Source organism: Pinus tabuliformis, chromosome 2_1 (assembly GCF_031772625.1).
Source record: "Pinus tabuliformis cultivar Carrire ecotype Pingquan chromosome 2_1, CPIR1, whole genome shotgun sequence".
Classification (NCBI taxonomy): Eukaryota; Viridiplantae; Streptophyta; class Pinopsida; order Pinales; family Pinaceae; genus Pinus; species Pinus tabuliformis.
In genome coordinates this window covers 944,314,127-944,386,215 of record NC_142299.1, presented here as the reverse complement: position 1 = coordinate 944,386,215, position 72,089 = coordinate 944,314,127, and positions in this window count along the sequence as shown.

The window sequence follows — 72,089 nt, the reverse complement described above, 5'->3', positions numbered from 1 at the left end:
GAGCGTGATTCTGTTCCTATCAAATCCAACCCTCAAAATTATCGATAATTCATTCCAACTGGAACGAGCAATGGAATCTGACCTCCCAGGAAAAGTAGGAGGCCAATGAAATTGGAGGATATTCCAGGATCAAATATCCAATTGATCACCACGTCGGTATTGTGAATATGCAGTTACGAATAATCGGGCCAAAGTTATAGGAATTAGACCTAACACAATTCCGGATGGCAAAGCCTCAATCATTTCTATCCAACGGAATAAGTAGGGATAATAGCTATACTGGATAGTACCCTTAATTTGCTATGAATCTCAATGATCAGAAATTTATATAGAGGGAATAAAAAAAATTATTGAAATTGAAATAGTGAACTGAGAGGGTTTCCCCTTCCCTCATTTTGAATAAGTTGTATCTTGCTCGAACTAATGAATAAGACTAGGGTGAAAATGATAGAAGCCAATAAGAAACTGAAATAACTAATTATAGTTATAGTAGGCGTGGAAGGACTGAATGAAATATGGTTTATACATATCTTCATGAGACAATTACCTAAATTTTTCTTTTCGTAACCTTGAGATCAGAGTACAAAAGATCAATTGTCCCAATTCATACCAATTCTCCTATATCTACTATAGGATATGTATGAATGAACATGGATGAGAGGAGATCTATAGTAGAAATCTCTTCATTATCCTAGAAATCATTCATCGAGCAACTAATGAATAGCACCGGCAAACCCCTTCACAAATTGTCGAATGTAATCTTCTTACAGGGTGAATGAATTCTCAATCAGTACGATTGGATCACCTGGCATTAACTTTTTACCAGTGGCTATCGGTCCAGAGACTGGACCGGAAGAAAACTCTCCATAGACATAGCCAAAGTTTTGTGAATTTCACGTTTAGGTGTAAGAAAGAATATGAATATCCAGTTTGTCCTTTCATTTCTCGATCTTATTGATCCAATCATTCGACCCTCTAGACGGATTAGGTTTTTTCAATATTAATTATTAGAGCGAGTAGAGCCCGATATTACAGAAATTCCACCTATTGAAAAGAGTAACTTGTAATTTCACATACCTAAAATTGACTAGGTTCTATTGCACTATCCACTTGGTTTTATCTAATAAGTAACACCTACTCGTTAATACAAGGTACTATATAATAAGTCTGTGGCATAACTCCATCTGTGCCGGATACTATTGGAAAAGCAACATACATCTGCGTAGCACCAATGATCCCCGTGCAATTTGAATTACTGGGTTCATCTACATGGGCATAATGTCATGTCGGAATGAAAAAGGAAGAATATAAAAGAATAATATTCTGGATGAGTTTTATTGATAGTGATTGATATCCTTTGCAAGCGGCACTCATCCTCTTTTTCAGTTCTAAAGTCACCCGTATGCAGAAGCTAATTCCAATCGAAAATTTCCACTATGCTATTGTTACAACATCGATTGAGGGAGTTGGGGTTCCTTACGCCCGGACGGACCTCGGAACATGCAATATTCTCTTCTTTCTGTTGGGATTTAGTCGACCAAACAGAGATAGAATAACTGCTGGTAGGAACAGAATCATTCTATCCCGTTCCTTCTCGATATTCATCAAAATTGTATTGTTGTGTCAGAAGAAAGCTAGCTATACTGGTCCAGTAGACTTTAAAGATACCCTTGGTATAACATTGACAATCGAACAAGGATTGGAGAAGATATCAGTAGTTTTCCATTTCCTGATCTCTATCTTTCATGGGATCAATTCCCCCTTGACTGACTTTACAATAATATATGGAGCTGAGCATGGCTGGGAATACGGGAGAACGCTCCTTTGCTGACATTATTACTAGTATTAGATACTGGGTTATCCATAGCATTACCATACCTTCTCTATTCATTGCAGGTTGGTTATTTGTAAGCACGGGTTTGGCTTATGATGTGTTCGGGAGCCCCCGGCCAAATGAGTATTTCACAGAAAGTCGACAAGAGGTTCCATTAGTAACTGGCCGTTTCGATCCGTTAGAGCAACTCGATGAATTTACTAGATCTTTTTAGGAGGCACTAATGACTATAGATAGAACTTATCCAATTTTTACAGTTAGATGGTTGGTCGTTCACGGGCTAGCTATCCCTACAGTTTTTTTCTTGGGATCAATATTGGCAATGCAGTTCATCCAACGATAAACTCTATACTAAAGGAAGAGGAAGTATGTAGATATGACACGACCGAACCCGAACGACCAAAATGTTGAATTGAATCGTACCAGTCTCTACTGGGGGTTGCTACTAATTTTTGTACTTGCTGTTCCATTCTCCAATTATTTTTTCAATTAGGAACAATGATAATATTCTCACTCCATTCGAAGAGATCCAATACGCATAATTATCTATGCTATGACTATTTATGTCTCGAGTATGACCACTTAAGAAAATGTGAAAGGGAGTAAGAGAAATGGCCGATACCACTGGAAGGATCCCTCTTTGGTTGATAGGTACTGTAACTGGTATTATCGTGATTGGTCTACTGGGTGTCTTTTTCTATGGTTCATATTCTGGATTAGGGTCATCCCTATAGTAGGGGAAATGCACTTACTGTCTGTGGGAAATAGTATACATGCGAAAGTGAAAAATCGATAAGGCCTTACCCTTCTTTGAAGGGTAAGGCCTTATCGAAATCTCTTTTTGAGATTCTTTCTATATTAATCTGAATTAGAAGAGAAGATTCGTACAAATAAAATGACTCTGTCATTTACTTCATTCAATGCCTTTCAGTCAAGTGATGAGCCAATCTATTCTTCCGCTATATGATCGGAAAAAATTTGGATCGATCAAATTTAAATATCTGTCGAAGGAACAACAGAAAAATGGATAATATTAAGTACTAAATATTTGCTCATTTATCTGATGGAAGATTATGCGAAGTTTTTGTAAAAACCCGAACTATGAGAATCTAAATGTGCATATAGAATATTTTCTTCTATTTTTTTGTCTTACAAAATAAAAGAGGAGGAAAAACACCTTTTATTCATTTTCTCTCATTAGGAACAAACCCTATCAAAAGTTTTATAGGTTTTTTTTTATGAGTGATATTGCCCCTTACTTGTCCGCTCTTCCTTCTTTAGGAATTTTCAGTATAACGTACAAAATAATCTTCAAATTACGAAGGAATTGACGAATAGGACAAGATCGGAAACCCAATTATTTCTTCGAATAATGAAATAGGAGAATGGGATCAGAGAAAATAGGAATCTTCTCCAAGATTGCTTAGTTATTCTCCTCATCTCTCCTCCCTACGATCTATCTCTATTTTCCGGATCGTTTGGACAAGGAAAGGAGGGAATGGCATGTATATAGTACACGATATAGCATATCGGGGATCGTTCAACAAGTTGATCTGTTCCAGTGCTTATGGAGTCACTCCCTATTTCAATTTTATTCCAATTTAGATCTAAATGAACATTTTATCAAGAATGTATAAGGGAGAAGAAGGATAAAAGGCTCCGAAGGGGTATTAATTTTTGAATCAATAAGTAAACTTCATGTTCAAAAATCTATGGACCTAAAGATTCATCTCGGCCAATTGAACTTTCTAAAATTGTTTCTTCTTAAGGACCAAAAATATCTGTGCCAGAATGACAGATGCTAAGAATAATAAAAGACCTTTAACACGTAATGGATCTTGAAGTACTATCTCTGCATCTCCTTGACCAAATCCACCCAAATTAGGGTTATTCGTTAATGGCTGATCGACCTTGATCAATTCGCCTTCTGAAATAAGAAGCTCCGGTCCTGGAGGTACAATGTCAACCACTTGCCCACCGTCTGATGTATTATCGATAGTTATCTCATATCCACCCTTTTCTTTACGTAAAATTTTGCTCACTCTTCCTGTTGCTGAAGCACTATAGACCGTATTGTTGCTCTTACTCCCGTCGGGATAAATTTGTCCTCTTCCTCTATTACCACCCACATATATGGGATATTTCAGGAAGTGAGCTTCTTTATCAGTAGAAGGATCTGGTGAAAGGATGGGGAACACAAGTTCACTATATTTTTGACCGGGAACAGGACCTATTACAATAATGTTTTTTTTATTGGGACGATAGTTTTGAAAATAAAGATTACCCATCTTTTGTCTAATCTCAGGGGAAATACGATCCAGAGGGGCTAATTCAAAGCCCTCAGGTAAAATTAGAACAGCTCCTACATTTAAAGCCCCTTTCTTGCCATTAGCAAGAACTTGTTTCATCTGCATATCATAGGGGATCTTAACTACTGCTTCAAATACGGTATTGGGAAGCACGGATTGTGGAACCTCAATATCCACAGGTTTTTTTGCCAAGTGACAATTGGCACATACAATACGTCCAGTGGCTTCTCAGGGATTTTCATAACCCTGCTGTGCAAAAATGGGATATGCATTCGAAATGGATGTCCGAGTTATGATATGTATCATGACCAGGACGGAAATTAACCGAGTCATCTTTTTCGCCCATTCATAAGTATTTTTATTTTGCATGGTTCAATTATTGGTTCCAAATCATTTTTGGGGTGAGAGTAGGTAGCTATCATAGTTACCTGTCAAAAATTCTGCTACTATATTGATTCAACCAAACCTAAAAATAAGAAATCGGAAGTCTCGCACCAGGAGAAGAATGAAGGGGAGGAATAGCTAATTCCTGAACACGGAAAACACTTTATTATTCTGTTTCAATTGTTTCGGTCGGAGAAAACAACCTACCTATTCTTTATTCATTCATCGAATGATAAATTGCTACAAGTGAAGGAGATATACGATTGAAACGACGGAAGATCCAATATTTAAGAATCGTATCTAAGATGACTGGAAAAGTTGAAACAAGACCAGATATGATTCGTTCATTACGGGCAAATCCATAACTTTCGGAGATCGAATCAATCATCAGTTCCCAACCATGGGGTGAATGAAACCCAATACATAGATCGGTTGCTAAAAGAATTAGAAAAGCTTTCATTGTATCGCTCAGACTATAGAAGAATTCTTGGATCCAAGAATTGATAATAACGAGTTTATTCTTACCCAGAATGATATAAGTACTTATAAAAGCAAAACCTATTAGATTTGTTAATAAATGTGATATTATCTGGATACAATCTTCATTGTACATTTCGACCAATTGGATCGTTTCTTTGTGAATCTCTATACGAAGAGATTGTGAATGTGTTCCCAAAGAATCTTCCACCATTCTTTCTAACAAGAATAGTTCTTCTATTTTCTCAAATCTTCCCAGAGCATTTTGTTTCTGGAGATAATCAAAAATTTTCTGAGATTTAACCGTATTCCACCAATTTGTAACCCAAGGCTCCAAACCTTTCCGTAATGAAATAGGAATTACCCAAGGCAGTACTACTAAACATGCGAGATATCGTAGGGAAGCTGATGCTTTATATTCGGACACTTCCAATTCGTGAATCGCTAACGAACCTGATTCACTTGTCAGTTCTGTCCAAAATCTAGACAAAGTACGAGTGATATAATGAGGTATGGGATCCATAGATTGATCTATTGCGTAATTGTTTGATCCCAATCAAATATACTCGGGAAAAAAGTAAAAGGTTTGTTCAAAATGGGTGAGACGGAGCATAAGGAGATCATTCCAAATCATTTATATATGGACCAATTATCTATTCATTTTTTCATCTTCTTCTTTTTTAGAAGAATAACTTGAAGTAACATAAGTCTTATTCATTGCCAAGATCTTTTGAATCCTGATCACTAGATCCTTTATGAATATTTCCCCAGTTATCTCCAAAGATGACAAACGCTCTTGAAAAATGAGAGAACGACAAAAAGTCATAATTGGATCGTGATGAGAGGAAAAAAGCGTTTTAGTTTTAGGGAAACCGGACCACTCTATCTAGTAATTGTTGTTTCTGAGACATCATATTCATCTACTGGTACCAGTTCTATTTTAACTTATTGCTTTTTCTATATTACCTCTTTCTATACTATTTCATAAAAATAGTATATTGTTCGCAAAGATCCTATATCGTTCCATTTTCATACAATGAAATATTTATTGAAATTTCATTGTATGAAAATGGAATATTTATTGAAATTTCCTGATTGGATATTTATTCATGTTCCTTTATCCTCGACATATATTCAAATGTTTTTACATTTGAATGTATGTCAAGGATAAAGACACCCCCGATTTCAAAACCCTTCAATGGATACACGCAAGAAACGGGCTGATTCAGCGGCTTTCTGTTCGATCTCCCTTAGGTTCACATTATCACCAGTACGAGTTAAAGGAATGTCTTGTCGGCCCTTTATTTCCATATAAAGAACACGACGAGGGGAAATACCTTCTTTAATTTCCATTTTGATCATCTGAATATCCTTCATAAGAAATCGTGGGAAAATACGACGATTTATTCCGGGAAATCCCCAACGAAAAAGACATACAATTCCTTTTTTTTATCGAACTTATTATAGCCACTACCCACATTGAACAAAATTGTGCACCACAGATAAGAGCTAATGAACAAACCTGTAATACCATAAAAACACATTACAATTCCTTGTGGAACAAAGAGTATTTGCTGAGATGACAATAGGGGTATCAGGTTCTCACCAAAATAACTCGAGATCCCGACTAGGAAAAATCCTAGTGAACCCAGAAAGAGGATACAAGCCCAAAAGAAATTACTTCTTTTTCGAGACCTTGTTATAGGTTCTATCCAGAGCCATTTGGATCGACGATTCATAAAAAATTGTATTCAATTCCATCCTATTGAAGTTGAGGGAATAGCCAACTTTTTTATCCTTTGGTTCCCAAACTCTTATGAACTATCTATATAGATAGATAAATTTTCAGTTAAGTCAGCCAAGTTTGTCTTCTTGTCCATTCTTACCATCCATTTCAAATGGGTCCTTCCCTAATTTCTCAATTTTAGAAACAACATTGGATCAGTGGAGTATAAATATCTCCTGGAATAGATATCTATACCGTATGAAAAAAGAAAACCGACCACAATAACATATTGACCCATACCTATTTATTGACATATGTGTAGATCCTATCTGTATATGTATATGAATATGAATATGAATAAATATCCATATTCATATATAATTTAGATATTTATACCTATTTTGTGTCTATAAGAGTTCTATCTTATATCATCTAAAATAGATATAGATATCCTATCTGTTCTGCAATTGAAAGATCTAAACCCATTTATTAAATCTGATTTGATCAGATTCATAAAATCTCGTCATTCTGAATATACAGATGAGAAAGAACCATTGTAATTGCCGGAAGTAATAAGCTGACTAAAGGCACCAAAATAGAGGGTAGGATAGGGAGTAGGTTAGAGAGTAGGTTAGAGAGTAGGTTAGGGAGTAGGTTAGGAATTATCATAGAACGAGTACCTTACTTAATCAATGAAATGTTTATCCATATTACAAAGAATAATTATAAGGTCAAATAAGTGATGGGACTAAATAAGCGGTCCCATTCGTCCTTCTTCATAGAATACATGTATGCAAGTGTTTGTTGTTCCTTTCCCCGTCTCTCCCGAAAATACTAAAAAAGCATTTCCAGTTGGGGCAATTTTTTTTTTAATAAGATCTCGATGAGTTCAACAATGAGTTCTATATTACAACAGAGAGATCCATTAGAACACTTACTATATAAGTAAAATAGTGGAAGAACATGAATCCTGACCAAAATTTCTCTGATTTCTGAAAGCGGAGAATTGGCTATATGGATTGTTAGTATAGGCTCGAGGATCATAAATTGTTAATAAGAAGGGGGTGAAAAGCAATTCTCTCCTTCACCGCGATAAGAAACTGTATCACTGTCACTTCCGTTACAAGGAACTCGATTTGATCCTTTTTCCTGATAAGGAAACTCAACGTTCATTTTTTTCTTTTTATTTATTTACAAGGAAGACCGTAAAACGTAAAACCAAAATAGTTCACTCAGAACACCTTTTAAGAGATTACGTGGAACGATCAGATCAAATAAACCATGACCAAATAAATGCTCAGTCACATGAAAATCTTCAATCACTTTCTGACCTAATGTCTGTTCGATTACTCTTTTACTTGCAAATGCAATGTACGCTTTAGGTTCGGCAATAATAATATCTCCCAACATGCCAAAACTAGCAGTCACTCCACCAGTTGTCGGTGACGTCAGAATCGATATATATAACAACTTTTTCTCCTTCTGATGAATATATAATGCAGAAGCTATTTTAGCCATTTGCATTAAACTAAAACTTCCTTCTTGCATACGTGCTCCTCCGGAAGCACACACCATAATTAATGGAAGAGATTCCGCGGTAGCGCGCTCGATCAGACGGGTTATTTTCTCACCTACTACAGAGCCCATACTACCTCCCTTGAACTGAAAATCCATAACTCCAAGTGCGATAGTAAGACCATTTAATTGACCTATGCCTGTTTGAATAGCATCAGTTAAACCTGTCTCTATTTGATAGAAAGTGATATGATCCTTATAAGATTCATCCTTAGAATTAAGATTATCAGAATGAGAAGGTTCATTCTCAGAATAAAATTGAAGAACATCTAGAGTGTACATGTCTTCATCCATAGGACGCCAAGTGTCACGATCAATTGGAAGTTCTATTCTATCTGAACTATTCATTTGCAGATAATATCCACATTCTTTACAAACACTTTGATTCTCTCTCAAGAATCTGAGATATAGCAAGTTCTCGCAATTATCGCATTGAGCCCATAACTTCTTAATTTTAGCGTAATCAATACTTTTATTCTTGTTTTTCTCCGTCTCATTGGCATCCTTACTATCCCTTTCGACCGAATTTTTTAGTAATGCAGTTATTTTACGCTTGTCTTCGAACCACTCCTTTATAGACATAGAGTTTTCCTTCCATATAAAAGTGAAAATTGTTACTTTTCCTATCTTATTTTGTATGAAGAGAAGTCGTATAAGTATAAATACAATGATGAAAATTATTAATCAATAGTGGAATGAATCATTGAGAAATCATTTCCATTCATTATTGATTAGAAATCTGAAGTATCGATCCGAGATTATGATAGAATACTTTATTCTATTATAAAGAAAGATTCTCTCCTATACCGCGATGGAAAGGAATTTTCATTTAAAATACAACATCTTTTGGGCTAGAATGGATTTGAACCCTTGACTTCACGGTCCGGAACCATGAGCTCTGATCCATTGAGCTACCAACCCTATAGAATGATCTATAAGATCATTGTAAAGGATGAATAGGATTCGTTATCGAATGCTTGACCCAAATTTTTTTTCATAAATAACTCTGTTTGAGATATTTAACCTTGGAAATATCTATATATCAATATCTACATAGATATTGATATATAGATATTAATATATGGAAATTCCATATATTGATATCTGAAATCCCATATCTCCGCTCACGATTTGGACTAATATTTGGGGTAGTAGTAAAAGATTGGGCCGAGTCCGATTGGTAGAACGAAAGTCACTGGATTACAAGCGATCAATCACATCAAATTCAAATTTGATCTCCTTCCATACTTCACAAGCAACAGCTAGTTCAGGACTCCATTTACAAGCTTCACGGATCACTTCATTACCTTCACGAGCAAGATCACGTCCTTCATTATGAGCTTGTACACAAGCTTCTAGAGCAACCCGATTAGCTACTGCACCAGGTGCGTTTCCCCAAGGATGTCCCAAAGTTCCCCCACCAAACTGTAGTACGGAATCATCCCCAAAGATCTCGGTTAGAGCAGGCATATGCCAAACGTGAATACCTCCTGAAGCTACGGGCAGGACACCTGGCATAGATACCCAATCTTGAGTGAAGTAAATACCACGACTTCGATCTTTTTCGATAAAATCATCACGCAGTAGATCAACAAACCCTAAAGTTACGTCTCGTTCCCCTTCAAGTTTACCTACTACAGTACCGGCGTGAATATGATCTCCACCGGACATATGCAATGCTTTAGCCAGTACCTAGAAATGCATACCATGATTTCTTTGTCTATCAATAACTGCATGCATCGCGCGGTGAATGTGAAGAAGTAGGCCGTTGTCTCGGCAATAATGAGCCAAAGAAGTATTTGCGGTAAAACCTCCCGTCAGGTAGTCATGCATAATGATAGGAACTCCCAATTCTCTTGCAAATACTACCCTTTTCATCATTTCTTCACATGTACCTGCAGTAGCATTCAAATAATGTCCCTTAATTTCACCCGTCTCAGCCTGAGCCTTATTAATTGCTTCCGCACAAAAGACAAAACGATCTCTCCAGCGCATGAATGGTTGGGAATTTACGTTCTCATCATCCTTAGTAAAATCGAGTCCACCACGGAGACATTCGTAAACTGCTCTACCATAGTTTTTGGCTGATAGACCCAATTTTGGTTTGATAGTACATCCCAATAAAGGACGACCATATTTGTTCAATTTATCTCTTTCAACTTGGATACCATGAGGTGGACCCTGAAAAGTTTTGGAATAAGAAGGGGGAATCCGCAAATCTTCCAAACGTAGAGCCCGTAGGGCCTTGAATCCAAATACATTACCTACAATGGAAGTGAACAAGTTAGTAACAGAACCTTCTTCGAAAAGGTCTAAGGGGTAAGCTACATAGGCAATAAATTGAGTCTCCTCTCCAGGAACGGGCTCGATGTCATAGCATCGCCCCTTGTAACGATCGAGACTAGTAAGTCCATCGGTCCGAACAGTGGTCCATGTACCGGTGGAAGATTCAACAGCTACTGCTACTCCCGCTTCTTCAGGTGGCACCCCGGGTTGAGGAGTTACTCGGAATGCTGCCAAGATATCTGTATCTTTGGTCTGATATTCAGGAGTATAATAAGTTAATCTGTAATCTTTAACACCAGCTTTGAATCCGACACTAGCTTTAGTCTCTGTTTTTGGTGACATAAGTCCCTCCTTTATTAATAATTATTTCTCGCAAGGACGAGGTCTGCTCGACATGGACCGAACGTAAACAATCAAATTTTACAGAAATATCCTACAAAAAGTCGTCCGTTATTGGGGTGCTAGATACACTCTCATTGTATAATGTTCTTTATGTATGACGCAACCCAATCTTTGCTCTTGAACTTCTTCCTCCATGGATTGACCCGAGAACCTTTCAGTGGTTAAACTAGTTCATGAATGAAATCAAGGAACCGAATGGACCTTTGACCATAATGGTGCGAATTGTCCGAAAATACATATACAGATGTGCGTATGAAGAGAAGAGATAATGATTAATGAGAGAAAGGTCATGAATATCAAGTTTCATATTTCACAGATGATCTGGACATAATTTTGAAGTATTTTTGGTTTTAGTTATGGATAAATTGGTTCTAGTTATAGATAAATCGAAGACTTCCTCATGATCCTTATTCATATCCATCTACCTACTTCATATTCCAAATATGGATGAATTTAAACTTTTCAATAAAGTTGGATTTTACCAAGGTGGTAACTTCCATTTATTATTTACTGGTCTGATCGACCCAATATGGAACATTTTTTTTTATTTGATCAATAATTTCGATCTTTGTGAAAGATTATGGTCATACAAAAGAAAGGTTTTAAATTTTTTTAAACGAATGATTAGAGTACCAATTGGATCTAACAACTGATTTAATAGTCTATAATTCATACTTTGGAGCCCATGAAATGCAAAATAAAAAAACGAAATTAAAATATCGATCTTAGAATTTAAGTTCGAAATGATATCGAACTTCGAGTTTAAGATCTTTACAGTACTTTCAGAAAGGGATAAAAAAACAGACCAACCAATTGAATCTCGATTAGTATTAGTACATAATTCAATTGGATCGAACACTATTTGAAAATAGTTTTTTTTAGAAAAAACCTATTTCAAATATTTCATAAAGTATTCGGTCTGATTGGACCATTTGTACACATTCAAATTCCGATTGATATGTTTATCAATTCGAATAATAGAATGGTTGAACCATTCTCTCTTAATTTTTTTCCAACTTGATGAATGCCGGTCAATTGTATCTTTCGTTACATTATTTAAATTTTCATTTTCTATAAAATTTGTTCTAATTTGATCCTTTAAATTGTGACTAAGCCTATTTATAAAATAGAATCTATTTAATAAATTTTTCGAATACCTATTGTCAATGTTATACTTAATTGATTCATACCAACCCAAAGCTTCAGTTCTATAATTGTTAAAGGGAGTTCCTATCTCCAAGCAATTTTTGGAATCGATTTGGCTCAATTGTTTGTCGATTATTTGATCTAAATAATCATCCGCTTTATCAATAATATTGAGTAGGACCCATAAAGATTGATTCTTCCATTTTTCTCTGTGATTGAAGATCCGATCCGATCTCAACGATCCATTCTTGCTGAGTTCATATAATGGATTCATTTTATAATAAATAAAAAATGAAATTTTATCATGAACCTGACTAGGCTTAGTTATTGATAGAGTGAATTGATCTGTCATTTCCAGACAATTTTTGTGCAATATGTATTTTCCTTTGCTTTGATCACAGAATGCAGAAAATAGATTCCAAGGCAGAGTAAAACTCCGCATAACACAATTCAAGGAAGGATTTTCAATTTCAAAATATGTTTTGATCTTCCATAGATCAACTATCCTATTCATTAATGAATAGGATTTTGAATCCCTTAAATCTTGGGAAAAAACATTTTTTTTTATTTTAAATAACCTTTTGGATAAGTTGAAACCTTCAATGGGCTTTTTAGTAGCACTAGGACCACCCATACACGGTTCATCTATTGGCAATATGTAAAAAAAGAATAGCGAATTGATTTTGTAAAATTTTCAATGAATCTTTTCCTCTCCAAAGGAAAGGAATTCTCTTCTGTATATCTTTGATCTTCAGTAAATAATTCTTTCGCCCAAGAGATTGGATAATATTTTGATAAACACTTTGAGGACAAATCCAATTCTATTTTTGTTTGTTCTCTTTCAATAAAAGAAATATCCCAAAGAATTGATCTTTTTCTTCGTTGCTCAATCTCTGTTTTATTCCTTGTGAATGGATCTTCACAAAGATATTTTTCAGGTTTCCAATACTCATTTTCGGTTGAATTAAGAGTTGAATCGATCTTCAAATTGATATCTTTCTCATCATTTTCCGAATGAGTTTCGCTCGGTCCTTGATTCTTCGAGATAATCTCATCCTTCTTGTTCGTGTTCTTGCCATATCCTGAATTTAAACTAATGGGATCAAAATCCCGATTGTAATATCTTTTCAATTGGAAAGATAGTAAAAGATGCGGAAATCTCAACCAATTTTGAGTGAAAGGCTTTAAATATTCTTCCGGTGTTTCATTTCCAAGTTCCATAAAGTTATGGATAGGAAAGAGTTTAATCAAATAGAAATTTTTTCTATCAATCATACTACTTTGATGATTGAAGCAATATATGAGGATAGATAATGTAAGTACTACTATACCTTTGACCAAAAAATATGGATTGCTTTTCCGTAGATCGCGTAAAAGCAACGTACTGAGAATTCTAGGATCAAAAAGCTTTATAAGGTGCTCCCGACGTGAAAGGATTTGAATTAACAATCTAATCAAATTGGATTTGGTCCATGGATTGCATAGAAATTGATAACTTTGTATCTCTTCCAATTTGATTATCCAGGGTCTTCTTCTTTTTTTCATTTATTTGAAACCCCCCCCTTACCTCTCCCTTTTGTTTTATCCCAATAAATAGAATATTTATAGCATATATTGATTTCATATAATTGTAAATCTCGTGTCAACCAACCGATACCATTATGTCCCATGGATATAATTTATTTCACTTAAATAGGAAGGAAAATGACAACGAATCGGATCCAGTCCGATTTTTTTTATCTTCTTTTATGGGCGAACGACGGGAATTGAACCCGCGCGTGGTGGATTCACAATCCACTGCCTTGGTCCACTTGGCTACGTCTGCCCCGGAAAAACCAATTTATCTATCTACAGTCATTTCTTCCAAGAATAAAAAATGAGCTAACGTTTGTTCTTATGTGGGTCGTCGGTGACCTCTGATAGGGGATCAAAGCAAGATCGATGACTAACTCTCAACTCTCGAACAAGTTGTATGGCTTATTATCAAATTAATTCAATGAAATGTTATTTGAATGTCTATTGAGAATATTTGACATGAATCAAGTATGAGAGAAAAAATGTAAATGGGTCCCAATCCCGAACTACTCAATTTTAGATCTGAGTCTATACTCATATTATAGAATGAAAATGTTGATGATCTTTATCCAGCATCCATGGCTGAATGGTTAAAGCACCCAACTCATAATTGGCGAACTCGCGGGTTCAATTCCTGCTGGATGCAAGGGAACTGCACATATCCATTATTGATGGAATGGGAAGAAGTATGAAGAATAACACCAAACAATTGAAGCATACCAAGCCTTTCAATAAAATGAATGAAAGGCTTGGTATGCTTCAATTAAGCAATACACAATAACAATCCATCAGAGTATTATCCACCTATTGAAATAGATTAAACAGCGGCTAGATCCAGAGGAAAGTTGTGAGCATTACGTTCGTGCATAACTTCCATACCTAGGTTAGCACGATTAATGATATCAGCCCAAGTGTTAATTACACGGCCTTGACTGTCAACTACAGATTGGTTGAAATTGAATCCATTTAGGTTGAAAGCCATAGTGCTTATGCCTAGAGCGGTAAACCAGATACCTGCTACGGGCCAAGCAACTAAGAAGAAATGTAAAGAACGAGAGTTGTTGAAACTAGCATATTGGAAGATCAATCGGCCGAAATAACTGTGAGCAGCCACAATATTGTAGGTTTCTTCCTCCTGACCAAATTTGTAACCTGCATTTGCGGACTGATTCTCAGTAGTTTCCCTGATCAAACTGGAAGTTACCAAAGAACCATGCATAGCACTGAATAGAGAGCCGCCGAATACGCCAGCTACACCCAACATGTGGAATGGATGCATAAGGATATTGTGCTCAGCCTGGAATACAATCATGAAATTGAAAGTACCAGAGATTCCTAGAGGCATACCGTCAGAGAAGCTTCCTTGACCAATAGGGTAGATCAAGAAAACGGTAGTAGCAGCTGCAACAGGAGCTGAGTATGCAACAGCAATCCAAGGACGCATACCTAGACGGAAGCTAAGCTCCCACTCACGACCCATATAGCAAGCTACACCAAGTAGGAAGTGTAGAACGATTAGCTCGTAAGGACCCCCGTTGTATAGCCATTCATCGACGGAAGCTGCTTCCCAGATGGGATAGAAGTGCAAACCGATAGCTGCAGAGGTAGGAATAATGGCACCAGAGATAATATTGTTTCCATAAAGAAGAGAACCAGAAACAGGTTCACGAATACCATCAATATCTACTGGAGGAGCTGTGATGAAAGCAATAATGAATACAGAGGTTGCAGTCAATAGGGTAGGGATCATCAAGACGCCGAACCATCCAATGTAAAGATGGTTTTCAGTGCTAGTGATCCAGTCGCAGAAGCGACTCCATAAATTTGCGCTTTCGCGTCTTTCTATAATTGCGGTCATGGTCAGAACTTCGTTTATAAAATCATCAAAGGCTCCCAAGCATAAGGCTTGTTATTTTACAGTATAATATGATCCATGTATCAATGTCAACCAATATCTGGGATGGAATTTAAATATCTATCCCAACGGGATAGATACTGAATCTATATTATATGGATAGAATATAGAGGTTTTTTAGATAGACTCTATCTTTTTTAGATATATTCCACACTCTATAGATCTATCTGTGGTTAGATACTCCATCAAATTATTTATTCCTGGTTCCAGAAATGGAAGATCAATTGGAATGAGAACAGATAGGATCGAATAATTAGATATTACGCTACATTTTATTTCGCTATTTTGGGGAGGAAAGCGAACGAGAATGAGCAAAAGATATTGGAACATTGATTTGGAAGAGATGATGGAAGCAAGAGTTCATTTAGGGCATAAAACTAGGAAATGGAACCCTAAGATGGCACCTTACATTTTTACAGAGCGTAAAGATACTCATATTATAAATCTGGCTAAAACTGCTCGTTCTTTATCAGAAGCTTGTGATTTGCTGTTTGATATAGCAAGTAGAGGAAAAAAATTCCTGATAGTCGGTATGAAATATCAAGCAACTGATTTAGTAGCATCAGCTGCTACAGAAGCTCGATGTCATTATGTAAATAGAAAATGGCTTGGTGGTATGTTAACTAATTGGTCTACTACAGAGATGAGACTTCAGAAGTTCAAGGATTTAAAAAAAGAACAAGATACGGGACGATTCAATCAACTTCCAAAAAAAGAAGCAGCTATGCTCAAGAGACAATTAGACCAATTGCAGAAATATCTAGGTGGGATTAGATATATGACAAGCTTACCCGATATTGCTATAATTACCAATCAACGAGAAGAATCCATTGCTCTTGGGGAATGTAGAACTTTGGGTATTCCGACAATTTGCTTGGTTGATACAGATTGTGATCCAGATCTCGTGGATATCCCAATTACAGCCAATGATGATGGTATAGCTTCAATCCAATTGATCCTGAATAGATTAACGTCAGCAATTTGCGAAGGAAGGGCATTAAGGTCATTATAGCTATATGAAGGGCTAATAGAAAGTAATAAAAAAAAAAGGGGGGGGGGGGGGGGGAGGACCTGAGGATTTACTGAGTTGGCTGCTATTCCATCCAAGATCTCGTAAGAGGGAATTTCATTTATTGATTTGGTTGGCTGCTCCAAATTGAAAAAATATTCTTAATGGAATACCCTTTTTATTATCTCATGACATCAAAAATTCTGATGAGAGTGAAATAATTGAGGAATCTCTCATTTGACAAAAATAATTTATTTTCTTCTTTAAGTTCATCTTTACAAGGGGGTAATATGGATATGGATATCGTACGATCTCCTATTAGCACACTGAATCATATCTATGAGATATCCGGTGTGGAGGTGGGTCAACATTTTTATTGGCAAATAGGGGGGTTTCAAGTTCATGGACAGGTACTTATAACTTCTTGGGTTGTAATTGCTGTCTTATTAGGTTCAGCTACCATAGCTGTTCGAGATCCACAAACCATTCCTACCGGTGGTCAAAATTTTGTTGAATATATTCTCGAATTTTTTCGGGACTTGACCAGAACTCAGATTGGGGAGGAAGAATATGGTCCCTGGGTTCCCTTTATTGGAACTATGTTTCTATTTATCTTTGTTTCTAACTGGTCAGGTGCTCTTCTTCCTTGGGGAATTCTAAAATTACCTCAGGGGGAGTTAGCCGCACCTACAAATGATATTAATACTACGGTTGCTCTAGCTTTACTTACGTCAGTAGCATATTTCTATGCAGGTCTTACAAAGAAGGGGTTAGGTTATTTTGGTAAATATATTCAACCAACCCCAATACTTTTACCAATTAACATCTTAGAAGATTTTACAAAACCTTTATCACTTAGTTTTCGACTTTTTTTAAATATATTAGCTGACGAATTGGTAGTTGTTGTTCTTGTTTCTCTGGTACCTTTAATAGTTCCTATACCTGTAATGTTCCTCGGATTATTTACGAGCGGTATTCAAGCTCTGATCTTTGCAACTCTAGCTGCAGCTTATATAGGTGAATCCATGGAGGGTCATCATTAAATCACTGTCCAATTAGACAGAATATTTTCTAAGTATCGTACCGACGCATGGCTTGATATGTATGGTAGAAGCAAATCAGATTTCTTAGTAAAAAGAGCTTGGTAACAAGATTTAAGATTAGTTAACTACTTCTGTCCATTAGATCTCCAGATAGAGTGGATCCGATTGGTCCATTTGTATAGAAATATGATAATAGGATCGAACAGGTTCACTAATCGGAGTTGTTTGAGTAAAGAATGTACCGGCGTAGAACGATTAAATTTTTGTTCCCATTAAGGGGAGGATTTTTTCGAACGTGTTTACTTTGTATATAGTTCGTTTCATATATTAATCCATTTATATTGATTATAAGCCTTATAGATTATATGGATTAATATCACATCTATAGATGTGATATATAATGACTTATAGGCTCTTACGCAGTCTATTCTCTCTCCGTGATAAGAATTCATATGCCCAATAAAATGGAATCTTTATTTTGAATATTATGAAGAATAAATCTTTTTATGATGAAATATTTGCATAAGGGATACCCTATTCGTTGATATTATCACTTTGATATCATCAATAAATATTTGTGTTCTTAGTTGTTCGGAAGAAATCGTTCCATAATTTTACCATTGGTGAACACTCAATAGATGAAACTGTCGTATTATCAACTATTTCCCAACCTTAGTAAGAGGAGATTACCATGGATCCCTTAATTTCTGCTGCTTCCGTTATTGCTACTGGATTATCTGTAGGGCTTGCTTCCATTGGACCTGGCGTTGGCCAGGGCACTGCTGCGGGCCAAGCTGTAGAAGGTATTGCGAGACAACCAGAAGCAGAAGGTAAAATACGAGGTACCTTACTGCTAAGTTTAGCTTTTATGGAAGCTTTAACTATTTATGGACTAGTTGTGGCCCTAGCGCTTCTATTTGCAAATCCCTTTATTTAATCCTGAAAAAAAAAGATCCCTACACCTCGTCATTACATTAGTATTTCTCCAATAATTTACTTGTTAAACTGCAGGAGAGGCTGATCTGAATAATTAGCAAATGAATTATTCTTCCTATAACTATACTTCGGTCGGAAAGATTCATGACGCGTGCGGCAGGGAAGGGAGTGGATAGGGCAAGCAAATTCTTTTTATCCTTATAAAAGACCTGGGACTAAGTTAAGTATCCCAAATATTATTATCCAGAACTAGATAGGATCAAATAAGAAAATAACAAAATTCTGTAGAACATATCCTTATCTATGAGGGGAGAGCGTATGAAAAATGTAATTGATCCTTTCATTTCCTTGAGTTGTTGGCCTTCCGCTGGGGGTTTCGGATCAAATACCAATATTTTAGAAACAAATATAATAAATTCAAGTGTGGTGCTTAGTGTACTGATCTATTTTGGAAAGGGAGTGTGTGCGAGTTGTATATTTGAATAATATGGCTGGGCCCAACCAGCTGCACTTTGGAGATAGAAAAGTGCATAATCTCAACGAATTACTTCCGAATGGGGAATAGCGAAGAACTATAGCATTTCGTAATTGATTGGGAAATGAACTCTTAGTTTATAACAACCAATGAGGGAGGACCACTAGAATGGTTAAAGCTGAACTGTTTGAAGTCTAAGCACAACTAACTGGGTATTCTTTCCACTGCTGTGTCAAGATGAGATGGATTCAAAGGCATAGTTGGAGATTGATCCGATATATAACATTCATATCAATGGAATAATTTGATCTATTTACTGAAAAATAGTCCCAATCTCCCATCCAATTTTAGTTCCAATGCTGAACTGACGACCTAAACAGAAGGGATTTTATTCGATAGAACAAAAAGGAGGAGGCACAAATTAATTGATTGAATGGAACGATTCAATTTTCATGAGGGAAGAAGAGGAGAGAAAAGGGGAAACAAAAACAACATAAAACTTTCTTGATAATTGCAAATCCCTTTTGCTGGAAGAGCCCTTCAGAGATCTCGGTCTTTTATAAATTGATTCTAATCTTCCGTAAACGGAACGGAAAGGGCAAGCTTGGTGTGAAGGGAACGTATACGTTCCTGGGGAATAAAAAAGAACTGAGGAGGAGAGCCGAATGAATCGAAAGATTCGTGTTCGGTTTGGGAAGAGATTATGAATTCGTGAAATTTGTGAATAGATAATCTACTTTCATTAAGTAATCTATTAGATAACCGTAAACAGAAAATATTGGAGACTATTCGGAATTCGGAAGAACTATGTAAAGGAGCTATCGATCAGCTCGAGAAAGCTCGGGCTTGCTTAAGGAACGTGGAAATGATAGCGGACGAAATCCAGGTAAATGGAAACTCCCAAATAGAACGAGAGAAAGAGGATCTCCTCAATACTGCTTCTGAGAATTTGGAACAATTAGAGGATCCCAAGAATGAGACGATTTACTCCGAACAACAAAGAGCATTTGACCAGATCCGACAACAAGTTTCTCTCCAAGCTTTACGAAGAGCTATAGGAACTTTGAATAGTCTTTTGAATACTGAGTTACATTTACGTACGATCGATCACAATATTGGCCTGCTTAGAACCATGATGAACACAAATGATTAGTTGTTATAGGTCCTATTTCTCAATAGATAATTAAAAAGGTTAAGGACCTATTTCTGAACAGATAATGAATAAGTGCTAATGGGAAGTATTAGACTCGACGATACAGCCTTGGTAGGAACGACGTTCAGCAAAATATATGACTCATGCTCCTTTAGGTTCTTTAAATTCTGTGGGTGGTGTAGCTACCGAAATCAATGCGGTGAATTATGTCTCTCCCCGAAGTTGGTTATCCACCTCCCAAACAGGAAGAAAAATTGGAAGCCGCACTAAAAGAAAAAAATGGAAGGGAAATTGGAAGCTACACTAGAAAAAAAAATAGATGGAAAATTGGAGGCCACACTAGAAGAAAAGCTAGAAAAAAATTAGAAGCCACACTAGAAGCAAAACTGGAAGCAAAAATGGAAGCCACACTAAAAGAAAAATTGGAAGCCACACTAGAAGAAAAAATGGAAGCCACACTGGAAGAAAAATTGGAAGCTAGAATAGAAGCAAAATTAGAAGCCACAATAGAAGAAAAATTGGAACTCAAACTAGAAGAAAAATTTGAAGCCTCACTAGAAATAAAACTGGAAGTAAAACACGAAGCAAAATTGGACATTAAATTGGAAGCCAAACTAGGAGCCAAATTGGAAGCAAGTCTTCGCACTATTTCCAGTGATAAAATGATCTGGATTTAAAAAGGAATGCAACAAATTATAGAGATAACCGTAAACATAGAGATGCAGTTGAAATAATACTTCATTTCATTAACATAAAATACTGAAATATGCTTACAAACAAAAATGAAAATAAACCAGCTAAGGCGATGGTAGCTTATGTCTGAGAATAGATGTGGTCGCTACATGCCTTTGAACTACCTTACAATGAGGCTCAAGGGCCTTTCTATTATTGAACAATAAGAGAAAACCCTAAACAACCAAAACCCTAACCCGAGGAGATGTAACACCAAGAGCTTATGGGCCCTGTTGGGGTGAGTTAGACAACCAACTTCTCGGGGTTGCAACTTGGTCATATTATCTCCGTTTGACATGCATGATAACTGGTTGGAAAGATCTCTCCAAGGACTATGATGAAAAATAAAATTTTAGACAGAAAATCGCTAGCATTAGATTTCCAAAAAAACATCATTTAGGGCCTCAAAATGGCTCCAGAAGTTTAGGACCTGAAAAAACTGCTAAAAATAGTAAATTGTGCTACAATTAAGGAAACTGAAAAACTGAAAGAATCAATGGTGGGGGTCCAAGTGGAATTGGTGAGTGGCAACCAATATCCACCTGGATCATTCCTCCCCCCTTAGGAAGCAACTGTCCCCATTGCGTTGAGTTCCTCCATGAGATGAGGAAACTTCTACTGAACTTGGTCCCTGGTGAGCCACTTGCCCTGGTGAAGGAGTTGGCCTGCTTTGACAACTCGATATAGATGGATATTCTGCTAGCGGATAAGTTGGATGTGCTCAATGAAGCTGTTTCCCTTATCTGTTTTGAACCGGACATGAGCCGAGTCTATGTGAGTAGCTGCAAATGGCATGGCCACATCAATGGGACATAGTGGTTGGAATCTCAAGCCCACTTGAAAAGCATTGTGTCCAATCTAGCTATGGAGAGCTTGGTTGTAGCTGTGTTGAACATAGGGGAGGCTCTCATCCCATGTGTGTGGATTCTTTGAGTTGTACATGTGTAGAATGTGTACGATCATCCTATTGACAATGTCTGTCTGGCCATTAGTTTGAGGAAGGAAGGCTATGGACTTAGTGAGTTTGGTGTCTAGAATCGACCAAAGATTGGAGCAAAATGTACTGAGGAACTTTCTATCTCAATCTGAGATGATAGACTGTGGGATCCAAAAGTGTATCCACACTCGCTCAAAGAAGAGTTTAGAAGTGGCTTCTCTTGTGACATTCTTCTTGTAGGTCGCCATAATGGCCATCTTCGAGAACCTATCGACGACCACAAAAACACAGTCATTTCCATTCTTAGTGGAAGGAAGGTCTGACATGTAATCCATGGAGATGGATTCCCAATGTCAAATAGGCGTAGGTAGCATGGTATAGAGGCCTTGCTTCTTGATGGTCGGTTTGGCAATGGTGCAGGCAGTGCATGATCTGATGTACTTCCCGACATCCTGTCGAAGATTCAGCCAATAGAAATACATATACAGTGCTTCCATAGTTTTCTCGACCCCGAACTGCCCAGCAGCCCAACTGTAGTGTGCTTCCCAAATCATCTTAGAACGCTCGCTTGAAGGAACACAAAGGTGACCCAGGTGGCATAACAGGGCATCCTGGAGGTGAAAATCTTAAACATGCTAACCCTCCAAGAGTGTCCGGTAGGTGTGGTTGAATTATGGGTTGCTTTTGTAGAGAAGTGTCCAATCAGAAGTCTCGTGCCCATGAGAGTTGACCACAGTGGTTAACACCATGATCAGTGGTCAACTAAGGCAATCTTCAACATTATTGGTGTTGTCCCTCTTATATTTGATATTCAAATGGAACTATTGCAGGTATGTGGACCACTTCTAATGGTGATCATTCTGCAATTTTCCTTGGGTCTGTATGGACTACACAGGTCAGTGCTCTGTTTGGATGACCATTTCCTTCCCCAAAATGTAATGCTTCCATTATTGGCAGGTTTGCATAATGGAATACATCTCTTTGTCATAAGTGGGATGCTTTTGGACTGTGTCTAAAAGTGTCTGACTATGATATGCCACTTGATGCCCGTGTTGAGTAAAGACTGCCCCAATAGCATAGTTAGAGGCATTTGTCTCAACCTCAAATGGTTGTTGCAAGTATGGTAATGCAGGCACTAGTGCCGAGTAGAGGTGATCTTTCAACTCTGTGAATGCCTTCTGTTGAGATTCATACCAAAAGAAATTTTCTTTCATTCCTCCCTTATTGACTTGACTCAAGGGCCAAGTGATATGAGAAAATCCCAACAAAAACCTACGATAGAAGTTGGCAAGACCTAGAATGTTGTTAAGCTCTGTTAGAGTGGTCGGAGATGGCCAATCCCAAATGACTTGGATCTTGGCTGGATCCACATGCACCCTCTTTTCATCAATAATGTATCCCAGATACTGAACCTGGGTCATGCAAAAAGTGCATTTCTCCAAATTGGCACCGAACTTGTGTTGTCGTAGTGTTTGGAGAACCTATCAGATGTGGTGGAGGTGCTCTTCCCAACTCTGGCTAAAGATTAGGATGTCATCCAAGTACCACTACAAATGAATTGGTGAATGGCCATAAGATGTCATCCATTAACCTCATGAAGGTTGTAGGAGCATTCGTCAATCTGGAAGGCATATACAACCATTCAAAAAGACTTTCCTTGGCTTTGAAGGAATTATTCCACACATCGGAGGGTTTGATTGGTACGTTTTGATATCCTAACTTCAAATTGATCTTGCTAAAATATTTTGGAGTTGTCTATAATGCGACTTTTGGAGATTCTAGAGACGGAATCCAGCAGAAAAAATTAAGTTTAAATCTTGATTTGTATTATTTAAAATGGTTTTTTAACTGCATATTTGGATTTAGCACCCTGAAAAACCCCTAGGACACTTTGATTGTGTAGAAACTAGCTATCAAACTTGCGATTCCAATAAATTTCTGCGGGATTTCGACCGGAAAAGCCCACCGGAAAAGCTTCCAAAAAGTCGTATTATAGAAAACTGCAAATATTTTTCCCCCTTCAGTTGGTCCAAGATGTCATCAATTCGTTGGATCAAGTACTTATTACGGATAGTGATCTTGTTCAGCACCCGATAGTCAATACAAAGTCTCCAAGTCCCATCCTTCTGTACCAACATGATTGGGCTCCCATAGGGTGATGAAGTTGGACGAATGAGACCTTTCTGCGGCAGCTCTTGAATATGCCTCTTGATCTCCTCATTCTCCAAAATGGAGTGCTGATAGATTGTTGAATTGGGCAGTGGCGCACCTGGGGTTAAATCAATGGAGTCCTTGACCTGACAGTGCAAAGGAACCCGTACAGGGGAGGTGAAGATGTCCTCATACTCCTCCACAATCTTGTCCATCTATAGTTGTCATGCGGAGGGGCCCTGTTTGGAGGTTATGGCCACCCTCTTCTTCTCTCATTGAGGGCATATCATCAGGAAAACAAATTTCCCAGTTTTGGAAATGAGCTTACTGCATTGTTTTACAGTAAACAAAGAGATGGCAATAGGTGGTGCTACGTCTAGTATCCTGTACAACTTATTTCCCAAAGTAACAATAACAACACAGGGCCTTGATTCATAAATAGCATTTCACTTCCACAAGTATGGTTGTCCTAATAATGCATCACAAACTTCAAGGGGAGCAATGTCACACAATACCTCATCCGTGAAGGGCTGGATGTTGTATGGAAGGTAACACTACTGGCTCATGCGAAGATCATGTCCTTGGTGGAGCCACCTGATGGCGTACGGTTGTGGATGTGTTGTGGTTGGTAAGCCTAGCCGCTTCACGACCTCTGCCAGAATGAGGTTCTTTTGACCCCCACTATCGATAATGAACTACAATGGGGAGCCCTTTACCCACATCTAGGAGTGGAAGAGACACTCCTCCTCCTCTGGATCTTCGGGCTTCTCCTTGTGGATCTTCGTGGTGGCAATGGTGGCATTGGGCTCCGCATCGATAATATGCCTCCCTTTGTAATTCCCCTTGTTCAGTTTTAAGTTAGAGTCGGAACATGCATCTGATGTTGAAACCTTTAGCTCAGCCACTAGTGACCGCTTGGCCCAACACTCGTGTTGTGAGTGGAGTCCTTTTTTGGCTTCACGATGTTGTTCTTTGCTTGTAGCTTTAGCGGGTTGTCTTGGGTTGCCTCGCCTTGAATTTTTCCTTTGTTCTGTGATTTAGGGGCACCTTTACCTTACTTTGGACTCGTAGATCCAAAGTCTCGCTTCTTTTGTTTAAAATTTTGCTCGACCTTGACGGCATATCGATATGCCATGTCGAGCGAGGAGATGCTCAAGAATTCTATTTCTTCCTACATGTAATTGTGTAGGTAGTTGCGGTATTTGAGTACCAAATGCTACTCCGAATCCTTGATACCCAACTTTGTACAAAGGGTATGGAAAATATTGGTAAACTTGGGCACATCTTGGTCCCTTCCCTTCCATAGCGTGGTCCATGTATTAATCCTCATAGCTTCTCATAGGGTAGCACTACTCCTTGATGGCATCCCAGAATGAATTCCAAGTGGGTGCGGCTAAAAATAGTGAGCTTGTACTTTCATCCTTCTACTTGCAGTAGGTTTCCCACCAATCCTTGACGTGGGGGGCTACTTTGAGAAGAGCGAAAATAATCTTTTCCCGATTGGAAAAATCATCAACAAAAAAATAACACTCTAGTAGATTTAACCATTTATCGACAATATCTGTTTCCATCTAACCCTCGAATATGGGGATTTCAAAATTAACTTGTACCTTAAACAATGTGGCATTTCCCTAGTAGCTGTTGGAAGCTGATGTGTCACCCCTAGGTAGCCGCTGAAGGATCTGGGCAAAGCTATCCATCATCATGTTCCTTTGTTGCTCGAGGGCTTCTTCAAGCAAGATTTTGATAGGATCTCCTAGCCCCTCATCTTTCTTTTCATCCACCATGGTAGGCCGTTGGGATTTGTGAGGCTAGTCTTGCAAAGGTTCGACCAGTTCAAGCCCTAACTCCTTATATCCCAACCTTGTTGGGGACATGCAAAGAAAGATAGAGAAAAAAAGGCAGACTTCTCTAATTCCACTGATCTAGATTTGAATAGGAATGCAATGAATTACAGAGATAACCAAAAACACAGAGATGTAGTGGAAATAATACTTCATTTCATTAACATAAAATACTGAAATATGCTTACAAACAAAAATGGAAATAAACCAGCTAGGGCGATGGTACTAGCTTATCTCTTAGAAAAGATTGGTGGCTACATACCTCTAAACTGCCTTACAATGAGGCTCAAGGGCCTTTTTATTATTTAACAATAAGAGAAAACCCTAAACAACCAAAACCCTAATCCGAGGAGATGTAACACCAAGAGTTTATGGGCCCCGTTGGGGTGAGTTGGACAGCCAACTTCCCGAGGTCCCGACTTGGTCATATTATCTCCATTTGATGCGCATGATAACCCATTGGAAAGATCTCTTCGAGGAATATAAAATAAAAGAAAATTTTAGACAAAAAATTGCTAGCAGTAGATTTCCAAAAAAACGTCGTTTATGGCCTCAAAACAGCTTCGGAAGTTTAGGACTCGAAAAACTGCTAAAAATAGTAAACTATGCTACAATTAAGGAAACTGAAAAACTGAAAGAAGTAATGGTGGGAGTCCAAGTGGAATTGGCGAGTGGCCACCAATATCCACCTAGATCATAAAATGGTGTTATTTCAAGTGTTATTTATAGTGTTGTTCCTAGTACTATTTACAATGTTATTCCCTCTACAACTTATCGTGCAACTCTAGAAAAATTGTGGGTTTCTGTTTCAAGCATGATTTTGCGTGTTATTTATAGCGCTATTATTTTGACACTATTTTGGATGATGTTTCTGGAGCGATTTATGGTGGAAAATATCATGCTAGTACAAGCATGCCTGGTAATACATAATTTTGTGCTGGGAAAGGTGTCCAATTCATGAACTACAAAACACTAAATTCCAGCACAATTTTAGGCATTTTTCTTTTGTTCTGTTGTAGTGATACCTTCTATTGAAGGTTATAACAGAGGTTTTTAGTGTTAAAAAATTGGAAAAATTTGTCAAAAAAACATTTGATAAAAATTTGTTTCTAGTAGCAGATGCTTTAGCTTAGATTATAACATAACTTCGTCACAACTAAAAGAATTTGGGCGACCAGAGATTTTAGCAGTGCGCTTCATGAAATAAGTAGCACGAGTGTGCTACATATATAAAACCATTGGGGTTGCATACATAACTATAAGCTCTAAGGTGTTGAATGCAAAGAATGCTAGTTCCTCGAATGTACAATACCCTAGTGCATATATATCAAAAAATTCCTCGGGTTGTTCTTTTAAGGAATGACACCGGGGTAGGCAAAAAAGTATTATAGACCCAGTGATTTTATTTAAACATGCAACATCGATGTGTATGATTTGTATAAATGAAACAATGTGTTAAGGATATAAAAGAGACTATGCTTTTAATATTAATATTGCATCAGGGATGGAAATAATATTTTGTAGAACCAATATGTTAGTTCTATAAAAGCACTGGTGCTTTCAGAATTACAATGCATAGGGGTGTTAATTACAAACAATACCAATGTTTGAAGAACCAAATGCCTCAGTGTGGTTTTTTTTGGAAAAGTCATCGATCACAAAAAAAATATGTCATAACGACTCATTCGTATAAGATAATGCACTCGTGTGTGTTTTTTCTATGGATGCATTGGTTTTTCATTTGAGATTTTCTCCTTTTCAAAAACATTGACCTGTGACAGTGAAATTATTGTGATTTTTTAAATACGTTCTTAATAAAAAAAATCGATATATATCTTGTAAAAATATTCATATAAATTAAAATTTGATTAGTGAATTTGTATATGATGTTTGGATTAATTTGTTATATTATCATATTTCACATCTCGTCACTCTAATATTTGATCATCCATATATTTAATCATTAGTGTAACATTTCATAGTGATGGTGGTGTAATCATCCATATTTTAAGTCATTAATACTTCTTGTTAAACATCAGATAAGTTTTCAGATCCTTATGTTCATATATGCATTCATGGCCTGTAGGTATGTGTTTGATAGAATACTAGCCTTGGTTGGGAGAGTTAACATCAAGTACTGGTTTAAGTTTTGGTTTGGAAGCCTTGTTTCTAGGTGATTCATCATTTTTGGAAGTTTCAATGAGTTTTGGGAGGGGGTTTGAGCCTTAGCCCTGAAAATGTGACTTAGAATTCATGTTCGCTAGCATAGAAATAAGTAAAAAAGTCCACATTCTCTAGGAATCGATATTCTGTAAGCGACTGAAGAGTTACAGTCACTTGGAGGGCTTGGAAAGGGAGCGACTGAAGCTCTAGGTTAATGAAAAGGAGATGTGACTCAAGGGTTGGATACCTGAAGGGGTTGGGTTCCTCCTAAAGGTCCTGTGGCACTTGAGGGAGGCCAATAAAGTCTTAATTTGTCGCCTCCATTTCCTTTAGGTCATATAGAAGGTTTATTATTATCATAGTCACCCTCATCTCATTTTTACGTTGGGAAAACCTGTGAAAGTGGGTAAATGTGGGAGGAGGCAGTTACAAGGTGATATCAGAGATGGTTGTGATCTCTTTGGGTGAAATCTAATGCTTTCATGGTTATGGTTGTCATGCATGGGGTCATGGTATACAGTTGGTATGGTCATGCATGATGTTGTTATATTGATTTTCTTATGATTGTAAATGTATCATGCTATTGTGAACTGATTTTCTAGATGAGATAAGCCTCCCCTAAACATAAATGAGGTATGTTTTTGATTCTGGTATCTATATGGTTTATATGACATGCTATACTTGCAGGAATAAGAGAATCAAATATGAAGAGAAAAATGGTAGACTATAGTTACCGTGAGTCTCCCTACATATCAGCTGGGTAGCACGGAGATGAGTATTATCTTGGTATAGAAGATACATTCAGGAGCTTGAGGGTAGATATCAGAAGTTGTAAAGTGGAAAATGTCAGGTTGGTTGAGGCTCAAGAAGGTCTTACAAGGGCTCAGGAAAAGGAGGTAGAATTCAATGCAACAATTCTCCAGAGCTTGTTGGAATTGCAAAGAGAGGGAGTGTTGAGGATCAACCAAGAGAAGTAAGATAAAATTAATGGAACCTATGGTAGCATGTATCGATTTAGATACATGTTGGATAAAGGTATACAATTAGAGGTGGTACATAATTGATTACACCTGAGAGGAGGACTGGTATGTACAAGCATCATTCTAGTTCATCATCTAGGAAATGTTATCATCATTATCACCATCATCATCCTTATAGAAGGAGTGAGTACTTTCCAGAGGAATTAAAAAAAGTTGAGCCTCCTACATTTGATGGAGAAATGAACAATTTAGAAGATGGAAAAGCATGGTTATTGGGGATGAAGAAATTATTTATATTTCATATTTATTCAGAGAACGTGAAAGCCAAGATAAACACCTTTAGTATTAAAGGGAAAAGAGGTATTTGGTGGGAATATTTCAAGAATGTTAAGGGCATTCAAGAAGAAGAGTTGATTTGGGACAACTTTGAGAGACTCTTTAAGAAGAAATACATGTCCATGAGGTATTATGATGACAAAGCTAAGGATTTTTATGAGCTTCATATGGGTTCTATGACAGATGATGAGTATACTAGTAGGTTCATGGAGTTGTTCAGGTATGTACCTTACCTCAAGGATGAGAAGGCTAAGATTCAAAGATTCATCAATGGGCTGCTGGAAACATATAGATACTGGATTGAGTTTGATGAGCCTATATGGTTGGAGGAGGCCACCCAGACATTGAAAAATTGTTATGAGTATTCAAAGCACAATGCTGAGCCTAATCATGATTTGAAGGGAAATGAGAAAGTTAAAAGGAAGTGGCCACCAAAGTGGGGAAGAATTCAAGATGTAGGTAAGAAAAAAAATGTTTCTCCTTAGAATAAATTCAATGTAGTTGAGGAGGGACATGGGTCATAGTCGAGAGAGAAATAGACTAGAGGTGATGTTAGGGGACCGTTCCAGTGTTGGATATGTGGCAAAGATCATCACAAGAAATATTGTCCATTGTACTAGGGTGGTAGGCCTCAGATCTATATTGCTCAGGAGGTGAAAATAGTTGGGGATGTTCATAATAACATTCCTCAAATTTATGTTGCTATGGAAAACAAACATGTAGATCACTAGGCATCCATTATTGAGATTGAAAGTAAGATTTGTGGTCGAGTTTTTTCTATTTTGATTGACCTAGATCTAATTATACTTATGTTAATCCTGACCTAGTGGATAATCATGGCTTGAGAAAACAAGTGCATGGAAAGTCTTGGTTGGTGCAGTTGGCTACAACTACTAAGAAGAGAATTCATCATTGGGTAAGAGCTTGTGCATTGAGGAAAATGATAAGCATAACATAGTACATTTGAATGTACTACCACTACGATCATATATTATTATTTTTGGTATGGATTGGTTGTATCTTCATAGGACTAAGGTGGATTTTTATGACAAGGCTATTGAATTCCTAGATGATAATGGGGAAAATAGAATTTTGTAAGAAAAAAGGAATACTATAACATTGAATATAGTCACCGCTATGTAGGCTAAGCACAGTTGTAGGAAGGGGTGTGTACTATTTGAAGCCCATATTTCCGGTGACAAGGGTAAGAATGTTGAGGATGCATAAATATTCAAGCTATACCTTGTATTACAACAGTTTCAGGATGTATTTTTGACAAAGATTCTAGAGTTTTCTCCCCACAGGGAAGTAAACTTTTATATTGAGCTGGTACCAGGGGAAACACCAACATAAATGACACCTTACAAGATGAGCACACCAGAGTTAGTAGAGTTGAAGTTGTTGTTGAAGGAAATGATTGATAAGGCATACATTAGGCTAAGTGTATCACCTTGGTGTGCACCAGTGTTGTTTGTGAAGAAGAAGGATAGTAGTGTTAGGTTACGCTTTGATTATAGGTTTTAAATAAGGTGATGATCAAGAAAGGGTGCCCATTTTCAAGGACTGATGACTTGTTTCACCATTTGAAGGGAGTAGTATTGTTCTCAAAGATTGATTTGAGATCAAGACACCAGCAGGTACGGATCAAAGAAGAGGACATCTACAAGACTGCTTTCAGGAGTAGGTATGGACATTATGAGTTTGTTGTGGTTCCTTTTAGTTTGGCTATTCCCTAAATATATTTATGTGCTTAACGAGTAGCGTGTTGCATCCTTATATGGACAAGTTTGTCATTGTATTCATTGATTCTATATTAATATATTCTAGGAATGAACAAGAGCATGTTGAACACTTAGCATCAGTATTGATATTACTAAGAGAGAATTAGTTTTATTCCAAGCCTAGAAAGTGCATCTTCTTTCAGACAAAGGTACATTACTTGGGAAATGTTATCTTCAAGGAAGGCATAGTAGTGGATCCAGAAAAGATAAGGGTTATCATAAAGTGGGCATCTCCTAAGAATGCGGATGAAGTTATATCATTCATGGGGTTAGCAGGTTACTATAGGAGGTTCATCAGGAGCTTATCACACATTCATATCCTATTACATCACTGGAATAGAAAGGTAAGAAATTTGAATGGACAGCGGAGTGCATGGCCAGTTTTGAGCATTTGAAGCAATTGTTGACTAATGCTCTAGTTATTAAGATTTCAAATCTAGACAAAGAGTTCATGGTGTGTACATATTCTTGTAGGAGAGGAATTCGTGGGATCTTGATACAGGAGGGACATATGGTGTGTTATGAGTCCAGGAAGTTAAATAAGAAAAAGAAAAACTATGTGACTCATGATCTTGAGTTGGCAATTATTATTCATGCCTTCAATATGTGGAGCCATTATCTTCTTGGCACGAGGTTTGTGTTGATCAACAATCAGAATAGGTTGATATATATGTTTAACTAACCGAGTCTAACTTTCAAGAAGGCTAGTTGGTTGACCCTGATTAGTGAGTTTGACTTTGAGATCAGATACATTAAGGGTAAGGAGAACATGGTTGGAGAGTGGAGATGACCCATGTTGCAGCAGTGAGCTCTTATGGGTTAGATTTATAGGATCAGATGTTACAATAAGGCCAACAAGATGACAACTACAGGGATCTTAAGCATAAGTTACAACAAGTTAAAAGGTGATCTGAATGTAGAATATCATCTCACGACAGATCATTTGGTGAGATTCAAGGATAGGATCTATGTGTTGGATGATAGTGGGCTTAAGAAGCTTATCTTGAGAAAGTTTCATGTCAAGACATATTCAAGACACCCAAGATATCAAAAGATGTTTACAACATTGAATAAGTTATACTATTGGCCAAATCTAAAGGAGGAAGTGGCAGAGTTTGTGGCTAGATGTTTTTCTTGTCTGTAAGTGAAAGCAAAGTGTAAGAATCTAGGTGGTCTACTACAGCCTATTCTGCCATAATGGAAATGGGAGGTAAATTCCATGGATTTAAATATAGGTCTCCCAAGGAGATCGAGGAAACATAATTCCATCATGGATGTGATCGATGGATTAAGAAAGGTATCTTATTTCACTCCAGTGAAGATCGCCTATTTAGCTAGCGAGGTGACATAGGTCTTCATCAAGGAGATCATGAGATTGCATGGTGTTTCAAATAAGATTTTCTCATATAGGGATGCTAATTCCACTTTGAAGATTTGGAAGGAGCTATTTGCAGGTTTGGGAAAAAAGTTATCCTTTAGTACAACTTATCATATGTAGATAGATAGAGAGAGAGAGATAGGGTCAATGGGATTCTATATGATATGCTAAGGATGTACGTCATGCATCAACAAAGGATATGAGAGGAGTAACTTCCAGTGGTGGAGTTTGCTTATAAAATGGTTATCAGGAGTCACTAAGGATGAGTCAGTTTGAGGCACTCTATGGGTGGAGTTGTAATACTCCCATCCATTGGGGTGATCGAGTGAACATGGTACTTATTGGACCAAATATGTTGAATGGAATGGAACATGAGATGTGGGTTATAAAGAAGAATCTAAAGGAAACATGTTACAAGAAGAAAAGTGATACAAACCAACACAGGACATTTAAGGAGTTCTAGGTTGGGAAGCATGCTTAATTGGAATCAAGCCCAAGAAGAGCTCCTTGAGAACTAGATCATGTGTCAAGTTTTCATCATGGTATTGCAGGCCTTTTGAGATCCTTGAGAGCATTGGACTAATGACCTAGAAACTTGCACTTCCTTCGACCATGAAAGTCCATGATGTTTTCCATGTTTAATTTCTTAAGAGATATGTAAACCATATTGATCGTGTTTTTCATTGGTCTACATTATAGGTGGAACCAGAAGGAGAATTCTAGTCACAACCTCAGTGCATATTGCAGTCGAAACAACTCATTTTCTAGAACATAGAAATTGAGCAACTTAAAGTGTAGTGGAAGCAGTTTGGGCCTGATGAATCTACATGGGAGATGGTTGATTAGATGTTGGTTGTGTATCGTCCATTGTTTCTCAGATGAGGAAAATAATTTGTGGTGTATGTATATATGTACATGGATGCAAATACCACCATGAGGTGTGCTACAAATCTCCAATAAATAGTATGGTTGTTATGTTTCCATGATGATTTTTCTTTTGAGCAGGTTGTTGATTGTAAATACTACAACGAGCTAAGTTATAAAGCTTCAAGGGTAGTATTTTTTTCATTTCAGCGGCCTTCCTAGTTGTAAGTGTCGTAGAACACGAGGATGGTGTTCCCCTAAGGGGAGGGGTTTTTAACAACCCTGGGTTAAAGATTCATGTAATAAAGCTAATAAAGGAAAAATAAGATCAAGGTCATGTGACAATTATTCCAAGATGAATGTTGGGAAAATTATCCTAGTGGGCATCACTTGTTGTTTTCTATGGCTAAGGGGAAATTGGAAAAGAAAATGGCAAAGGATTTGAAAAGGGAAATAGGTATTATTGACATTTTATTTATGAAAATAAAGGAAATTAGGAGAAAATGAAGGTGAAAGGTCACATGTTGAATGTGAGGAGGAAATAGAAGGAAAATGAAGGAAAATGAAGAAATTATAGGCATCAACAATAAAAATACATTAAAGCATTTGTTTGTAGCCTTTTGTTAGTTCATTTTGAGAATTGGTTTCAAAGCGGAGGAGAGCACCAAGAGGAGAAGGAAAGAAAGCAAGCAAAGGAAAGAAAAGAAGGACAATGAAAGCAAAGGAAGGACAAGGAAAGCAAAGGAAAGCGAGGATTGAGAAAGATAAGGACGGATCTAGTAGCTTCAGTGGGAATACTTGTAGGTCATAGGTTGCATGTATGATTTCCTAGCTGCTTTTGGCATGTGTGGTATGTGCATGTGTGTATTTGGTTTCATTGTTATCGATGGAATAGATTTTGTCTGGTTTTTACAGTGGTTCAACCTTGCCTTTCCATTTCTGAATAGCCATGTTGTGATGGGATTCATTCTTAGTTAGGCCATCGATTACCAAAACGTTTTGGATCTTGGTCAGGTGGTCTTAGGAAACTACCAAGGTTTGGGGGTGGAGATGGTCTTCTCTAGGAAGCCCTCAATAGGTGGGTGGATACAAGAGAATTCCTCAAGGGATGGTGAAGGTATTTTGAGGCATCCAAGCTCAGTTTGGTTCTATGATATCAGATCCAGTCTAGGTGAGATCACGATATGGTGAGGGTGGAGGTGGTTTAAACTCTAGATTCCTTTGGTTCTTTATGGATTAGTTTATACCATGATATCCCACATTCATGCTTCGAATATGGTATGGGGGTGATTGGTTGAAAGAAAGATTTGGTTCAACCCAATACATGTTCGGGTGGTATGTGGAAGTCCTTGAATTGGTTGGCTTTTTCATATGGTTAATAAGAGATAATTTTTTATTTTCTTTGATAAAAATATGTTGAAAATGCAGCAATAAAATCTAGTTTTGACTTTTCCTTGGTCAAACTAGATTAGAATTTGAATTCCTTATTTTGGCAAAATACTTGGAGGAAGTTAAAATCATGTGACAAAGCCTTTTTCACTCATTTAACTCAGTTAATTCGAGCTGGGAACACTTGATTTTAGTTCAGTATGACTAGTTGTTAATTTCTAGCAATCTATTTCAGTTAAATTGAGTTATTGTTAGTTAAACTATTTCTAATTACTAGAGAACTAGTGGGATATCCAATAGTGGGTTGTGTACTTCAATGATCCACCAATTAATTAATAAGCAAGCTCATAATAAATTATGCATGCACAGAAATCGAGTTACCCAGTTGAGATTAGAGTTAAAGGCCATTGTACTATTAGTTTTAAAATATTCTAAGTTGTATAGGTGGTGTATGCAGTTGGAGAAGGACCTAAACTACACAAAAATTACACATATACAAAAATTACACATACAAAAATTGTATAGGTGGTGTATGCAGTTGGATTGGATTTGTATATATCTAAAGAATTTATAACAAATTCTAAGATTTACCTCTCTGACATCCACATTGCCTTTTCCTCCACTATCATGTCCATTATACTGAGTAAAGGAAATGGCCCATATTTCAGTATCTTCACTAGAATTTTGTGGTCTCAGAGATTTGTAAGTTGATTTTGGTTTCAAAAAAGGTTTTCGAGATATTTGACACCCAATTTATTCTCATATTTATTAAATCTCTAACTACTCTCCTTAGAAGATTATTTTACAGGTAAACGTAAGTTCTCTTGTAAATCAGTTTTACAAAACTTCAAATTATCTCATTATCGGAATAAAAGTCATTAGAACTACTTTGTAAACTCTTACAAAACTTTTACCTCCAATACGTGAATTTTTTATGTATTAGAAAGACAATGTTCTGAAATTATAATTTAAAATTTGTTTATTATTGGACATGATCAATAACGTAAGCTTTCTTTGTCAAAGTTACACAAAAACTTTTGTTCCAAGATCTTTCCTCCCTTTAATATTCTCAATATAGGGATTTCTTATATCGAAGGTGAAATTTAATTAATCTTCCGAAAACAAATGTTTCTGGAAATGTTATGAAGCAAGTATTTTATTTATAGGGGTTTTCTCATTAAGAATTTTTAAAATACTTTAGCTCTTACCTTTTACTCGAATTCTCTTGAAAAAACGCAACTTCAAAATATTAGGTTAAGAATGATTATAGGTCTTTGATAAATTCATTATGATATTTCACTATGCGAACAAAAATTCTTGTTTGATCATCTTTATATACATACTACTTTCATGGTATCATAATTGTCAAACGATTGGATGTGTTTCAATCATAATTTCATCAAATCCATGTATTTATTCATCAGGATGAATTTGTAACTTTAGCGATATACATTCTTCATAGTATGTGCACATGGGCCTCTTTCACTCTTCTTGACAATATGATTTTTTAATCAGAAATTTATGTTGGCATTATGATACATGTGTTTTCGTTAATGGCAACTCACTCATAGGTCAATTCAGATTTGGTAAAGGGAAAATCACATTCTAACATGTCAATTTACAGGTAACGGGGAAACGGTACAGAAGTATGGGATGTTAGAACAAAGGACTACAGATCAGAATCAAGAAGTTGAAGGAAAATAATGTTTTAAGTTAGTTTATGCTATATACGCAGGTTCACCTAGTCCAAGTTATGTATACAAGAAAGTTCATTGAATAAAAAGCGCATATACTTATGCACACACTTTCGCAAGAGGAAAAGTGTGTATGGGATCGAAAATTAAGGAAAATTAAAATTAATTAATACCAAGGGTCCATACCATGCTATCAGCAAACAATATTGAGCAGAATAACGATTTCTTGATCTTGTCCAAGAATATCATATGTTCTAAGTGTTGTTCTGGTTCGTGGTATTGAGAAATGCTAAAACTATATAAGGAGGAGAAGATAAAAGGACTATGTGTGCAAGTGAAATGGTTTTTTCATGAATACTTCTATCTAAATTATATCTTATGCTGTAAGGGCTTTGGTTATGATATGATCTGAAATATCTTGTGCACCTTTTTGATACAATGTTGGATTATGATCATGAGACCTTAAATGACTTATCATTGTATGATCTGATAATTGTTGGGATAGAACTGAATGCTATTGCATGTTTTATCCTGTAAATGTTATGATTTGGGTATGACAAAAGTCTGGCATAGATGTGAAGTTTTAAGTTAGTATTTGAATATCTATACACAGGTTCACCTTGGTGAAGGTGTGTATACTTGTTGGTTCGGAACTATCAAGTAGCGTATACAGAAGAAAAGCTTGTTGTTTAGAGGTGGCTTATCTATCTAATCAGTGCTACTATTTTACTGCTCTCTGTTAATGATGTCCTCATAGATCTGAAAGTAGAACTGATTGTATAAGGAGATTGAGTTTGGTTGATTGATTGATTAAGTGAGAAAGGTGATCGTTGATGTTATCTATTTAGAACTTTGTAAATTGACAGTAGATATTTAGAATATCATTGATTGGTACAATTTGTGGTTTAGAGGTTTTATGATTAAGTATTTTAAAAATATATGTAGGTCGGGTTAAAGGAAGTAGTGTATACACGCAGGTTGGCTACATTGAAGTAGCATATACATTCTGACTTATGATTTTTGGAGATTGAAGTTGGTTCTAATTGTTGATGCAGTGTTATGGGTTCAACTCTGTGTTCTGGTGACAATGATCTAGCTGTTCATATTGATTGATTATTGGTAGATACAGTTATTGCAGTAGTGATTAATTGTGATCTTCAATGTTACTGATGGGTCCAGTATGAAAATTTGTTGAAACGTGACCTTCATATTCTTTGATTGTGTACCAGGAGTATCCAGTCTAAAAATTTATGAAACATGGTCCCTAGAGGAAGATAGTAGCCTTCTATAGGCAAGTGCCTACATATTGGTAAACTTATTAGCTAGCACAAGGGCTAGGGGGTTAGAGCTCCCTTCCAGTAAATGTTGGAAATCAAGAGAAGGTTGTAGCCTTCAATAGGTAGATGCCTATGTACTGAAAATTTTGCACCAATACAAAATTTGTAAAAAAAAAAGTTATTATAGGAAGATTGAAGGCTGAGATGATAGTGGTGGTGGTTTTTTCCCTCATTAAGTTTCAACTTGAAAATTCTTGGTGTTCATGTGTTGCTTATGTGTGTTGATTTATTATGTTCTTACTACATCTATTTACTGGCTAATGCATCACAGTCTGATTTAAGACAATGAATTAGCTATTTACTACATATATGTTGGTTTCATTCTTTATAGTCGCAAGCATATGCTAGTTGGTTTCAGTAAATTAGCGTATACTATTTGAAAAGAAAATCATTATTGTGAAATCTAAACTATTGATTCACCCACCCCTCCCCCCACTCAATAGTTTGCCCAACAATTTCATCACCTGTGGTTCGCTTAAGTTTTTTCCTTTAACTCATTATTAGATGCACATTATTTCATCTCTTAATAAGAATATTCATTTTCTTTTGAAGGCACTCTTGAGAAATCACTATGCTAATGCAACAATAAAAAGGGAATTTGGAACACGTAAAGGTAATGGAATATGATTAAGTCATTTCAATTTATTTTATATTTGAGTTTTGATATATCACTCTCTATTTAGCATACAAAATTTAAAGACCTCTCCATCTACACACATGTATTACATTTTTGGACTTGATCCTCATTCTGGACAATTTATGAAAATCATGGAGTCGATATGAAAATTGTAATATTATGAGAACAATACTCATTGCAAAGGATATATCCATTCTCATTTTTTATGATTTTGGTTTATTTCCTATTCCTTGAACATGAAGCAATGTTTCCTGTAGTTTATTGCTTACTTCAGTTTACATTTAATAAATGATGATTTTGGATCAATAAGATTTCTATCAAACTAACTTCTTAATACTTTTGATTCTAATTAAAGTAATAAGTTACCTTTTATTGGAAAAGATGATATCTTTTAGGTAAGATCAAAATAAATTGTCCAATGGTAATATTCATATGCCCACTTTCATTCATTTTAATTACTTTTGGTTTCAATTTTGTTTTTAGGTTTTGCTCATAGAAAACCTTGTTTTTCAAGTGTTCATGATCCTTTTTCACACCCCTGATCACTAAGATTTGGGGCTCATTCTCCTTTGTCTCATTTACTTTCAATTTTTTGGGAGAAGAGGTAATGATTCTCATCAAAATAGTTAAAATGGGGATTTTCTGAACCTTTTGTCTATTTCTTAAGCATTTATTTTATCAGAAAATGGTTGAGATGCTTTCCTACATATGTTACTGAAACAAGAAAATTTGCAACAGTTAGAGACTTCTCATTAACTTATTACCTCATAACTACTATTCACCCTTCAATTTTAGAAGCCTAATCGCTTATCACTCCTCAGGATAAAATTTACTAGATTCTCAACAAAAAATAAATGTTCACATGATTATATTCTTTTAGTTATTTTGTTGAGACCTTTTTGTAAGTAGTCTCGTTGGGGTTTATCTTTTAAATTTTAGATTTTTATTTTAGTTTTTACTTTCATCATTTTTACATTTTTAGAGTTTGTTTATTTCTCTCTACTTCAGTTTGGAGTTTCTTTCCTCTTACTTTCGATTATGGTTTGATTTTGATGACTCGACTAAGAATTATATGGAAGGTATTTTTCTCACTCAACAGTGGTTGGTACACATGGGAAATATTTACTCTATCTATTTCAGTGAATTTCATTTATCATTATAGGTATATCTTTATGGAACCATAAAATCCTCTTTCTTTAAAACTTTCTCATGGAGGAGCAAACATCCTTTCTAAGTGATAGGGTTTACCTTTTCAAGTAATGAGCTAATTTTAGTTTAGTCCCTCCCCCCTTTCCACTTTGTAAAACCTCTAATTTATAGTCATGGGGAAAGAATCTAGAGTCAACATTATGAAAGTATTGTATCCATTAACATAATTATCTATTACCATCCCACCTCTTTCACTCAAGTACATCATAAACTAAAATATCACAAATGCGCTTATCAAAAGGGTCATTAAAAGAAGAAGCATGGGAAATATAAGTAAACTCTCTGTGGCTATTAACGCTCACTAGAAATGGGGCTATGCTTGTATGGCATAAAATACAAATTCGTTAGGATATTGTTTAGGCTCACTGGCAGCGAAGTGATGTCAGAGACCATTCATAACAATGGATATATGCTTTATCAAAAACACTCCTATCTATTCCTTCTTTTATTTATCATACGAGATAATATTAAAATATTTTTTTTCCCAAATTTGGATTCATGAATTTTACTCAAGTTTGCTTCAACTACTTATCTTTTCAAAATCCTTTTCTTAATTTATTAATGTGGGACTCATGGAAATGTTTTACTGTTTGCCAATTCATTGGACTCCATTATTTTTAGCCTTTGGGTAAATTAAAGTTCATTATCTTTAACCAGAGATAACTAGTTCTTCCTAGTGTGTCACCAATTATTGTAGGGAAAACCCAACACCCCCCATTTTTGACTTATTTATTTCAAATAATGGGGACCCTTTCCATTGATTCTTTGCTATATCACCTTTTTATTATTTTCTTTTGTTTATGCATCCAATAATTTTACTGTTTTTTCATTTTTTACGGATTTCTATTTTGATCATTTCATTGAATTCAATGTTTCACTAGCTTTCCATTGGTACTTGTTTCATCTTCATTTGGTTACACGATTTGCAAATGATGTTCATCTGAAGTTCGATAATGTTCACCACCTGGGTTAAAAAAGTACGAAATGAATATTATTGTAACTTTTGTAATTAAATTAGTAATTCACTATAAATATTAGTCCCTAGTTTCCTAGATGCGGGTGATTGGGACATCTAACAGGACGATGGCGGCGGGAGCAGTCGGTACATGGAGTACTTCCTGTGCCATCTGGCTTTATTTGCGACTGGCATTCAATATTCCGGAGAGCTCATTCAAAGCAGAGTTAATGAGGCCTAACGTTTTACACAGGATCCCCTACTCAAATCAGATAGCGGATATCCATTTCAGCTCCGTTCCATTCTCTCACATTTTAGGCCTCCTCGCAGGTGCTATGCTCTGTTTGGTGGAGGTTTCAGGCTTCCATGGTATTCAGGCTAGTGGAGAAACTACGATTATGGTTTTCTTGGTTTGCTACTGCCCCTACAACATTCTCCTCAGCTGTATGCCTTCCCGATCTCTTAATTCTCCATCCATCTTGTTAAATCATCCTCTTCCCATCTCCCCTGTTCACCTTAGCATTGTTGTTCCTGCACTTTACTCTAGGGAAACATGACTATCCTGCGACAAAGAATGGGTTTCCGGAGGGGTGGAGTTTGTGGTCGTCCTTTGCGCCATGCCTCATTCTCTTCAGCTGATACATTCACTGGCTCTTCCTCTGAGAGTCATCCTGCTCCCAGACATGGGCGAGGTTGAGGTAGGGGAAAACGAGTGGCAACTTCGAGCTCCCATCACACTCATGAGCACTCGGCCCGCTTTCAAATTCCTTGCACACTAGGCAATCATTCTTTCATAGCCACAGTGACAATTCAGTTAAGTGATGGTGCAGCAGGCATGGTTTCGACTTCTCCTCATGTTCCACCGAAGCTGGGGGTTGATGACTTTCCAAGCACCTCTCAGAATCAGTGCCAGCAGTGTGAAATCCCACAGAAGGTCTGGCCTACTGCGGCGCGTTCAAATCCTCCAGGCGATGGAAGTCCACCAAAAGAAAAGGGCCTTCCCTCTGATGAGGATGACCTCTCAAGTTTCGGTTGTCCAATTGTGGAAGAATCACCCTCCAATGCTCATGATGCCTGAACAGGTTGTCGTTCTTTTTGAAATTATCGTGTCTGTTCAAAGGAAATTCTCTGGTGTTTTCTGTCTCAGTTCAGTTGGTCTCTGTCTTTGTCAACAGTTCGAGTCAATAGTATCACCCCTGTTAAGCAGTTTTGGGATTCCATAGAGTCTTCATTTTGTCAAAGCGGTTCCAGTTTAAAGGCTCTCGTAATAGTTCTAGATCTAGGCGGTCTGATGCTTGCTTCAGTGGATTATTTTCCAAATTTGTCATGCAAGAAAGCCATTTTCCAGGCTAGACCTCTTGAGGATGCCGCCTCATTTTAAAATTTTTGTATCAATAATAGAAGTAGACTTATTCATCAAAAAAAAAAAAAATTATTAGTCCGTAGGTAACTATTACTAATTTCTTATTTTTTACTAACCATCCTACAAAATCTCCCAGCCAAATTGTAGAAAAGTTTTTTTTTTTTTTTTTTTTTTTTTCGATTTCTCGGTAATTTATTCAAGTTTATAATTTTAAAAGAAATTACCAAACTGAAAATCTCAAAATTGCAAAGTGGTTGTAGTTCATTTTGTATAATTTTTAATTCCACTCCAAGTGGACTCCACTTCACCTCACCTCCTTCCTTCCAAAATAAAACATCTAATTTTGAAATCCCTGATTTAAAATATCTGATTTTCAAAACCTCCAATTTAAAACTTCTGATTTTGAAAACCCCGATTTACAATCTTTGACTTTCAAAATTCCCGATGTTCCGATAACAAAATATCATCGTATCGACATTTTTATATGGCACCCATTTTAAAAGTTGTGATAACTCAAAAACTTTGAACTTCGATTTGTTTTTATGCACTGTCTATTTAATTTTATCATAAGTTTTATTTTGCGCTCCTCTTTGCCTTATGACTCCCACCTTCGTCATGCTGACCTCCTCCCACATCTCTTTCTCCCTCCACATCACACGCCTTAATAACTCCTTCATTCGTTAACTATTATGCCTACGTATTATTTGGTTTGTATTACAATTTTTATTTGTATTATATAAGGCTTGTTTGTATAATGAGGCTGGTATTATGTAAGGTTTGTTTTTTAATAAATATATTATGTTAATATTATAATATATTATATATTAATTATAATTTTTATATAATATAATTTAAACCTTAATAAACTTTTAATTTTTAATTTATTAGATTTTGTTTATAATTAATTTGTAATTAATTAATTTAATTTAATAATTATAGTTAAATTAGTATTAATTAAGAAATGATTATAATTTAATATAAGATTAGATTTTAATTAAAAAAATCATATTTTTTACTAAGGTAACAAATTTTCCAGAATTCTGGTATTTTTGATTATTCAACTTTAGAAGGTCATAAGTTGAGTTTTACTTGGCCAAATGAGGCTCAGGATAGCTCGTTCAATAGATAAAATCATGCAAAATATTCATGAAGTGTTTCATAATCGTATTTGATGATATAATGAGTATAATGTTAAGAAGAAGATCAAGCCTCAATGTTTTAAACAAAAATAATTTATTGAGTTTAATTTTTTGCATTGTCATTTGCTCATAGCCTCTACTGAATGCAAATCCATTCAACTCTGTTCTCCTTGACCAATTAGTATTTACAGAGATTAAAAAAAAAACTCATATTTTGTTTTATTTATTTATTCAAATAAGTTTTGATTAGAGATATTTAATGTCCAGATTTGATATTATTTGTATTTTAATTAAATTTTGATTGGTTTTGACAGTGACACAATTGAAAAGATAAGGAAAAGAAGATTTTAATCAATCAGAATGCTCTAGCAATAGAAGAAAAGGAATTCGAACCAATGAAAATTTGTTAGATCAGAAATACTCTTCAAAAACTCCGCTATTTAGAATTCATTTTGTAAATTATAAATAATGGGTTCTAGAATGAGATAGGGGCTTATCTCTTCTACAATTTTGTAATGCTTAAAGCATTATTTAATAGGGATTTGAGGTTGTAGGTAGAGAGAGGATCAATCTCAGATCTATATATTATTGGGATTTTTCTTTTGTATTCTGAATTCATTATAGGGCGAAGACCTTGCACTATTGCAACTCTTGTTTTAACAACAAAGTTTATGACATGAAGAGGACTGTTGGAGATCAGAGCTAGAGAAACAGGTTAAATAAATTGTTATTTAAAATATTGTTGTTTTAATAATAGATTCATTTTACAAAAATAGAGACTTGTGATTTTTAGTCATATTTGTGCACTATTGTCTATTTGAGTGATTTATTGAAATTATCTATTGTTTATCTCTAATATTATGTGTTGAACTCGGATTTCTGAGTAACTACTTATTGCGTGTTATAGAAATATTTGGGCACTACAACCCCAATCACATATGTCCATAAACCAAGGGCTTATAAGTCCCTAAAAGTGTTGTTTCATACCCTGAAGGAGCAAGATCAGCTGATTACATCATCTCCCAGAAGTTCTCCATGAAAAACTATTCAGAACTGGTCAAAGCAGGACCATATAGACTGCCCAGTGCTAGGGGTGCAATGCATCTCACCTACCACATGCAAAAAGTGCGATGCATATTGGAAAGCCCTTCTATAAGGTGCGATGAGCAAGAACAGACAAATGGCACAAGCAATTTGCTAGGTGGAGGCCTTGAGAATCTTCTAGAAGTTTCTCATTTGACACTTGCCTCCGTGAATTCGCCCAAGGATAAGTAAGAGATCATGAAATATCCAAGTGGAACTAAGAACTATCAGAGAGATGACACTAATCAAAATCCCAGAAGCTGACTCACCCTCCTACAAATATCTATATATGGATCCCTCATCCCAGAGATCCAGAGGATGGAATTTGGTAATTTGCAAAGAAGTGTTGTTGGTTTCTCTTTGAATACATTGTTGGGTGATCTTGCTTTGTATGAGGTGAAGAGGGCTTTCAAGCTAGGAGGATGGTGTTGGGTCAGACCAAGTGGTTGCAATCCTCTCTTCTACTACTTTTATCAATAAAGCTATTAGAGTTTTCCTCCATATTCTTGTGTATATCTAAATATTGTGTTGATATATGCATTTGTATGGTCAATATATATCTAATCCTATATTTTTTACAGTGATAGATCTCTATGCTTTGATGGTATTATGTTGCTATGATTCTACAGGCGTTCTTTGAAGCGGGACAAGTAAGGAAGCAGTGGTGAGATTCTGTCAAAGGGGAAAGGAAACAAGCAAGGAGCCAAGTGAAAGACTAAGGTTGGTACTCTCTTCTTCTTTCTCATCTATCTCTTATAAAGGAAAAAACACGTAACTTTAGTTCGTTTGTTTCTAAGATAGCTACCCATCTTAGTGGGACTAGTAGTTCTGAGAAGACACTAGTTTTCCCAGTAACAAAATGGCGACTCCGCTAGGGAGCGATTAGTTTGATTGCTTGTCTCTATTTTTTTTATTCATAAACCACAGATGGAGCCAGAAGTTAAGCCAGCTAGCCTTAAAACTGCACTTGCTATGCAAGTGCAAAGTAGATCAACGCTGCTCAGTCAATCCTCGGGTTTGTTTATGAACTAAACAATTGACTTGCAAGCATCCTAAGTGCCCTAGAGGTAGCTCAAGTGACCTCATTATATGAGCCCCTATACTTTTTGTTTACTGACTATCATTAGCTCGACCTAAATCCCTGAACTAAGCTACAAACTGTGACCAAAAACCAAGTTAAAGTCTTGTCCCTGGACCATCGCACCTTCTCTTCTTAGCAATCTTGATGCATTGCACCTCCCATTTGCAGTAGGTGAGATGCATCCCTGTTTCCCTGTGTTACAGGTGCGATGATAAGATATGACTGTTTCTGCCTCCATATTTGGGTTTTTTCTTCACTGTCTTTAGCTTTATTCAGGAGTTTTTCTGTTTGTGATCAGTAGACCACTGTTGAAACCCCCTTCCTTTGCATCATCCAGAATCCATTGTACAAAGATTTGTGAATGTTTTTGTGTATTTTTCGCCATTCACAGTTCTCATTTACAAAATAGTAGCTTAATCGAACTGTCGTCTTTTGATTTGAAAGTGTCGCAAGTGTCATTTTCACTCAAGGAAAAGAATCCTTCTCTTTTTGATAGTCGATTACATTGTTACTCTTGTATTTGATCTGAATTAATAGTATTTCAAGTCTCAAAAGTAGTTTTATATTCAAAATCGCAAAGTGTCATCTTGTCTCCCCTTTTTTTAGAAAAGAAAATCATTAATACTGTCACTTTGAAAGAAGATATAATTCAGATTTGTACCCAACATTCTTTTTGTCATTCACACATTAAGAAAGTGGAAAACAAATACATGCATGTGCACTTGCATTTACACTGCTTGTTGATTTTGATTTAGGACAGGGCATCTAGTGTGTGCTCTCTGCTCTACGTTGAAAGGATTTCTCTTTCCTTAGCAGCTAGGATTTTGATTGAAAAAATAAGACTAAACGATTGTTTATCATCTTAAATTGCATATTTAGGAGTTGTATATCTACATCACGCGGTGAACCTTAAAGGCAAACTTCTTAAGAAAGATCAACTGTAAAATAAATTCAATGAACATAAAAACGCTTTGGAACCTAACGCACAACATCTAGAACTCTAGGCTAGAAACATATTCCGGTGTCGTAAAGCCTGGTAACTATCGCTTTCATCGTAGGTTGGGAGATTCCTCCTCTTTGAGACAACAAGTGCTAGTACGGACTTGTGCTCCCACATACTGTCGAGTATATATTGGGAGACCATAATAGGCTATATCCTTTATCCGTATGAAGCCGTGTCTGCCGCCCTATCAATCGTAATGCACTGAACGCAGCATTCGAGAAGATTGACTGTCATACTGTAAAAAGTATTCTGCAGTTTTGCGATTGGTTTGGTAATCCCTTCGTCTAGATTTCCAAAGTAGTCTCTCTCATTCCTTTTCAAACTCCTTAAAGGAAAAGGTCCATCTGAGCACTTGTCACTTTAGGCTCATTAAAAATCAAAGGCAACTAGAATCATCTTTAGCTTTTTCTCGACTCTTAAAAATTGAAAAAGAAAGTTGTGTCAAAGAATCTAAAATTTATTTTAATTAGAATAACATCATTGTTCCCTCGTTGATCTCAGGTTGAGAAAATGGAGTCCACCAACCAAGGATTTCCCCATGGGGGAAATCCTAGTCCTCTCTCCTCTTGGGGATATGTTGGTGCACCTCATATGGCCATGTTGTCCCTTCTAGGACTAACGATTGGCCTGCTGGTATGGCTTTTCTCAACCTCTGTCATTCAAAGCACCGTGATTCCTGAGCAATCAAATCAACAACTAGATGATACTAGAATCACCCCCCAACCTTCTACCTCGTTTGTTTCTCCCTCTCCTTCTTCCTCTACACTTGGTGAAGATAGTAAAACTAAAAACCAAGTAACTGAGAAGAAGAAGAAAGGGAAGGAGAATAAGAAAAAGGAGCCAACTGTAAAAAGGGGCAACCGTACATCGTCTAGCGAAAATCCACACATTGCACCATCCAAACCTACATCTCCATGTGTCATCTACAAAGGATACCATTATCATCGAAATTGTCCTTGCATCCCTTGAATCTTAAGGGATTGGTCTCCCCGCTTGCACAATCCAATGTCGTGAACCTCTGACAATGATGTTTAGAGTACACAGTCAACTAGTGAAAAAAAAGTCACCGGACAGAAGCGAAAATCTAAATTTCCTTACAGACCGAGTGAAGGCGATCATGCCCTCCACCATTGTCCCTTCTTGGGTGAAGCTAAAAGAGTCTTAGATAACCATCCTGCATCACTGCAGCGACTCCCTCGTGAATACAAGAAACTCTTTCCGAGTCCATTGCTAGTTGAAAATCCAACTGATGCACCTTTGTTGTTGGTTGAAGCACCTATCATTGAAGATGAACCCTCTGAGTCCACATTGGACCAAAGTCAACAGTGCGAGATGGCAGTCGACCCCATCTTGTCTTCAGAGGATTTACCCTCAGATGATACAGTCACCAAAGAGAATGAGAATGACACTGTTCAAATTCTTTTCGTAAACACAGACTACGATGAACATGGGGGAAATTTACCCGTTCCTTTACCGCAAGAAAGAAATCCTTCAGAGATGTATCCGGCTGTTTATTTGGTCCCACCTCCAAGCAACCTAGGTGTCTCCTTCGATTGGAATCTACTAGGAAGACCTCGTTTACCATCTAATGTACCATTTCAAATCATAGTGCAAACTTACAGAATGGTTATGGTTGTTACCATCATAGATGAAGGGGCTTCTATGAGTATCCTTTCCTCAACTGCTTGGAAAGTGCTTGGCTCGCCATCGCTTTTTCTTGAGATGCAAAATTTGACAGGCTTCGACAAAGGAACCAGTCGACCGTTAGGGATCCTTCCAAATTTTCCTATAACTTTGAGAAGGAAAACCATTTATCTGAAAATAATGGTAGTACAAGGACATTTAGATTACAATCTACTCCTTGGGCATGACTAAATTTATAGCATGGGAGCTATTGTTTCTTCACTCTTTCGAGTGATGTTTTTTTTGCATGTGTTTACTCGCTACTCTTCTTTCTTATAAGGTTGGGAGAGGGCTTGATTCTCTTGCTCTGCACATAATCTCTTAGATTATGTTGTAGAATTCTAGAGGAACGTGTCAATCTCGACATAGGTTTTAGATTGGATTGTAGAATCCATTTTGTCATGATGTAAAAGGGTTCGAGACCTCAGGAGGAAAAGAAGCTGAGAAGGGCGGCGCTAATAGCAGGGATAGTGAGATTTTTTGGAACAAATCATATCGATTTGGCAAATCTAAACATGCATCTTACCAAGGTATGCAAGATATGTACAAAAGCACAAACCCATAAGCCAAAGTAAGAATAGGAAATTAACAAAAAAGACTAGATATCACAAGTATTATCGCCCAGGGCACATAGAGTGCCCTAACATCAAGATAGTAGATATTCACATTCATGTTCGTAATGAAAAATTGTCATCCTTGTTAACATTGGTTTCTTATTACTTTATCTGGAATTATTGTTGAAGAAATCACTATGTTCATGAAAGATATCATGAGAGGAAAAATCATTCCCTAAAAACACCAATCTCTAGGGCCAAAGCCTCAAAGTTAATAAGGGACAATAACATATTGTATGAAAGTTAAAAAATGCCTTATATGGACTAAAACAAGCACCTAGATCTTGTTATGAGAAAATTGACAAATTATTCTTTTAGAAATGGTTTAACAAAAATAAAAATGATCCTAATTTGTATATCAAGACAGATAGAAATGGAGATATAGTATTAATCTCTATATATAATAGGGACTGGTGATAAATTGATCAAGGATATAAAAAGGAATCTATCACAGGAATTTGAGATGAAGGATGTTGGACAGATGCACTATTGTCTCGGTCTTGAAGTATGGAGAGATGATGGAAGGAACTTAATCACTCAAAGAAAATTTACAAATGAGGTACTAAAGATATCTCATATGAAAGGATGTAAGGTAGTGAGTAGTCCATTGGAACTAAATATCAAATTGAGAAACGATGATGGAACAAAAGAGGTGAATGGAACATTCTATCAACATTTAGTGGGAAGTCTAAATTATGTCACTACCACTAGACCTGACATTGCTTATGCAGTAAGGAAATTTAGTCAATTCATGGCTAAGCCTCATGAAATCCTATTGGATAGCTGCAAAAAGGGTCCCTCAATATTTAAAGAGAACTATCAATTTTGGTATTGAATATGCTAATGATTGTAATTTTGAATTGATAGTTCATTCTAATTCTGATTGGGCCAGAAATCCAAATGACAAGAAATCCACTAATGTATATGTGTTCAATATAGGATCAGGAGTTATATCATGGAGCAGTAAGAAACAAGCAACAATTTCCTTGTCATCAACTGAAGCATAGAATAAAGCATTATGTAGTGCCACTTTTGAGGCTATATGGCTCGAAAGGATACTTGAAGATGTTAGTGAAGGTCAACAAGAACCTAGAGTGATCAGATGTGATAATCAAAGAAACATCAAACTGGTGAACAATCCTGTATGTCATGCAAAGTCAAAGCTTATAGACACACAATATCATTTTATAAGAGAAAAGGTCCAATCAAAGGAAATTGACTTAATATATTGTAATACAAATGAGAATGTAGCTGACATATTCACTAAGCCTCTTGGGAAGGCCAAATTTGAGTTTTGTAGAAGAAAGTTATGTGTGGAAGAAAATCTAGATTATGTTGTAAACCTTGATGAGACTTAGACCAATGGGCATGCCAATTAAGAGTATGTTTATGTCTTATGTATTGTGTTATAGGGTATTTTGTGTGTTGGAATTAAGGGGGAGTGTTGGATAAATAGTAATTCCAACCTACGACATTAAATGCACCAGGAAATTTGTCTCAGTGTTTCTAGAGATTTCCTTAGCTTCTTGAAGAAGCCATTACCACCAACATTCTAGGCTATCAAGAATCTTATTCTCTATGTATAAATTTGACTCATTCGTGATAAAATGATCAACTTCTGTTAAGTCCGCATTACCCTAATTGTTATCTTATAACTATTGATTCCCATAGGGGCTACTCGAGCAGCGACATGCAAAAACCTTGGAACTAGTACTTGTAAGGCTCGTGACATGTCAGTAATAGAGATATGTGCACTCATGCTAGAATTTAAAACAGAAGATATGACTCTATCATTTGGGTAAATTAAAGAGTGTGGGAGATCAAATGGTAGTTTGGGATATTAGCTATTTTCTTTGTTCCAACTAGAGTATGATTTTATTTTCAAGATACACTCGTGTATGTTTGCAACCTCCTATGTTTCCTCATGAAACTTCTACTAAATCTCTGAGGAAGGTCTCTTGTACTACTCTTTTTTATTTTTCTCTATATTTTTATCACCTTGTGGGAGATCGAATGGAAAACTGGGGTACTTCTGCCTCCACACTGTGTATTTTTGTCACAACACGTAGGATGGTCCCTGTTTATTGTTATACATTTTATCATCCTGTAAGGACTCGAATAATAGTCTAGATCTACTTGAGTTTTTTGGATCCAGGTGAAAAATGTAATTGCTTTGCAATAAAGTAGTATAAATCTATTTTCTTTGATAGAAAAATAAATAAAATAAATAAATAAAATTAATGAGTAATCAAATTTTGAAACTCTCAAATTTAATAAATTCAATTTGTATGAAAATGTAAGCAACTATTAAATAATTAAAATTAATTTAGAAAATTAATCAATAATTAACTGTTAAAATTATCAATTTGAGTAAATCTAATTTTGATAAAGTGTTTCTCTTAACTTTAATAAACTTAACTTTAAGTAACTTTAGAATAAGTACTAAACAATATAAAAATGGTAAAAAGTATTAATTTATTATATGTTATGTGTAATTGATAGGTTACATATTTTTTTATATAATTTAAGAAATAAGAAATAATTATTTAAAAATAATTTTACTAATTAGGAGTGGTACGAGTAGGGTCTTTTATGGTTTTGAGTAATCAAATGTTTAGGTTATTTATGAGTTTTAGGGAAGATTATAAATAATTATGCATAAGTTTATGGTTTAGAACAAGACACTCTTCTCACCAAATAATTATAGGTTTCTTCTTTTGTTGTGTTGGGTGACTCCTTTTAATAATTTAGTATTTGGCTAAAGGATCTTCCTCTAGAGCCAAAGTTCTAAATAATCTCTTGAATCATATTAAGAAGGTTATTATAAAGAATTGTTTTAAGCACATTCTAATGGATAATAACCAAGAAGCAGATCAATGTGCCTATCAAAGTTTCAATTTGAAGTTTGGAGAGTTGATGCTTAAAGGTAAATTAAGACCATCCTCAATCCCTTAGTGGATTAATAATGATCTTATATTTGAATATAAACTAGCACAACCACATTAATAAATGTGGTTGATAAACATTGATAGGCCCATATCAAGCACATATATCAATTATCAATAATATTAAGAATTAATGTTATTATCAATACTATTAATATAAATATAAGAACCATATTAATAATAATTAATATTGTATTATTACTATTATATTTAATAATTATTATTATTATATTATTAATATGATGATGATGATGATGATGATGATGATGATGATGATGATGATGATGATGATAAACAATAATGAAGTAATTATGAAATAAACATTTCATAAAAATCAAACAACAATTTAAATGTAGTTGATAGGAAATTTAATGTTAAACACTCCACCAAAACACAATTATTAAATGCTATCCTCTTCCAAAACACATCGAGATCGATGAAAAAAGTTGCATCAATTCAAATCAACAAGATAATGATCATGATCATTCACTCTTTCCAACCAATCCCTTCTCGCATTGTCTTGCATTTTCTTACAACGTTGAAAAGCAAAAGGGCAGTGAAATCTGCAAACCATCTATTGATTTCACTCTTGATATAGTTGTAAATGTCAGAGGAGTAATATTAAACCCTAAGATAAATATTTTTCACGCTGCAATGTTGGAATATGGTTGACCATGATTCATTTTCGTATTGAGACAATGTTTGTCATAATGCGATGTTGTATAATGGTTGAACATCGTTGACCATGGTTAGTCTCCATATTAAGAAGACCTTTGTCACAATGCAATGTTGGAACATAGTTGACCATGGATGACCATGGTTGTGATAATGTGAAGTTGGACCAAGAGATAGTCTTTGTCACAATGTGACCAAGGTTGACCATGGTTATTGACCATGGTTGACCACGATTGAACCCAAAGGTATTATAAACCCAAGAGAATATTATTAAACCCAAGGGATTAATATTATGAATGCAAGGTATATAAACCCTAAAATGATTGATATTATAAACCACAAGGATTAATACTAAAAACCCAAAGGATTAAAAGCCCAACGAATTGAAAATATAATCCCAAGGGAATAATATTAAACCCAAGGGAATAATAAACCCAAGGGATTATAAACTCAAGGGAATAATATTGAACACAAGGGGTAAACATTATAAACACAAGGAATATAAACTCTAAGATAAATATTATAAACCCGAAGATAAATATTTGTCAGAATGCGACATTGGAATACAGTTGACCATGAATTATTTTCATATTGAGACAACATTTGTCGCAAAGTGACTTTGAATAATGACTAGTCATCGTTGGCCATGATTGATCTCCATATTGAGATAATCTGTGTCACAATACGATGTTGGACCATGGTTGTGACAATGTGACACTGGACCAAGAGACAGTCTTTTTCACAATGTCACCATGGTTATTGACCATGATTGACCATGGTTGATACAACCTTTGTCACAATCCAGCATTGGAGGTTAACTATGGTTGATTTTCATATTGAGACAATGCTTGTGACAATGCAACACTGGTTGATTTTCATAATGAGAATATTTATCGCAATGCGGCATTGGACCATGGTTGACCATGATTATAAACCCAATGGATTTACATTAAACCTAAAGATTAATATTATAAACCCAATGGATTTACATTAAACCTAAAGATTAATATTATAAACCCTATGAATAATATTATACATTAGTAATATGAATCCTTAGATTAATGAACACTATAAATTATTATTTTATAGACTTTTTAATAAAATAAAAATTCAAAATATAGTGGAAAATCTTAAAAATAAATGAATAATAGATAATGAATTTTTCACAAATAAATTCATACAAAATAGAATGAAATGAAATAAGCATTTTTAAATTCATAAACTCAATTACTATAATCTCATTTGAATATATTAATTTTTTTTTAAATATATCATGTGAAACACTATTGATGGAATTCTAAATCTATAAATTTATAATTTTTTAATGTATGATATTATTTCAAAAATTGATTAAATAATAAAAAAACACCCAATTTTGTATTTTTACTTCATCTATTTTACTTATAATCAATTTACAATATAATGCATTTCAAATGTTAAAAATAAAAATACATTTCAAAACATCAACCATAATTTATTAACCATGGAGGAACTTATAATGGAAGTTATTAATGTAAACAGTGTACTTCATAAGTAAAATATTCCAATGCATATTAAATAAAATACTTCAATGTCAACTAATATGTAGAATGAAAAGAAATAAATTTTCATGGTTAATTTCCTTTTAAGCATTTCATGTTATTATTTTATATTTGCGCTAATTTTTTTGTCAATTTTATCATTGAGGTGCAATTGTTTTTTTCAAACTTCGCATTTAAAAGAAATTACACAAGAAGAAATTATATCACTCTGAACACTTCTTAGATTTTTGACTAAAATAGATCAATATTGATGTTTAAAGAAAAAATTAATAAGATCAACCTGGAATTTGAAAATTTGTTATTGAATGATTGCTAATTACTTTTAGAGCACAAATTCGTTCATGCTACTTTACGTAATTCTACACTAAAAAGCTAGGATAGAACAAATTCATAGATGAACTACTTTTATACATATGTATTTGAAAAGTAAAGCAATCTTCCATATAACACTCCTTCAAATCATTAACATCTAAACCACACTCAGTTACTAAATTTATATCGAACAAATAATTGATCTTGTGGAGATTCGTGGCATAAGCTCGTCAAACCTTGTACTCCTCATTTGTGAGGCGAAACATATTCATCTCGAGAGTCAAGGTCCCGTAAGTCAACCTTGTGATCCAATATCGAATGCCCAAACTTCTCATAGTGGTTTTCCATATTATATTTTCCACTATCATACACCTATGGCACCGTACAAATATATGGTATACCTTGTTATATATGGTATGGAAAACTTTGTTATTAATTGAAGAAGACGTAGCATTCACAATTCGTAGCCCACATTCTCCTAATGCCATAATGGATGGAATTTATTTTCACCATAGTGAAGACATAGGAAAATACATTGTTATATATTTTCTTATATATATATGAATGTTATAAATAATAACAAGGAACTTATCATGGAGGAACTTATTAGAATTGGAATAATCTCAAATACCTAAGAAATTGGTTGGTGGCGAATCACTTGGCACAAATCTATTTTTTTAAATTTATTAAAAGTAATGGACCATGTTTCTAAATAAGAATTTGCTTATATATAAATGAATGTTATAAATAATAATGATGAGCTTATCATGGAGGAACCTATTAGAATTGGAATAATCTCAAATCCCTAGGAAATTGGTGGGTGGGGAGCCTCTCGCACAAATATAATTTTTTAAATTCATTAAAAGTCAATGCAACCTAATAAACTATGTAATATATTAAAACTATTGGTAAACATTAATAATAAGCTTATGCTGAGCATATTCCCTTGAGAATCAATCTAGTCCCTCAATTAAAAAAAGAGTCAACAAACCTCTTTCTATCTAAAGTTCAAGAATTATATTTTGAAGTAGACTATACCTATTGCAAGTTTTGTTTAATTTCCACACTTTATTGGAAGGTATTCACCTCCAAATACCTATATATACTTAGTATTCCATTATATTCTTTTCTGGAGAACAATTTTTATTAAGAAGTTTATAAATGATATTGAAGATAGAAAAAAAATCATAATATAACTATCTATGTATAGAATCAAGACACAAATTTTACAATTAATACAAATATTTTCATTACTACACACCCATAATAATTTTAAAATAATATTTTATATATTAAAAATTAATTATTAAAATAACAAATAATAATACTACATTAATAATAATTATTACTTTATAAGTTATATATAAGTAATATTGAAGTTTTGTTGTCGAAACTCACGAGCATTTTTGTTTTAAATATAATAAATTATTATAAATAAAGATGATACATATGATAGTTATTATATATAAGGATGACAAATAGACCTATTAGATGTAAATTAAGTAGTTTACATGATGTTTAGTTTTAATAATTTTAATTTCAAATTTTAGTAGACGAGTTGAGATGTTTTACATATGCTTTGAGCATTAATTAATAGAATATTTAAGTTCTTGTGATTCCTCATTGTATACATATTCAAATATATGTTTAGTATGTGCTTGAATCGCTTACGCTTTGGAGTTTGAATTGCAATAATATAGCTAGCATGTCTCTAAGATATAATGGAGGATGGAGGAATAGCTTGACGTTTATAAAATATTTTCCTCTCCTATATTTTTTTCTTTAAATTTTTAAAACTAGCAATTGTTCCAAAAGGTACAAAGAGAGGCCGATAGGATTATTAATTATTAAATTGGAATTGTTGAATTTTTCTAGAAGAGTTAATTGGTTTGTGGAAAACTTTGTTTTCTTGGACTGGATCATTGTGCAATTACTTTTCTTTAAATGTTTTATTTAGATCTATATTACAAGGAACACATTCAATGTCTTATTTCATTTCTGCTATTCTTACTAATATCCTTTCTGTTCTTTTTCTTGATCAATTTGATGAAATATTCCATTATCTTTTGGTCAAAGTCCTCACCTGCATATTAGTGTACATCCCAGTAAGTTCAAAGCTCGAAAGCCAACCAAAAAATTTAATAATAACCACCGTGCACGTATTCAAATTCGTAATGTAAAACTACCAGACAGAGTTCAGACAGATTCAATTTGATGAAATATTCCATTATCTTTTGGTCAAAGTCCTCACCTGCATATTAGTGTACATCCCAGTAAGTTCAAAGCTCGAAAGCCAACCAAAAAATTTAATGATAACCACCGTGCATGTATTCAAATTACCAGATAGAGTTCAGACAGATTACCTCCAAGACGGTCAAAAACTCCGTTGCCAAGATAAAAAACAACAGTACTTTTCTCTCCACCCTTCTTGTCCAAGCCATAAGTTATTGCTGCAGCTATGGGTTCGTTGATAATCTGAGCTACATTCAAGCTAACAATAACACCAACATCCTTCGTTGCTTGGCGTTGTGCATCAGTAAAATAAGCTCTGCAAGCCCACAAGTTAACAGTAACAATGCAGTCAACAATTGGTTACCCAAAATGTCATAAAAAAAAATTTGAAAAGAAAGCATACCAGAGACAGTGACCACTGCATCCTTTATAGTCTTGCCAAGGAATGCTTCTGCAGTCTCATTCATCTTAGTCAAAATCATTGCAGTCTCCTTCATCTTAGTCAAAATCATAGCACTGCATCTCGTACCTGAACTTGAATATAAGGTTTCCCATCTTTGTTCACAATCTTGTATGGTACCAGTTTCATATCCTTCTGAACTTCTTTGTCTTCAAACCTATATAAAACAAATGTTTTCATTTAATTGTGCTCATCAAGTAAAAGTTTTAAATCATTTTCTTTAAGTTTGGACGGGGCAGAAATCAAACCCTGATCTAAACCCAACGAGAATGTTGCTCGACCCCTGACTTAACATGTCAATTTCATCACTGACACCCTTGTGGGTTTAATATCAAGGCAAGAATTAGACTTGCAATAAATATAATTGTCTAATGAATGGGCAAATCAGAGATAAGAGTACTTACTTTCTCCCAATGAGTCTCTTGACATCAAAGATGGTTCATTCGGCATCGCTCAAAACAAAGAAACAGAATTTAAACCAAAATGAGGGGAAAGAAAATAGGATCTGCAACTCGGCAATTGCAACGAGCTCCTCACTGAGCCACTTCCGATTCGAAGGCGGTGTAAGCAAGCTGGCATATTGTTGGAGATCCCTGATATCCTTGTGCATACTCTTGGCGGCCTTCTTCCTAGCCAGCGCAAATACGACAGCATCCTTACCATCCTCATTCATATAAACCTCGATATTGACCTCATCCTTACAAGGCACTATAGAATTATAAATCAGAATTATACTTCCGGAGGTCTTTTGGAACTGGATTTTGGAATTTGAGTGCCATTCAAGCATATAGTCATGGTATATTTGATAAATTAGTTGAAGTTTGTATCGTTCTGAGAAACTAAACGAGGATGACGACAAAACATTTATGCAAACGTACCATCATCAGTTTAACAAAGACTGGAAGATAGGCTGGTCAATCAAATACGTGATACATATAATTCATTGCTCTGCATAAGTTGTCTATGATTTGCAAGCCAATAGAAGATCAAAGGCCCTTCAGCAAGATGCTGGTTGATTATGTATAAAGACTTGTGGCATGAATATTAGATATGAAATGAATTTTTGTCAACAACAACTCCAAGTATTCCATGCTTCTTACCAACCTAGAATTGAAACATATGCCATCCAAAAAGTTATTGATCACTCTGTTACCTACCATACATGTGTGATTGATGGATGATATCGGACAGAATTCTTACTCGCAAGGCGCTCGATCATTTCATACATCTGGCAATTTGATGAGGAAACATCTAGAAATTTAGTAAATTTGTTAGGGATGGGTGGTTCTTGGGTACTGCGGTTGTCAGTACCATCGGCTTTTCATGTTAGAAGAACTCAAAATTAGTTGGTTAGCCTTAAGTTTCTCCTCAATCAGGAGTTTCAAACTTAAACCTTGGACTTATTCCATCCAAAATTCCATCCTCAGTTGAAATCCCAGCCATCCATCTAACACTACAGAAATATTTAGAATGTTCTCAGACATTCAGCACATGAATTAGCTTAGGTAGGTTAGAACAGAGCTACCTTCAAATGCAGTTTAAAGGGGTTATCTTCCCTTTCAGCTTCATTTGAAGGGTGGCAACCGTGTCAAACAACTTCTTTCAATGATCCTAAATCAATCAGGTATTGAATACTAACACATTCAATCGATCAGTTCAAAGCATAATAATCATACGCAAATTCAATTCGAAGGGGCTATCCTATCTATCTTCCCATTTAGCTTCATCGGGCCCTTGAACAACATGTAAACAAATAGACAAATCTTAGGTGCAACCTGTCCTTCAAAACAGCATCGCCACAGCGTACAGATGTTACAGAACAACTGAAACATGGAACAGCTGGCATAGTCCAATACATCTATAAAATACATGAGCCACAACTGATCATAAAACTAACATTTGAAACACTGCAATTGGCAATCTCATAGAAAAGGGACAGGAGGTGAAAAAAATGATTACCTGCGAGACACAGGTGCGTTGTCCACAAAGCAGAAGAAGACTCCTAAAATTGATTCGTTGTGGATAAATACATATGAGAATATACTTGTGAAATGGAGCCACCAATCAATGCTCCCAGGGCTGAGCACACGAAAGAAGCCGGACATACTTGTCGTGCGTGTGGACGAAGTCAGTATATATACTGAGGAGGAAAGTGCCGCATCAAATTTTAATCAGATGGGATGCATTAAATAAACACACAGAAAGGGGATTTCGTCACTAGCCTGTGAAATTTTTTTCTCAAAGATCCCATCCTTCGTTGCAAATTGCACCGCCCAGGCTAGGAAGTAATTGATGGCAAAGGCGATTAGGAAAGTGACGCAGAAGAACTCTATATAGTAAGACTAAAGGCCTGTGGGGATCAGAGTTTTTACACAACAGGGCCAAGTTCAATGCACAATAGAAATCAGAGGTGAAAAGGAGGTGAAAAGAAGGCAACTCAACCTATATTTGGAAAAGGCAGTCAAAGTGCAGTGTCAACCTATATTTGTAAAAATTTTCCTTTTCTGGTTCACATCCACGGTTGAAAATGTCTCATCTGATCAAACGGCTCAGAGCAAGAGTGTTGAATTTTTGATGTATTAGAAAGACAATGTTCTTACATTATAATTTAAAATTTGTTTATTATTGGACATGATCAATAACGTAAGCTTTGTTTGTCAAAGTTACACAAAAACCTTTCTTCCAAGATCTTTCCTCCCTTTAATATTCTCAATATAGGGATTTCTTATATCGGAGGTGAAATTTAATTAAACTTCTGAAAACAAATGTTTCTGGAAACGTTATGAAGCAAGTATTTTATTTATAGGGGTTTTCTCATTAAGAATTTTTAAAATACTTTAGCTCTTACCTTTTACTTGGATTCTCTTGAAAAAACGTAACTTCAAAATATTAGGTTAAGAATGATTATAGGTCTTTGATAAATTCATTATGATATTTCACTATGCGAACAAAAATTCTTGTTTGATCATCTTTATATACATACTACTTTCATGGTATCATAATTGTCAAACGATTGGATGTGTTTCAATCATAATTTCATCAAATCCATGTATTTATTCATCAGGATGAATTTGTAACTTTAGCGATATACATTCTTCATAGTATGTGCACATGGGCCTCTTTCACTCTTCTTGACAATATGATTTTTTAATCAGAAATTTATGTTGGCATTATGATACATGTGTTTTCGTTAATGGCAACTCACTCATAGGTCAATTCAGATTTGATAAAGGGAAAATCACATTGTAACATGTCAATTTACAGGTAACGGGGAAATGGTACAGAAGTATGGGATGTTAAAACAAAGGACTACAGATCAGAATCAAGAAGTTGAAGAAAAATAATGTTTTAAGTTAGTTGATGCTATATACACAGGTTCACCTAGTCCAAGTTATGTATACAAGAAAGTTCATTGAATAAAAAGCGCATATACTTATGCACACACTTTCGCAAGAGGAAAAGTGCGTATGGGATCAAAAATTAAGGAAAATTAAAATTAATTAATACCAAGGGTCCATACCATGCTATCAGCAAACAATATTGAGCAGAATAACGATTTCTTGATCTTGTCCAAGAATATCATATGTTCTAAGTGTTGTTCTGGTTCGTGGTATTGAGAAATGCTAAAACTATATAAGGAGGAGAAGATAAAAGGGCTATGTGTGCAAGTGAAATGGTTTTTTCATGAATACTTCTATCTAAATTATATCTTATGCTGTAAGGGCTTTGGTTATGATATGATCTGAAATATCTTGTGCACCTTTTTGATACAATGTTGGATTATGATCATGAGACCTTAAATGACTTATCATTATATGATCTGATAATTGTTGGGCTAGAACTGAATGCTAATGCATGTTTTATCCTGTAAATGTTATGATTTGGGTATGACAAAAGTCTGGCATAGATGTGAATTTTTAAGTTACTATTTGAATATCTATACACTGGTTCACCTTGGTGAAGGTGTGTATACTTGTTGGTTCGGCACTATCAAGTAGTGTATGCAGAAGAAAAGCTTGTTGTTTAGAGGTGGCTTATCTATCTAATCAGTGCTACTATTTTACTGCTCTCTGTTAATGATGTCCTCATAGATCTGAAAGTAGAAATGATTGTATAAGGAGATTGAGTTTGGTTGATTGATTGATTAAGTGAAAAAGGTGATCGTTGATGTTATCTATTTAGAACTTTGTAAATTGACAGTAGATATTTAGAATATCATTGATTGGTACAATTTGTGGTTTAGAGGTTTTATGATTAAGTATTTTAAAAATAAATGTAGGTCGGGTTAAAGGATGTAGCGTATACACGCAGGTTGGCTACATTGAAGTAGCATATACATTCTGACTTATGATTTTTGGAGATTGAAGTTGGTTCTGATTGTTGATGCAGTGTTATGGGTTCAACTCTGTGTTCTAGTGACAATGATCTGGCTATGCATATTGATTGATTATTGGTAGATACAGTTATTGCAGTAGTGATTAATTGTGATTTTCAATGTTACTGATGGGTCCAGTATGAAAATTTGTTGAAACGTGACCTTCATATTCTTTGACTGTGTACCAGGAGTATCCAGTCTGAAAATTTATGAAACATGGTCCCTAGAGGAAGATAGTAGCCTTCTATAGGCAAGTGCCTACATATTGGTAAACTTATTAGCTAGTACAAGGGCTAGGGGGTTAGAGCTCCCTTCCAGTAAAAGTTGGAAATCAAGAGAAGGTTGTAGCCTTCAATAGGTAGATGCCTATGTACTGAAAATTTTGCACCAATACAAAATTTGTAAAAAAAAAAGTTATTATAGGAGGATTGAAGGATGAGATGATAGTGGCGGTGGTTTTTTCCCTCATTAAGTTTCAACTTGAAAATTCTTGGTGTTCATGTGTTGCTTATGTGTGTTGATTTATTATGTTCTTACTGCATCTATTTACTGGCTAATGCATCACAGTCTGATTTAAGACAATGAATTAGCTATTTACTACATATATGTTGGTTTCATTCTTTATAGTCGCAAGCATATGCTAGTTGGTTTCAGTAAATTAGCGTATACTATTTGAAAAGAAAATCATTATTGTGAAATCTAAACTATTGATTCACCCACCCCTCCCCCCACTCAATAGTTTGCCCAACAATTTCATCACCTGTGGTTCGCTTAAGTTTTTTCCTTTAACTCATTATTAGATGCACATTATTTCATCTCTTAATAAGAATATTCATTTTCTTTTGAAGGCACTCTTGAGAAATCACTATGCTAATGCAACAATAAAAAGGGAATTTGGAACAGGTAAAGGTAATGGAATATGATTAAGTCATTTCAATTTATTTTATATTTGAGTTTTGATATATCACTCTCTATTTAGCATACAAAATTTAAAGACCTCTCCATCTACACACATATATTACATTTTTGGACTTGATCCTCATTCTGGACAATTTATGAAAATCATGGAGTCGATATGAAAATTGTAATATTATGAGAACAATACTCATTGCAAAGGATATATCCATTCTCATTTTTTATGATTTTGGTTTATTTCCTATTCCTTGAACATGAAGCAATGTTTCCTGTAGTTTATTGCTTACTTCAGTTTACATTTAATAAATGATGATTTTGGATCAATAAGATTTCTATCAAACTAACTTCTTAATACTTTTGATTCTAATTAAAGTAATAAGTTACCTTTTATTGGAAAAGATGATATCTTTTAGGTAAGATCAAAATAAATTGTCCAATGGTAATATTCATATGCCCACTTTCATTCATTTTAATTACTTTTGGTTTCAATTTTGTTTTTAGGTTTTGCTCATAGAAAACCTTGTTTTTCAAGTGTTCATGATCCTTTTTCACACCCCTGATCACTAAGATTTGGGGCTCATTCTCCTTTGTCTCATTTACTTTCAATTTTTTGGGAGAAGAGGTAATGATCCTCATCAAAATAGTTAAAATGGGGATTTTCTGAACCTTTTGTCTGTTTCTTAAGCATTGCTTTTATCAGAAAATGGTTGAGATGCTTTCCTACATATGTTACTGAAACAAGAAAATTTGCAACAGTTAGAGACTTCTCATTAACTTATTACCTCATAACTACTATTCACCCTTCAATTTTAGAAGCCTAATCGCTTATCACTCCTCAGGATAAAATTTACTAGATTCTCAACAAAAGATAAATGTTCACATGATTATATTCTTTTAGTTATTTTGTTGAGACCTTTTTGTAAGTAGTCTCGTTGGGGTTTATCTTTTAAATTTTAGATTTTTGTTTTAGTTTTTACTTTCATCATTTTTACGTTTTTAGAGTTTGTTTATTTCTCTCTACTTCAGTTTGGAGTTTCTTTCCTTTTACTTTTGATTATGGTTTGATTTTGATGACTCGACTAAGAATTATATGGAAGGTATTTTTCTCACTCAACAGTGGTTGGTACACATGGGAAATATTTACTCTATCTATTTCAGTGAATTTCATTTATCATTAAAGGTATATCTTTATGGAACCATAAAATCCTCTTTCTTTAAAACTTTCTCATGGAGGAGCAAACATCCTTTCTAAGTGATAGGGTTTACCTTTTCAAGTAATGAGTTAATTTTAGTTTAGTCCCTCCCCCCTTTCCACTTTGTAAAACCTCTAATTTATAGTCATGGGGAAAGAATCTAGAGTCAACATTATGAAAGTATTGTATCCATTAACATAATTATCTATTACCATCCCACCTCTTTCACTCAAGTACATCATAAACTAAAATATCACAAATGCATGGAAAATATAAGTACATCATTATCAAAAGGGTGATTAAAAGAAGAAGCATGGGAAATATAAGTAAACTCTCTGTGGCTATTGACGCTCACTAGCAATGGGGCTATGCTTGTATGGCATAAAATACAAATTCGTTAGGATATTGTTTAGGCTCACTGGCAGTGAAGTGATGTCAGAGACCATTCATAACAATGGATATATGCTTTATAAAAAACACTCCTATCTATTCCTTCTTTTATTTATCATACGAGATAATATTAAAATATTTTTTTTCCCCAAATTTGGATTCATGAATTTTACTCAAGTTTGCTTCAACTACTTATCTTTTCAAAATCCTTTTCTCAATTTATTAATGTGGGACTCATGGAAATGTTTTACTGTTTGCCAATTCATTGGACTCCATTATTTTTAACCTTTGGGTAAATTAAAGTTCATTATCTTTAACCAAAGATAACTAGTTCTTCCTAGTGTGTCGCCAATTATTGTAGGGAAAACCCAACACCCCGCATTTTTTATTTATTTATTTCAAATAATGGGGACCCTTTCCATTGATTTTTTGCTATATCACCTTTTTATTATTTTCTTTTGTTTATGCATCCAATAATTTTACTGTTTTTTCATTTTTTACAGATTTCTATTTTGATCATTTCATTGAATTCAATGTTTCACTAGCTTTCCATTGGTACTTGTTTCATCTTCATTCGGTTACACAATTTGCAAATGATGTTCATCTGAAGTTCGATAATGTTCACCACCTGGGTTAAAAAAGTACGAAATGAATATTATTGTAACTTTTGTAATTAAATTAGTAATTCACTATAAATATTAGTCCCTAGTTTCCCAGATGCGGGTGATCGGGACATCTAACAGGACGATGGCGGCGGGAGTAGTCGGTACGTGGAGTACTTCCTGTGCCATCTGGCTTCATTTGCGGCTGGCATTCAATATTCCGGAGAGCTCATTCAAAGCGGAGTTAATGCGGCCCAACATTTTACACAGGATCCCCTGCTCAAATCAGATAGCGGATATCCATTTCAGCTCCGTTCCATTCTCTCGCATTTTAGGCCTCCTCGCAGGTGCTATGCTATGTCTGGTGGAGGTTTTAGGCTTCCATGGTATTCAGGCTAGTGGAGAAACTACGATTATGGTTTTCTTGGTTTGCTACTGCCCCTACAACATTCTCCTCAGTTGTATGCCTTCCCGATATCTTAATTCTCCATCCATCTTGTTAAATCGTCCTCTTCCCATCTCCCCTGTTCACCTTAGCATTGTTGTTCCTGCACTTTACTCTAGGGCAACATGACTATCCTGCGACAAAGAATGGGTTTCCGCAGGGGTGGAGTTCGTGGTCGTCCTTTGCGTCATGCCTCATTCTCTTCAGCTGATACATTCACTGGCTCTTCCTCTGAGAGTCATCTTGCTCCCAGACATGGGCGAGGTCGAGGTAGGGGAAAACGGGTGGCAACTTCGAGCTCCCATCACACTCATGAGCACTCGGCCCGCTTTCAAATTCCTTGCACACTAGGCAATCATTCTTTCATAGCCACAGTGACATTTCAGTTAAGTGATGGTGCAGCAGGCATGGTTTCGGCTTCTCCTCATGTTCCACCGAAGCTGGGGGTTGATGACTTTCCAAGCACCTCTCAGAATCAGTGCCAACAGTGTGAAATCCCACAGAATTCTACATTCCAGGTCCAGCCTACTGCGGCGCGTTCAAATCCTCCAGGCGATGGGAGTCCACCAAAAGAAAAGGGCCTTCCCTCTGATGAGGACGACCTCTCAAGTTTCGGTTGTCCAATTGTGGAAGAATCGCCCTCCAATGCTCATGATGCCTGAACAGGTTGTCGTTCTTTTTGAAATTATCGTGTCTGTTCAAAGGAAATGCTCTGGTGTTTTCTGTCTCAGTTCAGTTGGTCTCTGTCTATGTCAACAGTTCGAGTCAATAGTATCACCCCTGTTAAGCAGTTTTGGGATTCCATACAGTCTTCATTTTGTCAAAGCGGTTCCGGTTTAAAGGCTCTGGTAATAGTTCTAGATCTAGGCGGTCTGATGCTTGCTTCAGTGGATTATTTTCCAAATTTGTCATGCGAGAAAGCCATTTTCCAAGCTAGACCTCTTGAGGTTGCCGCCTCGTTGTAAAATTTTTGTATCAATAATAGAAGTAGACTTATTCAAATATATATATATATATATATATATATATATATATATTAGTCCCTAGGTAACTATTACTAATTTCTTATTTTTTACTAACCATCCTACAAAATCACCCAGCCAAATTGTAGAAAAGTTTTTTTTTTTTTTTTTCGATTTCTCGGTAATTTATTCAAGTTTATAATTTTAAAAGAAATTACCAAACTGAAAATCTCAAAATTGCAAAGTGATTGTAGTTCATTTTGTATAATTTTTAATTCCACTCCAAGTGGACCCCACTTCACCTCACCTCCTTCCTTCCAAAATAAAACATCTAATTTTGAAATCCCTGATTTAAAATCTCTGATTTTCAAAACCTCCAATTTAAAACTTCTGATGTTGAAAACCCCGATTTACAATCTTTGACTTTCAAAATTCCCGATGTTCCGATATCGAAATATCATCGTATCGACATTTTTATATGGCACACATTTTAAAAGTTGTGATAACTCAAAACCTTTGAACTTCGATTTGTTTTTATGCCCTATCTATTTAATTTTATCATAAGTTTTATTTTGCGCTCCTCTTTTCCTTATGACTCCCACCTTCGTCATGCTGACCTCCTCCCACATCTCCTTCTCCCTCCACGTCACACGCCTTAATAACTCCTTCATTCGTTAACTATTATGCCTACGTATTATTTGGTTTGTATTACAATTTTTGTTTGTATTATATAAGGCTTGTTTGTATAATGAGGCTGGTATTATGTAAGTTTTGTTTTTTAATAAATATATTATGTTAATATTATAATATATTATATATTAATTATAATTTTGATATAATATAATTTAAACCTTAATAAACTTTTAATTTTTAATTTATTAGATTTTGTTTATAATTAATTTGTAATTAATTAATTTAATTTAATAATTATAGTTAAATTAGTATTAATTAAGAAATGATTATAATTTAATATAAGATTAGATTTTAATTAAAAAAATCATATTTTTTACTAAGGTAACAAATTTTCCAGAATTCTGGTATTTTTTATTATTCAACTTTAGAAGCTCATAAGTTGAGTTTTACTTGGCCAAATGAGGCTCATGACAGCTCGTTCAAAAGATAAAATCATGCAAAATATTCATGAAGTGTTTCATAATCATATTTGATGATATAATGAGTATAATGTTAAGAAGAAGATGAGGCCTTAATGTTTTAAACAAAAATAATTTCTTGAGTTTAATTTTCTGCATTGTCATTTGCTCATAGCCTCTACTGAATGCAAATCCATTCAACTATGTTCTCCTTGACCAATTAGTATTTACAGAGATTAAAAAAAAAAACTCATATTTTGTTTTATTTATTTATTCAAATAAGTTTTGATTAGAGATATTTAATGTCCAGATTTGATATTTTAATTTTAATTAAATTTTGATTGGTTTTCACAGTGACACAGTTGAAAAGATAAGGAAAAGAAGATTTTAATCAATCAGATTGCTCCAGCAATAGAAGAAAAGGAATTCGAACCAATGAAAATTTGTTAGATCAGAAATACTCTTCAAAAACTCCGCTATTTAGAATTCATTTTGTAAATTATAAATAATGGTTTCTAGAATGAGATAGGGGCTTATCTCTTCTACAATTTTGTAATGCTTAAAGCATTATTTAATAGGGATTTGAGGTTGTAGGTAGAGAGAGGATCAATCTCAGATCTATATATTATTGGGATTTTTCTTTTGTATTATGAACTCATTATAGGGCGAAGACCTTGCACTATTGCAACTCTTGTTTTAACAACAAAGTTTATGACATGAAGAGGACTGTTGGAGATCAGAGCTAGAGAAAGAGGTTAAATAAATTGTTATTTAAAATATTGTTGTTTTAATAATAGATTCATTTTACAAAAATAGAGACTTGTGATTTTTAGTCATATTTGTGCACTATTGTCTATTTGAGTGATTTATTGAAATTATCTATTGTTTATCTCTAATATTATGTGTTGAACTCGGATTTCTGAGTAACTACTTACTGCGTGTTATAGAAATATTTGGGCACTACAACCCCAATCACATATGTCCATAAACCAAGGGATTATAATTCCCTAAAAGTGTTGTTTCATACCCTAAAGGAGCAAGATCATCTGATTACATCATCTCCCAGAAGTTCTCCATGAAAAACTATTCAGAACTGGTCAAAGTAGGACCATATAGACTGCCCAGTGCTAGGGGTGCAATGCATCTCACCTACCACATGCAAAAAGTGCGATGCATACTGGAAAGCCCTTCTATAAGGTGCGATGAGTAAGAGCAGACAAATGGCACAAGCAGTTTGCTAGGTGGAGGCCTTGAGAATCTTCTAGAAGTTTCTCATTTGACACTTGCCTCCCTGAATTCGCCCAAGGATAAGTAAGAGATCATGAAATATCCAAGTGAAACTAAGAACTATCAGAGAGATGACACTAATCAAAATCCCAGAAGCTAACTCACCCTCCTACAAATATCTATATATGGATCCCTCATCCCAGAGATCCAGAGGATGGAATTTGGTAATTTGCAAAGAAGTGTTGTTGGTTTCTCTTTGAATACATTGTTGGGTGATATTGCTTTGTATGAGGTGAAGAGGGCTTTCAAGATAGGAGGATGGTGCTGGGTCAGACCAAGTGGTTGTAATCCTCTCTTCTACTACTTTTATCAATAAAGCTGTTAGACATTTCCTCCATATTCTTGTGTATCATTAAATATTGTGTTGATATATGCATTTGTATGGTCAATATATATCTAATCCTATATTGTTTACAGTGATAGATCTCTATGCTTTGATGGTATTATGTTGCTGTGATTCTACAGGTGTTCTTTGAAGCAGGACAAGTAAGGAAGCAGTGGTGAGATTTTGTCAAAGGGGAAAGGAAACAAGCAAGGAGCCAAGTGAAAGACTAAGGTTGGTACTCTCTTCTTCTTTCTCATCTATCTCTTATAAAGGAAAACACACGTAACTTTAGTTCGTTTGTTTCTAAGATAGCTACCCGTCTTAGTGGGACTAGTAGTTCTGAAAAGACACTAGTTTTCCCGGTAACAAAATGGCGACTCCGCTAGGGAGCGATTAGTTTGATTGCTTGTCTCTATTTTTTTTATTCATAAACCACAGATGGAGCCTGAAGTTAAGCCAGCTAGCCTTAAAACTGCATTTTCTATGCAAGTGCAAAGTAGATCAACGCTGCTCAGTCAATCCTCGGGTTTGTTTATGAACTGAACAATTGACTTGCAAGCATCCTAAGTGCCCTAGAGGTAGCTCAAGTAACCTCATTAGATGAGCCCCTATACTTTGTGTTTACTGACTATCATTAGCTCGAACTAAATCCCTGAACTAAGTTACAAACTGTTACCAAAAACCAAGTTAAAGTCTTGTCCCTGGACCATCGCACCTTCTCTTCTTGGCAATCTCGATGCTTGCACCTCCCATTTGCAGTAGGTGAGATGCATCCCTGTTTCCCTTTGTTATAGGTGCGATGATAAGATATGACTGTTTCTGCCTCCAGATTTGGGTTTTTTCTTCACTGTCTTTAGCTTTATTCAGGAGTTTTGATGTTTGTGATTAGTAGACCACTGTTGAAACCCCCTTCCTTTGCATCATCCAACATCCATTGTACAAAGATTTGTGAATGTTTTTGTGTATTTTTCGCCATTCACAGTTCTCATTTACAAAATAGTAGCTTAATTGAAGTATCGTCTTTTGATTTGAAAGTGTCGCAAGTGTCGTTTTCACTCAAGGAAAAGAATCCTTCTCTTTTTGATAGTTGATTACATTATTACTCTTGTATTTGATCTGAATTAATAGTATTTCAAGTCTCGAAAGTAGTTTTATATTCAAAATCGCAAAGTGTCATCTTGTCTCCCTTTTTTTTAGAAAAGAAAATCATTAATACTGTCACTTTGAATGATATAATTGAGATTTGTACCCAGCATTCTTTTTGTCATTCACACATTAAGAAAGTGGAAAACAAATACATTCATATGCACTTGCATTTACACTGCTTGTTGATTTTGATTTAGGACAGGGCATCTAGTGTGTGCTCTCTGCTCTACGTTGAAAGGATTTCTCTTTCCTTAGCAGCTAGGATTTTGATTGAAAAAAGAAGACTAAACGATTGTTTATCATCTTAAATTGCATATTTAGGAGTTGTATATCTACATCACACGGTGAACCTTAAAGGCAAACTTCTTAAGAAAGATCAACTGTAAAATAAACTCAATGAACATAAAAACGCTTTGGAACCTAACGCACAACATCTAGAACTCTAGGCTAGAGACGTATTCCGATGTCGTAAAGCCTGGTAAATATCGCTTTCATCGTAGGCTGGGAGATTCCTCCTCTTTGAGACAACAAGTGCTAGTACGGACTTGTGCTCCCACATACCGTCGAGTATATATTGGGAGACCATAATAGGCTATATACTTTATCCGTACGAAGCCGTGTCTGCTGCCCTATCAATCGTAATGCACTGAACACAACATTTGAGAAGATTGACTGTCGTACTGTAAAAAGTATTCTGCAGTTTTGCGATTGGTTTGGTAATCCCTCCGTCTAGATTTCCAGAGTAGTCTCTCTCATTCCTTTTCAAACTCCTTAAAGGAAAAGGTCCATCTGAGAACTTGTCACTTTAGGCTCATTAAAAATCAAAGGTGACTAGAATCATCTTTAGCTTTTTCTCGACTCCTAAAAATTGAAAAAGAAAGTTGTGTCAAAGAATCTAAAATTTATTTTAATCAGAATAACATCATTGTTCCCTCGTTGATCTTAGGTTGAGAAAATGGAGTCCACCAACCAAGGATTTCCCCATGGGGGAAATCCTAGTCCTTTCTCCTCTTGGGGATATGTTGGTGCACCTCATATGGCCATGTTGTCCCTTCCAGGACTAACGATTAACCTGCTGGTATGGCTTTTCTCAACCTCTGTCATTCAAAGCACCGTGATTCCTGAGCAATCAAATCAACAACTAGATGATACTAGAATTACCCCCAAACCTTCTACCTCGTTTGTTTCTCCCTCTCCTTCTTCCTCTTCACTTGGTGAAGATAGTAAAACTAAAAACCAAGTAACTGAGAAGAAGAAGAAAGGGAAGGAGAATAAGAAAAATGAGCCAACTGTAAAAAGGGGCAACCGTACATCGTCTAGTGAAAATCCACACATTGCACCATCCAAACCTACATCTCCATGTGTCATCTGCAAAGGATACCATTATCATCGAAATTGTCCTTGCATCCCTCGAATCTTAAGGGACTGGTCTCCCCGCTTGCACAATCCAGTGTCGTCAACCTCTGACAATGATGTTTAGAGTACACAGTCAACTAGTGAAAACAAAGTCACCGGACAGAAACGAAAATCTAAATTTCCTTACAGACCGAGTGAAGGCGATCATGCCCTCCACCATTGTCCCTTCTTGGGCGAAGCTAAAAGAGTCTTGGATAACCATCCTGCATCACCGCAGTGACTCCCTCGTGAATACAAGAAACTCTTTCCGAGTCCATTGCTAGTTGAAAATCCAACTGATGCACCTTTGTTGTTGGTCGAAGCACCTATCATTGAAGATGAACCCTCTGAGTCCACATTGGACCAAAGTCAACAGTGCGAGACGACAGTCGACCCCATCTTGTCTTCAGAGGATTTACCCTCAGATGATACAGTCACCAAAGAGAATGAGAATGACATTGTTCAGATTCTTTTCGTAAACACAGACTACGATGAACATGGGGGAAATTTACCCATTCCTTTACTGCAACAAAGAAATCCGTCAGAGATGTATCCGGCTGTTTATTTGGTCCCACCTCCAAGCAACCTAGGTGTCTCCTTCGATTGGAATCTACTAGGAAGACCTCGTTTACCATCTAATGTACCATTTCAAATCATAGTGCAAACTTACAGAATGGTTATGGTTGTTACCATCATAGATGAAGTGGCTTCTGTGAGTATCCTTTCCTCAACTGCTTGCAAAGTGCTTGGTTCGCCATCGCTTTTTCTTGAGATGCGAAATTTGACAGGCTTCGACAAAGGAACCAGTCAACTGTTAGGGATCCTTCCAAATTTTCCTATAACTTTGAGAAGGAAAACCATTTATTTGAAAATAATGGTAGTACAAGGACATTTAGATTACAATCTACTCCTTGGGCATGACTACATTTGTAGAATGGGAGCTATTGTTTATTCACTCTTTCGAGTGATGTGTTTTTTGCATGTGTTTACTCGCTAATCTTCTTTCTTATAAGGTTGGGAGAGGGCTTGATTCTCTTGCTCTGCACATAATCTCTTAGATTATGCTGTAGAATTCTAGAGGAACGTGTCAATCTCGACATAGGTTTTAGATTGGATTGTAGAATCCATTTTGTCATGATGTAAAAGGGTTCGAGACCTTAGGACGAAAAGAAACTGAGAAGGGCGACGCTAATAGCAGGG